This window comes from Epinephelus lanceolatus, chromosome 20, assembly GCF_041903045.1.
Source record: "Epinephelus lanceolatus isolate andai-2023 chromosome 20, ASM4190304v1, whole genome shotgun sequence".
NCBI lineage: Eukaryota > Metazoa > Chordata > Actinopteri > Perciformes > Serranidae > Epinephelus > Epinephelus lanceolatus.
In genome coordinates this window covers 3,928,632-4,000,720 of record NC_135753.1, presented here as the reverse complement: position 1 = coordinate 4,000,720, position 72,089 = coordinate 3,928,632, and the positions used below count along the sequence as shown (strand labels likewise).

The window sequence follows — 72,089 nt, the reverse complement described above, 5'->3', positions numbered from 1 at the left end:
ACAGTAGCTTACAACAACATTAATGAAAGTAATAATATATAATTAATAATAATATATTAATATCTGATAGTATACATGTGTGACAATAATCATATGTGTATAATAACAGTAGAAGTATGACTAATAATAGCAGCAGCAGCAGGGGGCATCTGGCAGGACCACGGCAGCAGCACAACCACACACATCACACTATCCAGGCACCGCTGCAATACGAGTTAACCTGAGAGACAGTGGAGCAGAAAGGCTCCGGAGAAGAAGCCGAGTTAGTGACATCCAGAATGGCCAAGTTAGCAAGATGCAGTAATAGGACACGAGAGAGAGAGAGAGAGAGAGAGAGAGAGAGAGAGAGAGAGAGAGACAGAGAAAGAGAGAGAGAGAGAGAGGAGGAGAGAAGGTGCCCGGTGTATTATAGGGGGTCCTCCGGCAGACTAGGCCTAAGTCAGCCTAACTAGGGGCTGGTACAAGGCAAGCCTGAGCCAGCCCTAACTATAAGCTTTATCAAAGAGGAAAGTCTTAACCCTATGGGCCCTGTAGGCATTTTGGGGGTATTTTTACTGCCTTTACTCTTAAGCTCATATCACAGTCATTATAAAGGCTACATACACATGCTATATCTTGTTTTTTTCAGGACAACCTGGGCTAACCAGATTTACCATCATTTCCTGTCCTTCTATGTGCCTGTATTTTATATAAATTTTTATATCAATGAAAAAAACAAATCTGTGTTACTAAATTCTTACATTTTTACATGTATCTCAGCATAGCAAGTTGGAAGAAGACATATTCTGCCATATATGAAGAGGGGAGACTCTCTGGAATCTGGCAATATAAGAACCATGATGGTGGGACATTCTGTTACTTCACAGCTGTCCAAAACATGTGGTTTATGCCAGGCAGACATGACTGATTTGATGGATTTATAGCATGATGGGATGACAGTACAGTGATGTGTGTGGTATCATTGGAAAGCTCTAGTCCTGTGCTTTCATGCAATATGCGTGGCATTTCTATGTGAGCCTGCATTCGCGAGTAATCCATCCAAGAGTAATGTGTGTGCAGAGCTGAAAGCTCTGTTATTCATGATTTTAGTGTAACTTTATCTTTTTTTATTTTCGCTATGAAAACATTGGACTACCGACAAGTGCTTGGTCTTATCGGAAAGCTACAATTTCGCTGTTTCACATGATATGCGTGGCTTCTCGCTGTGACGCACGGTCGCGGAGAAAATTAATAGAGAAGAACAGGTGTGAATTTGGACGCACTATGCGTTGTCCGGGCCCAAAGGGTTAAGTCTAGTCTTAAATGTGGAGACGGTGTCTGCCTCCCGGACCGTAACAGGAAGATGATTCCACAGGAGAGGAGCCTGGTAGCTGAAGGCTCTGGCTCCTGATCTACTTTTGGAGACTTTAGGGACCATGAGTAACCCTGCGTTCTCAGAGCGCAGTGTTCTGGTGGGATAATATGGCACTATGAGCTCTCTAAGATATGACGGAGCTTGACCATTTAGAGCTTTATAAGGTAACAGTAGGATTTTAAATTCAATTCTGGATTTTACAGGGAGCCAGTGCAGCGAAGCTAAAACAGGAGAAATATGATCACGTTTCTTAGTTCCTGTTAGTACACGTGCTGCTGCATTCTGAATTAGCTGGAGAGTTTTTAAGGACTTACTAGAGCTACCAGATAATAGAGAGTTACAGTAATCCAGCCTTGAGGTAACAAAAGCGTGGACCAATTTTTCTGCATCTTTTCGGGTCAGGATAGGCCTAATTTTCGCAATATTACGCAGATGAAAAAATGCAGTCCGTGAGGTTTGTTGTAAATGAGAATTAAAAGACAAATCTTGATCAAACGTTACTCCGAGGTTTCTTACGGTAGTGCTAGAGGCCAGAGCAATGCCATCTAGAGGAACTATGTCATCAGATAAAGAGTCTCTGAGTTGTTTGGGGCCAAGAACAATAACTTCAGTTTTGTCTGAATTTAACATCAGGAAATTGGTGCTCATCCAGGTTTTTATGTCTTTAAGGCAATTATGAAGTTTAGTTAATTGATTAGTTTCTTCTGGCTTCATCGATAAATACAACTGTGTATCATCCACATAACAATGGAAATTTACAGAGTGATTTCTAATGATGTTACCTAAAGGAAGCATATATAGAGTAAATAGGATTGGTCCGAGCACAGAACCTTGCGGAACTCCAGAACAAACTTTAGTACATAAGGATGACTCATTATGAATGTGAACAAACTGAAAACGATCAGATAAATAAGATTTAAACCAGCTTAGTACAGAACCTTTTAGGCCAATTAAGTGTTCCAGTCTCTGTAGCAGAATTTGATGGTCAATTGTGTCAAACGCTGCACTAAGATCTAATAAAACAAGTACAGAGACGAGTCCTTTGTCTGAAGAAATCAGATGTTCATTTGTAATTTTAACTAGTGCTGTCTCAGTGCTATGATGCACTCTAAATCCTGACTGAAATTCCTCAAATAAATTATTATCATGGAGAAAATCACACAGCTGGTCTGCGACTACTTTCTCAAGGATCTTTGAAAGAAAGGGAAGATTAGATATTGGTCTATAGTTGGCTAACACCTCTGGATCCAGGGTGGGCTCTTTTAGGAGAGGTTTAATTACAGCTACCTTAAAAGGCTGTGGTACGTAGCCTGTTAATAAGGATATATTGATCATATCTAATATATGAGTGTTAACTAAAGGTAAGACCTCCTTAAGTAGCCTAGTTGGGATGGGGTTTTTATTAAACGAGATTCTTCCAGTTTGGTTAATAGCCAATTCCTTTCAAATTTTCACAATATTTGTTTTAACTTATGGGTTTGAGAGTTATACCAAGGAGCGAACTTTCTTTGCTTTGTTAACTTCTTTTTAAGAGGAGCTACAGAGTCGAGTGTTGTTCGCAGTGAGCCTACGACGCTATCGACAAGATGATCAATTCGGGAGAGGTTAAAGTCGGCACGGGAAACCTCTGTTACTGAAGGACTTGGTATTGAATTTAACGACGGAGTAATCTCGTCTCGTCTCGTCTCGTTGTCCTCCGCTCATCCGGGTCCGGGTCGCGGGGGCAGCAGCCTCAGCAAAGAAGCCCAGACAGTCCTCTCCCCAGCCACCTCCGTCAGCTCTTCCGAGGGAACCCCGAGGCGTTCCCAGGCCAGCCAGGCGATGTAATCCCTCCAGCGTGTCCTGGGGCGGCCCCGAGGTCTCCTCCCGGTTGGACATGCCCGAAATACCTCCCAAGGGAGGCGTCCGGGAGGCATCCTTGCCAGATGCCCGAACCACCTCAACTGGCTCCTCTCGATGTGGAGGAGCAGCGGCTCTACTCCGAGTCCCTCCCGGATGTCCGAGCTCCTCACCCTATCTCTAAGGCTATGGACGGAGTAATTATTTCCTTAAATTTTGCGACAGCACTATCTGATAAACATCTAGTATAGTAACTGTTGCTGAGTGGCGTGTAATCGAGTAAAAAGAAATCAAAAGTAATCAAATAATGATCCGATAGCGAGGGATTCTGTGGAAAGACTGTTAGGTTATCAATTTCAATTCCATACGTCAGAACTAGATCGAGGGTATGGTTAAAACAGTGAGTGGGTTCATGTACACCCTGACTGAAGCCAATGGAAACTAATAATGAAATAAACGCGGTAGCCAGGGAGTCATTATCAACATCGACATGAAAGTTAAAATCGCCTACAATAATAACTTTATCTGATTTAAGAACTAGACTGGATAAAAACTCTGAGAATTCAGAAACAAATTCAGAATATGGGCCAGGAGCACGGTACACTATAACAAATAAAAGTGGCTGTGAGGTTTTCCAGGTCGGATGCAAAAGACTAAGACCGAGACTTTCAAATTAATTATAATCTAGTTTAGATTTAGGGCTGATTAACAGACTAGAGTTAAAAATGGCTGCAACTCCCCCTCCTCGGCTGCTGCCTCGAGGAATGTGGGTATTATTATGACTGGGAGGAGTGGATTCATTTAGACTAACATATTCATCTGGACACAGCCAGGTTTCGGTGAGACTGAGTAAATCAATATGATTATCTGAAAATAATTTGTTTACTAACACTGCTTTAGACGATAGAGACCTGATATTTAACAGTCCGCATTTAATTCTCCTGTTTTGTCTTTCTGTCACAGAAGAGGTTTTAATTTTTATGAGGTTGTTATGCACAACTCCTCTTTGTTTAATTTTGGATTTAAATAATTTAGGTAGTTGGGGGACAGACACCGTTTGTATAAAACTATGAAAACTATGGCTGGGTAACTGAACTAGAAGCTCAGAGAAGCGTATAGGACTGTGACTCTGAGTCCTGATCTCAACTCTGGGTTGTCAGGGATTTGAATTACTAATACAATTTGCCAGGTTCCTAGAAATGAGAGCAGCTCCATCCAAAGTGGGATGAATGCCGTCTCTCCTAATAAGACCAGGTTTTCCACAGAAAGTTTGCCAATTATTAACGAAACCCACATTGTTTGCTGGACACCACCTGGACAGCCAGCGATTAAATGATGACATGCGGCTAAACATGTCATCACTGGTCAGATTTGGGAGGGGTCCAGAGAAAACTACGGAGTCCGACATCATTTTTGCGTATTCACACACCGAAGCAATATTAATTTTAGTGACCTCCGATTGGCGTAACCGGGTGTCATTGCCACCAACGTGAATAACAATCTTACTGAATCTACGTTTAGCTTTAGCCAGCAGTTTTAAATTTGATTCAATGTCGCCCGCTCTGGCCCCAGGGATACATTTGTCTATGGCCGCTGGTGTTGCTAACTTCACGTTCCTCAGAATAGAGCTGCCAATAACCAGAGTTTTATCCTCAGCGGGTGTGTCGCTGAGTGGGGAAAAGCAGTTGGAAACGTGAACAGGCTGGTGGTGAGCCGTGAGCATCGGCTTGGAGCTATGCCTCTGGCAAACGGTTACCCATCCTCCCAGCTGTACGGGTGTTACCGGAGGACCGCTAGCGGAGGCTATGCTATGTGGTTCTGTACCAGCTACAGGGGGCTGGCTAACTACCGCAGCTACTGAATGGTTTTCCATGGTGCTGAGCCGCGCTTCTAGTTCACTAAGCCTCACCTCCAACGCAGCAAATAAGCTACACTTGTTACAATTACCACTGTCGCTAAAGGAGGCAGAGGCATAGCTAAACATTTGGCACACCGAGCAAGAAAGAGAAGAGGGAGAAGCCATCGCTAACTGTAAAGCTAATGTAGCTACCAAGGCTAGTAACGTGCAAACAACAGCTAAGAGATTAGCAGGGAAGTCGTAAAAAGGAGGAGAGCTATAAGTGCTTAAACAGAACTATTGTGGGTTAAGACTTGAAGTAGATGTTAAAGCAACTGAAGTGAGAAAGCAAAAAGCAGGCTAGTAGAATTCACCAGAGCAGTCCAGAGACGCTGTCACAGAAACACCGGAAATGACACAACTCGCTTACCGCAATACGTCAGTACGTCAGTAATACGTCAGTCTGATCTTAATAAAGTGAAAAGACAAGATATAAGTAACTGTCAGTAAACATTGACTTCATCGCTGCAATGTTTACTTTGCAGGGACGACCCCCATACGTGCGCACGTGCGCGCACACACACACACACACACACACACACACACACACACACACACACACACTAACCAAGGCAGCGGCCAAAATCACCCATTTAGCTCATTTAACCCTGTGTTGCTCGTTCATAAAACGTACAGCCAGTCTTGTGATGAACCGGTCGGAATATTCGCTCAGGTTTTCTGGGGTTAATGTTAGCAAATAAATTAAAAAACAAATTCCACCAAACTGACCCACCCCCCCACCCCACCCCCGTATCGTATCAAGCTAATGTTAGCTGACTACCTACTAACCAGATAATATTAGCTAATTGACAAGCACTTACTGGGCAGAATGGCTCTTCAAATGATGAACAAAGTTTGAAGTTGTCGCCTGGCTGTCCGAGATGTTTATGCCACATGTCTTGCACTGTGCTGTTCGTCTTTTGCCATAATAGGCTAATGGTAATTCCGAAAGCCGAAGACAATGACTCTCAGTACCCCTCCTGCTGACATGTTCATGCCTATCTGATGTAAGAGGGCCTGTTACTCCAATAAACACGTAAGGTACGTAGAGAGGGCATGACTGATTGACAGGGTAGTGATCCAATCATGACAACGTCATTCTCAGCCTGCGCTCCTACCGGGTAATCGACATTATTTTTTAAATTAATTTATTAATTTTATATTCTAACCAAAAACATGATGTGAATAACACTCAAGTCATTCAAGTCATCGTGTCTCAAGTCAAGTCAAGTCCTGAGTCTTTAACTTCCAAGTCCGAGTCAAGTCTCAAGTCTTTTATTTTTTGTCAAGTCACAAGTCATCAAAACAGCGACTCAAGTCGACTCGAGTCCAAGTCACAATGACTCGAGTCCCCATCTCTGGGAGCTTGTTAGCCTAGCCTCTTACTGGCAAAACGGTCAGTTGGAAATGTCCCGTGAGTTCTCTCCAGTCGAGTCGTTCGTCTTGTTCATTTGTTTACTCGCTGCGGAGCACTTCTGATACCATGTCATAGTAACTTATTACTTTGTATCAGACACACGCAGACGCTTGCTGGTCTCAACGTGAACGTTTGTTTATTGACAACCACGTAGACAGGAAGTAGCGTCACTAAAGGAACATTACACCAACTATACTTAGTTGGGACTTTATAATTGTCTTGATTTAGGACATTTGGACTTTATTGTTGTCTCGTTTGAAAACATTGGGACTTTATTATCGTTGACAGTGTTTAGTTTTTATACTTATCAGGTTCCACTGATCCCACATAGCTAGGAGAAATTAAAAATGCATACCAAACAAAAGTTCGGGTCTCAGGAGGATAGATGTTATCTAGGTTGGTTTTTTTTTTTTGTTTTTTTGTTTTTTTTTCTACTTGTCTGCATTGGTCTTCATAGCTTAGTGCCACAAAAGGGTGTAAGCTTCTTGTGAAGATTGATGCACTGTTAATCTTGCAGTCAAGTATTTTATACCCATAATGCGTGGTTGTGACCGTCACCCACCCTCCCTGGAGACTAGCCTAACAGCCTTTATTGGAAAAACTTCCTAATATGAGCCAGAGAGGGCCGTGATACACCAAAGTGTGTCAAGGGGAAAGTAAGGAAACAAGCAAGGGGGAGGGGGCAGGTGCTTAAGTCCTGAGTTATATAGTGACAGTGCATGCGGAGAAGAAGGAGGAAAAACAAACAAACAAATAAACAAACAAACAAACAAACAAAAACAGGGGAGAAACAGGCAGTGTAGCTGATGTATTGTGGCCTTGAGGTGGTTGTGCTCCATGCAGATTATCAAAAATAAACATATACATGTCTACTATACTGTACTGAAAAACAAAAACAAAAGAGAAGTCTATACTGAACACCAAAAATGTGACAGTCTTGGTGGAGGGGGAAAGCCCGATTGTAGAGAAGAGTTGCCAGCGCGGTGTGGTAGGTTTGAGAAGTAAGTGGGCCCCTTTGGAGTGATCCCATCGGTTCTTTGCGATGCGTCACGGAGCTGAAGTATCGAACATGCATGCGTGTATTTGAACCCTCCCAATGTGTTTATGAAAACCATCACCAGGGTCCAGCCCCCAGCCCAGGAGGGCCGGGCCCCACGAGCCACGCCATGCGTATCTACAGTGTGTGTAAACCCACCACCCCCCCTCTTACTATGATTCTCCGATCCCTGACGGAGAAATATTAACCCTACACCATGAATGTGAATGTGAGTGCCCATAAGTGTGATGTGGTGCATTAAAATTGAGGGACATAGGAGACAGGTGGGGGCAAGGCTGATGGCTACAGCACACTGCTGTCCTGCAGCCCGTGCAGCCATAGGCACCTGGAACCTGTTCCCATCTGTCCCACAAGATGTAGGTGTATGTGGTGCTTTAAAATTGGAGAACAGATAAGGATGGGCCGGGGGGCAGCATGGAGGGCTACCGGACACCACTGTCCCATAGCCTGCCCCATCATGAAGCCCCCCAATCCATCAGTGGTCTGCACCTCGAAGAGTGAGTGTATGTGGTGCATTAAAACTGTGGAATGTGTGGTGAGTGAACTAAATGTGGTTTAGGAGGCCAGGCCAGTGTAGGCCCGGCCCGAGGGCTGGAGGGATGGATGGGAGGGGCTAGAAGGTGGCGCCAACCAGACCCCGGCGCCACGAGGCCCCCAGCGCCCATGGACAGCAGGCCAGGCAGGCCCCAAGGAAACCCAACGGGCCCCCACCCAACCCCGCCCCCCAAGCAACTGCAGTGTCAGGCCCCCGCAATGGTCCCGACCTGGGCCACACCGCCCGCAGCAAATCGACCCCCAGCAGAAGGACGAGGCGCGCCACCAGGGTGCACGGACAACGGGCCCCACCCAGCCCCCCCGAACCCCGACGCGCAGGAGCACAGGCCAACCCGCAACCCTGCCAGTACCCCCCCAGACCACCACAGACCCAAAGCCGGACCCCCAGCCCATCCGACCCGCCCCCCACCGCCGGCCGCACACAAACGGGCAGGCCCACACTGTGCAGCACCAGAACACCCCCCGCGGGCAGCACCCAGCCACGACACCAGGCCCTCCAGCCCGTGGGAGGACCCCGGGCCTGCCCGAGGCCGGGAGAGAGGAGCAGGGAGGGACGGGGAGAGGGGGGAGGGAGGAGGGAGGGGGAAGGGCGGGAGCGGAGCGAAGAGGGGGAGGAGGGAGGAGCCCACCCACCCCGCACCACCAGGGGCGGAAACAGCCCCCCAGGTGGGACTGGCCACGCCGCCCCAGGCCCAGGGAGCACGAGGAGACCCCGCCCCCCCCAGGCACACAGGGCGAGCAGTCCAGACGCACCCGCCCCGAGGGGAAACCGCCCGGCCCCGCGATCCCCCACAGAGCCAGGGAGCAGGCCCGGATTCAAGGGGGAAAAGGTGCACCTAACACATGCTTAAGACCTTGAGTTCTGATGAACCGCTGTGGTATATTGTGGTGAGAGAGATAGAGGGATTAGGGGTTACATCATTAACAGAAACACGTTACATATTACACAACAGTCTTTCTTGAGTTGTAATATTTATATGTACAGGTGGCATATGCTCACAGGCTGAGTGGCACTATACAGACACGTTTAGTGAGTGAATAAATGGTGACCATTTTTCTGTAAAGTATGTTAATTGGTTTCTGTGGCTAGCAGATATTTTCTCCAGCGAAATATGTTCTACAAGGAGATTCAGCCAATGGTTGATGTTGAGGGTCTGTTTATCTTTCCAATTGACTAGGATTGTTTTCTTGGCGATGGCGAGAGCTACAAGAAGAGAGTTGCAGTGGCTGTTTGGGAGGTCAATTGTCATCAGGTCACCAATTAAGCACAGGTTGGGAGATAATGGGATCCTGCAGTCCAAAATGGAGGAGAGTTTTTGAGTGACTGTTGACCAGAAGTGCTGGACGGGTGAACATAACCAGAGTGCATGAAAGTAGGTGTCTGCAGTGTTCTGAGTACACTGAGTGCATATGTCAGATTGACTAAAGCCCATTCTATTCATCTTTTGTTGGGTGATGTGTGTTCTGTGGAGTACTTTAAATTGGAAAAGTTGTATATTAGTGTGTCTTGTCATCTTAAATGTATTTTTGCATATCTGAGTCCAGAAGTCAGTGTCCGGTGATACACCCAGCTCTTTTTCCCATTTTAAAATTGGTAATTGTATAGAACTGGTCTTTGACAGTAATTTATAAATCTTAGAAAGGTTCTTCTTATTACTCGGAGAAAGCTTTGTAATATGTTTGGCAAATTCTGGTTGCTGCAAAGTGTCCTGAGGCGCTGGAATTCTCCTCTTGATTGTTTTTATCAATTGTAAATATTGTAGAAAATTGCCATTTCTTATTTCAAAAGTTTGAAATAAGTTTGTGTATGTCATAAGTATATTGTCTTGGAAAAGGTGATGGAAATGAGTTACTCCCTTCATCTCCCATGTGCTAAAATGGAGAGGTCTTTTGTTAATTTCAAAATCCGGGTTGTGCCAAATTGGAGAGAGCATGCAAGGTTCTATCGGAGAGTTTGTGATTTCTAGTGTTTTCCACCAGGCTGATAAGGTGGAAGCAATCATTGGGTGCTTAAAACAGTTATGACGTCTGAGTGTAGTGGTGATAAACGGGAGGTCAGAGAGTTTTATATTGTTGCAGTCCGCCTGTTCTAGTTCGAGCCAGGAGTTGTTGTCTTCGTTAGGATGTAACCATTTCAATAGGTATTGTAGTTGGTTAGCTAAACAGTAATGTTTAAAGTTGTTGTTGTTGTTGTTTTGATATTTTTGATTGTTTTTTTTTTAATTTTTTATTGCTGCTATATATGTATATTTGTGACAGCTTTGGTTTTGTTTCTACTGTAGGACACCATTGAGGTATTTCAGTAATTGAGCATAGCGTTAGTTCAGGCAGGACTTGATATCTTGAAGCCTGTCAGGCTTTCCTTATTTGCACATGGAAAGGCAGTGAGGTGTGCTCTCTCCACCTTAGGCTTTCCACTTGGGCACGCAGAAGGGTAGAGAGGTGTGCTCTCTCCACCTTAGGCCTTCCATGCATAGACCTTTTGCATAGGCCCAAGAAAAGGCAGAGAGGCCCCAGAACAGAGCCACCGCCAAACATAATACTGCAAATGGAAAAAGAAGTTTTCTTTGACTAAATGTTCCTGTGTTAATTAGGGACCTCAGCCGAAGGATGAAGTCCCATTGTTTTTGGTGCGTTTATTCTTTATTCTTTCTCCCGCCGTCTCCTAAAACCCAAATTTGACGCCCTAAACATGCTAAAAAACTTGCCAAAATTGACCGCAGTGATTTCTTCATCTAAATCATCAACCTGTCTCTTAGACCCCATCCCAACTAAGCTACTTAAGGAGGTCTTACCTTTAGTTAACACTCATATATTAGATATGATCAATATATCCTTATTAACAGGCTACGTACCACAGTCTTTTAAGGTAGCTGTAATTAAACCTCTCCTAAAAAAGCCCACCCTGGATCCAGAGGTGTTAGCCAACTATAGACCAATATCTAATCTTCCCTTTCTTTCAAAGATCCTTGAGAAAGTAGTCGCAGACCAGCTGTGTGATTTTCTCCATGATAATAATTTATTTGAGGAATTTCAGTCAGGATTTAGAGTGCATCATAGCACTGTGACAGCACTAGTTAAAATTACAAATGACCTTCTGATTGCTTCAGACAAAGGACTCGTCTCTGTACTTGTTTTATTAGATCTTAGTGCGGCGTTTGACACTAGTGACCATCAAATTCTGCTACAGAGATTGGAACACTTAATTGGCCTAAAAGGTTCTGCACTGAGCTGGTTTAAATCTTATTTATCTGATCGTTTTCAGTTTGTTCACGTTCATAATGAATCATCCTTACATACTAAAGTTTGTTCTGGAGTTCCGCAAGGTTCTGTGCTCAGACCAATCCTATTCACTCTATATGCTTCCTTTAGGTAACATCACTAGAAATCACTCTGTAAATTTCCATTGTTATGCGGATGATACACAGTTGTATTTATCTATGAAGCCAGAAGAAACTAATCAATTAACTAAACTTCATAACTGCCTTAAAGACATAAAAACCTGGATGAGCACCAATTTCCTGATGTTAAATTCAGACAAAACTGAAGTTATTGTTCTTGGCCCCAAACAACTCAGAGACTCTTTATCTGATGACATAGCTTCTCTAGATGGCATTGCTCTGGCCTCTAGCACTACCGTAAGAAACCTTGGAGTAACATTTGATCAAGATCTGTCTTTTAATTCTCATTTAAAACAAACCTCACGGACTGCATTTTTTCATCTGCGTAATATTGCGAAAATTAGGCCTATCCTGACCCAAAAAGATGCAGAAAAATTGGTCCACGCTTTTGTTACCTCAAGGCTGGATTACTGTAACTCTCTATTATCAGGTAGCTCTAGTAAGTCCTTAAAAACTCCAGCTAATTCAGAATGCAGCAGCACGTGTACTAACAGGAACTAAGAAACGTGATCATATTTCTCCTGTTTTAGCTTCTCTGCACTGGCTCCCTGTAAAATTCAGAATTGAATTTAAAATCCTACTGTTAACTTATAAAGCTCTAAATGGTCAAGCTCCGTCATATCTTAGAGAGCTCATAGTGCCATATTATCCCACCAGAACACTGCGCTCTGAGAATGCAGGGTTACTCATGGTCCCTAAAGTCTCCAAAAGTAGATCAGGAGCCAGAGCCTTCAGCTATCAGGCTCCTCTCCTGTGGAATCATCTTCCTGTTACGGTCCGGGAGGCAGACACCGTCTCCACATTTAAGACTAGACTTAAGACTTTCCTCTTTGATAAAGCATAGTTAGGGCTGGCTTAGGCTTGGCTTGTACCAGCCCCTAGTTAGGCTGACTTAGACCTGCCTCCTGCTGCTGCTGTTATCATTAGTCATACTTCTACTGTTATTATACACATATGATTATTGTCACATATGTATACTATCAGATATTAATATATACTTTCAACATATTGTACCACAGTAGCCAGAACTATAATTATAATATTATTACTTTCATTAATGTTGTTGTAAGCTATTGTCATTACCATCTGTCCTGCATCTCTCTCTCTCTCTCTCTGTCTCTTTCTGTCTCATTGTGTCATACGGATTACAGCTAATTTATTATGCTGATCTCTTCTGTATGACATCTATTGCACGTCTGTCCGTCCTGGAAGAGGGATCCCTCCTCAGTTGCTCTTCCTGAGGTTTCTACCGTTTTTTCCCCCCCTTTAAACTTTTTTTTTGGGGGGAGTTTTACCTTATACGCTGTGAGGGTCCTAAGGACAGAGGGATGTTGTATGCTGTAAAGCCCTGTGAGGCAAATTGTGATTTGTGATATTGGGCTTTATAAATATAAAATTGATTGATTGATTGATTGATTGATAAATTGTTTTGCTCGTTATTGTTTTGTGTGGAGCATGGATGTATAAAGAGACCTGGATACAGTGGGTCCCTGCTCATTTCTAGGAAAGTTGCACAATGGCACATGAAGCCACAAAAGCTCTATTTTTGCAGTATGAAATTACCTGAATGATCGCCGCTGCTTCCACATCACTGGGCTTATAAAGCAGGCACACTGGAGATTTACATCTGCTGAGTGCGACCAAGCACTGCCAGGTGTGTGCTGAACTTCAGCACTCCACTAACTTGAATGGGGATAAAAATAATTCAATCTTGCTGCTCTTTTTGACTTTCCAAATGTTGTGGGACTGAATGGATGAAATCTTGATAGCTGAACGAAACATTTCAGGGGGGTTGTGACACTCAGAAAAATGTATCCATTAATTTATAGACATCTTTTCTTCAATGAAAGTCATGAAAGTTCAATGAAAGGAAAAAAGTTGTTTTTGGCCCAATGGCATCACGTGATGGACTCCGGCAATTGCAGTACCACTGTTTGGGAACTATGCAAATTGGACTCAAAGCCCAGTGCACTTCCTGAGGGCCTAGTGTGGACTTTTGTGGAAGCTAATAGGGATCTGATTGGAATGTACAGCATAAAGAGGGCAAAAGACCCGACCCTAAACATAATCCAAACAAAACAGAGCCTGAGAAGTTGATTCCTTGCCTGATATCAGACAGAACTGTCAACTCATTACAGTCCATCTCCAGTCTGGCATTGTGTTGCCTCTTTTTTTTTTCTTTTTTTCCTAAAACCAATCACTTGGGTCTGATGTATTTGCCCGAATCTGACAAGTCCTGACTGATGCATGGCCATACCAACATATTGGTGTTACTGGACTTTAAGAGTGGAGCAGAGCAAAGTAAAACAAACTACAATACTGGGTGATATTGAGAAGACATGTCAATTTAGAACAGCCTCTATAGCAGTGTCTTTCTTGTCTTAGCGCTCTTCATTGTTGTTATTACTCCACATTGGTTCTGCACAGTGCACAGTTTGACAACAGCTTCACAATTAGTCCTGCCTGTAATTGGCAGTTAATCCCTCTAAAGTAATTATTAGATTGATTTATTTTCAGCTGAGAAACTGCTGTTTCATGTCACGATGCCAGGCGAATCTGTCAACTCAGCGGAGTTTTCAAATATAAGGGTCTGAACCCAGGCAAGATAATTCTATGACCTGAGGTCAGAAATAAACCTGAAAAGTCTACTGCAGCAGGTCTTCACATGTACTGTAGCTTGTCTAGATTTCAGTGTTATCCACTCACTTAAATACAAACAAATGCATTGGTTTTGGTCTTTAATGGTTTGGATGTCATCTGACACTCAAGTCAGTATATGAATAGCAGCTTTTATGGCACCACAGTTTGAAAACTTATCTGTAAAGACCTGAACAACCTTTGTTTTCAGAGATAATGAGGAGGTGTTATCAGCAAAAACCTTGATCCAAGCTGACGTGACCTGATGTGTTTGCATTGTTCTGAATGTCTGAGAAACATTAAAACCCACAGCAAACAGCTTCTATCCTCAGGCATATAAACTCATCAACACCACTCTGTCCTCAATAAGTGATGTTGGTGTAATGTCACAGCCAACACAACTGATTTCTTAATGTGTAATATTTTCACTTTCAACACACAGAATTTTTATTTTCACTTATTCATGGCTCATACTCTCATGTATATTTCAATGTGCAGTGTTTTTGACTTGTAATGTTAAGTTTATTTTGAGGAGAAGTGATTTACTGTACTTTTTAAATAGGGATGACTGTACACCGAGCTGAAGGCAGGAGACAAACTGATGTTAAATGACCTACATGAGCGTCACCTGGAACAAATAAAAATCAAACAGATTGTGTAAGTTCCTGAGAAGGTTACTTTTCTGACCCTGATTCCCTTTAATGTAAGCTTTTTTCCTAATATTTTACAGCCAGTGTTGAAATTCAGTTAGTCACTAAATGTCCACATAACTCTAACCTTACAGTAAATTACGGAAGCTTACTGAGGACTGAATAGGAACTTAGGTAAACAGTGATACTGCAGAAAAAGAAAAAAAGATTTATGTCTTTTCAACATTTCATGCCCTTAAAAAGGAACAAACTGCAGCTCTGGGGGAAGTTACTTCATATATTGGAATTACTGATAGATTTTTTAGACTGATTGTTTGTCTTCTTAATACGATAATAATTGTAATAGACAATAGCTCAGTCCATAGGGACTTGGGTTGGGAACCAGAGGGTCGCCTGTTCAAGTCCCCATCCGGACCAAAATATGGAGCGTGGACTGGAAGCTGGTGAGGTGCCAGTTCAACTCCTGGGCACTGCCGAGGTGCCCCTGAGCAAGGCACTGAACCCCCCAACCGCTTGGAGTGCCTGTCATGGGCAGCCCACTCTGACATCTCTCCACTTAGTGCATGTATAGGTCCAGTTTGTGCATGTGTGTGTTCGGACCTGTGTGTAATTGACAAACAGAGTGAAAAATTGATTGAATTCCCCCTCGGGGATTAATAAAGTATATATACTGTATATATATAAAAAAAGAAAATGTATTATTGACATTTTAAAAGATGAAGCATGAAATTGACCCTCCATCATTATTGAACCACAATGGTGCCGCTGGGCTCTAAATATTGACTTAGTCCTCTGGTGCCTGTTGCATCAATGGGGCTTATACCTGGTCATAAGATAATTCTGTCGTAATTTGGCAGAAGAAGTCCAACCTTATAGTTATGCCAGTTGCATCATTTAGGCTTGAGCTTTATTTTCACTAAGTCCAGGCATAATCTTATATAAGATGCCTACAGCATGCTTGTAGGCTGCTGTAATAGGGCACGGCACAAGCGCGGCAAACCAGTAGTATCAGCAGGGGGCAGCAATGCACCGTAGTCTAGTCTGCCATCGCAAACAAAGAAGGAGAAGAATAAGAATAAGAACGGTTTCCGGGTTAAGGCAAAGCAAGTTTGATTAAAAGAAATAAACGCATGACAGAAAATCAGATAAAGACTCGTTTTTCGTTTTTCAGTTTCCAATTTCCAAACGAGAAACGGGAGATGACTCGTTTCCCGTTTTTTGTTTACCTACATCAAAACGAAAAAGGAAAATAGGATCGTTTCCCGTTTTATGTTTACCTACTTCAAAACGAAAAAGGAAAATAGGATCGTTTCCCGTTTTTTGTTTACCTACTTCAAAACGAATAAGGAATGGCCGCAAAGTACACGGACCGTCCTCTCACACTGACTGGACCTGATCAGGCTCTGTGGCAGCAGATTATGAACTTGTCAATAGCACTGTGTGTGTGTGTGTGTGTGTGTGTGTGTGTGTGTGTGTGTGTGTGTGTTTGTGTGTTCTGTAGTTAAAGGCCTAAAACATCAAAAACTAAACCATTTAACAGCTACGGCTTCTTTCAGTTTGAGGGCCATAATGTTGGTTCACTGCCAAATAGTTAGAGTCTGACACAGTGACAATGCCAGGAACCACAGGGGGATTTTGGACAAGAGATACAGAGAAACAGAGAGGGAGAGAGAGCTGTTAACAGCAGCTGAGTGTCTGCACGCGATGCACACACACACACACACACACACACTCTTGACTCAGACGTTGTTCCAGTAGCAAGAGTGTTGGGGGTCTCTATTCACACAACTTGTCCTACATGCACAGTCATGGATGTTTTATATATGTGTGTGTGTGTGTGTGTGTGTGCTGACCGCTGCCCTGAATCACTTCAGATCCTTTGAGGTGTCATAGGTCTGAGTCTGGAAAATGTCTGGATACATTAAAACTCACACAAAGCCTGAAGATGAGGATATGGAAAAAGAAAACCTGAGAACCTGTGTGTGTCAGTTTATAAAAACATTCATGTTTCCTGCCACTTCTTGCTTTCAAAATAAAAGCGGTTCTATCTCTGGATGCAATTGGATTGACCTACAATCAAGTAAAATGTAATATAGTGCTAAGCAACGGACAAAGTAACAAGACTACAGTTTAGTTACAGTTTTGTGACTATCTGCAAATATTACTAATATATGGAATGCAGAGCTGATTGTTTCCAGCTAGTGAATAAATCCTCACATTTACACTGTAACAGCTTAACTTTCTGCTAACTGCTAACAGCTAACCTGAAGCTTCAAGTTCACAGCAAAAACATCAACACCTCCTGTTTGAGACAAGCTGGATGCTTCAAAATAAAAGCACCAGTGACTCTACTTTGATTCATTTCATTAAAACCATACTATCTTTAATATAATGTGACAGCTACAGTGACACAATGTACATCAAAAGATTTTAGGGTAATACGGTTAAGTAATATTTAAGTTGCCAGACAACGGCACCCTGGGAATTTCTCCAGAGAATGATCTTGCTTCCAGAACACTTAAGACACACAGGTTCGTTATACTCAAGAGGCATGAGACGTGGATCCAAATGTACAATATAAGACTTTATTTTAAACAAGTTTTTAAAATATGTTTTTAAAAATTCACATCATTCACACAGGGAGGGGAAGGGAACCTAATCAGGTGCTGAGGCTTACCGGTTGGACAGGGGCTAGTGAAACGGAGCCAAAACAAACCAAAAATCACCCAGGCACACGTGACATACACACTCGGTGGTGAAGTACACCAATTCCCTGGGGAGCACAGCACACAAAAAGGGGGGATACTGCCACCCAGATCACCAGCACCACCACCGCTTTCAGCAAGGAAAAAGATAAAACAAAGTAATGGGGAAGAAAACTAAGCAAATTAATACAACAAACAAATATACTAAATGAACAGAATATACTAAATAATGGGCAGGTTTCAAATTGAACTATACAAATTATACACTCTACATCCTGACGGAAATTTTTCAAATAAATTATTATCATGGAGAAAATCACACAGCTGGTCTCTGACTACTTTCTCAAGGACCTTTGAAGGAAATGGAAGATTAGATATTGGTCTATAGTTGGCTAACACCTCTGGATCCAGGGTGGGCTTTTTTAGAATAGGTTTAATTACAGCTACCTTAAAAGACTGTGGTACATAGCCTGTTAATAAAGATATATTGATCATGTCTAATAAGTGAGTGTTAACTAAAGGTAAGACCTCCTTAAGTAGCCTAGTTGGGATGGGGTCTAAGAGACATGTTGATGATTTAGATGAAGAAATCACTGCGGTCAGTTGTTGAGGAGAAATCTGGGAGAAGCAGTCTAAATATATATTAGGTCTTACAGCTGTGTTTGAGGGCAGATAGGTACTATCTGAGGACAGGAGGTCATGAATTTTGCCTCTAATAGTTAGAATTTTGTCATTAAAAAAGCTCATAAAATCATTACTATTACAATAAAATGTAATAAATAAATGGTATCATGAGTCTTTTTGCTTGATTCAGTGTTTCCCCTACATTATATTAGGGGAGCACTGACCTGACATAGTTATTGTTATGGACAGACAGTGTGTCAATGACCATCAACAGACTGAGCACAGTCAAACATGCTGCTCAAACAGCAGCACAGCACGGCACTGTACACACAGCAGAGCGAGCATATGTTGCGTTCAGGCGTTGTCATGTAAATGACAAATTCCAGCGCCATAGCACAACACTGCAGCATGTCAAGTGGGCCAAAACCAAGCAAAATTGCTAAATTTTTCATTTGTTATGGAGTCCATGATTTCCCTGTGACACTTACAAATGTTTGCTCAACTGTGCTTGGATGTTGTTTTATGAGGCTCTGGCAGCTTTCTGTTGTCTCTTTCTCTTTAACGTTACACGGCTCGGCTTTCTCTCACATGCACTCTTCCTACCTTTCCCTGTGCTGTCTCAAGTGTTGATATAGATTGGTCGTGTTGCCGCGGGACGTGGTGACTTTAACTTTTAAACTTTTATACAGCATGTCTTTCAGGTACGGCGACGTTGGACAGAAAGACATGTTGTGTAAAAGTTTAAAACTTAAAGTCGCCACGTCCCGTCTCAAGTGCTGATATAGATTGGTCGTGTTGCCGCGGGACGTGGCGACTTTAACTTTTAAACTTTTACACAGCATGTCTTTCAGGTACGGTGACGTTGGACAGAAAGACGTGCTGTGTAAAAGTTTAAAACTTAAAGTCGCCACGTCCCGTCTCAAGTGCTGATATAGATTGGTCGTGTTGCCGCGGGACGTGGCGACTTTAACTTTTACACTTGCACAGCACGTCTTTCTGTTCAACGTTGCCGTACCTAAATCCAAAGTATCGCCATGTAACAGACGTTTTTTTCGCCACCGACTCAGCCTGTTCATGGTCAAGCTCATGCTCTTCTTCAGTGTCAGTGTTGGTCACTGCTGCACGCCGGCTGCACGCACCAGGATAGCTTTTGAGCGTGATGTCAACAAACTCCACACACTACAGGAGAGGCAGTCACGTTCACAGGCACACACGTTAACATTTATTTAGCCTACATTAAATCGCAAATCGCAACCTTTTATGCGGTTATGTAATCGCACAGCCTGACATCACGATTGCGATTGCGATTAGATTAATCGTGCAGCACTAGTCTCAACTCTGGGTTGTCAGGGTTTTGAATTACTAATAAACATGGCCAGGTTTCTAGATATGAGAGAAGCTCCATCCAAAGTGGGATGAATCCCGTCTCTCCTAATCAGATCAGGTTTTGATGATTCACGAAACCCACATCATTTGCTGGACACCACCTGGACAGCCAGCGATTATATGATGACATGCAGCTAAACATCTCATCAGTGGTCAGATTTGGGAGGGGTCCAGAGAAAACTACGGAGTCCGACATAGTTTTTGCATATTCACACACCAAGGCAACATTAATTTTAGTGACCTCCACGTAACTGGGTGTCATTGCCGCCGACGTGAATAACAATCTTACTAAAACTACGTTTAGCCTTAGCCAGCAGTTTTAAATTTGATTCAGTGTCGCCTGCTCTGGCCCCAGGGATACATTTGACTATGGCTGCTGGTGTTGCTAACTTCACGTTCCTCAGAATACGGCTGCCAATGATCAGAGTTTTCTCCTCAGCGGGTGTGTCGCTGAGTGGGGAAAAGCGGTTAGAAACAGGAACAGGCTGGTGTTGAACTGTGGGCTTCGGCCTGGAGCTACGCTTCTCTCAGACAGTTACCCAGCCTCCCAGCTGCACATTAGATGTTAACAGTGCTTAATTTGTAAAATTAGAAGCAGGGGAACACTTTGGGCCTCTGAGAGAGCAGTGTTCCCCCGACTCCCAAAAGCGGCACCAGAGCCACCTCACTGCGCAACTCCGAATGGAATGGACCCATGGTACAATACCAGTGAAAGTATCACGGTTCTGAGTAGTATTACGATACCACAACAAAAATGAGGCAGATGTGCCTTTTTTTATTTATAAAAAGATAAATCACTTTTCTATAACACATCAATGATATTTCAATGGAATAAATTACTTATTGACTTATTCATACTTCAAAAACAGCATCAATAAGTGATTAACATAGGGGGGATCAAAATAAAATAAATAAATAAAATATAAATCAACCAGCCACCCTCCTCCCCTGACAAGTAAAGAACAGTCCCTTCATAAGTAAAGAACAGTCCCTAAAGTGCGGTGAGGTTTGTGGACCGTTACCTGCCACAAAGAGAGAAATGTGAACGGCTTGTTTCTCCTCTGACACGCCACATAGGCCTACCTGTGTGCTGCCACGGCTCGGTTGTCCAGGTACTACTGGGCAGTCATGACGCCAACGAAAGTGTAAATTAGGCTACTGGACCTGGAGTCGGACTTCTCTGTCGCCAGTAAGCCGTTATTTTGCGCCGTGGAGCCGCGGTAGGCTATTTGACCGCCATATTCCTGTCTGTGACCCCCGTTCAACCCACAACTGGCAGGATTAGCGAAGCGAGATCAACCTTTCCTGGGTTACCCAGACCTATCCTGGGTTGACTAGCCCTAACAATGGCAATCAGGATAATCGGTATCACAACACTGGATATCAGCTCGGTTACTCAAACCAGGGTTGCTTTATCAAGAGCCGTGAACGCGCACGCAGCGGACCAATCACAATCATGAGAGAAGCACAGCGTCACTGAGCGTCCTCACAGAGCGCCGTATGTGAGGGGAAAAAGTATTTCTCGTGAGGATCAGAGATTAATTCTACTAAAATATGAGGAGGAGAAAAGCAACATTACAGAAAAGGCCAACACTGTGGCAGCTGCAGGAGGAGGAAACATGCGTGGCAACGCATAACGGGATCAATAATGTTTAGTTTTAGTTTAGATTAGTTTATTTGCACATAATGTTAAAAACAGACAGTATAACATTTACAAGATTAAAAAAGAAAAGTGCCGGAGAGGTTAGAAGCCACTAAAAGTTTATCAAAGAAATTCCCCTGTCAAACATCAATGAAATCACATAATAGAGAAGAAAAAGAAACGGGTCAGGAAAGAAGAAATAGAGGAGGAGAGAGGGAAAAATCAAAACAAAACAAGGTAGCAAATAAAATGATGTGTAGGTTAAATTACTCATCACTGGTTCAAGTAGCTACAGTACCTGTACCTGTACATCTGACACTGATCACACTCTTGAATCCCATGAAATCAATGCTGCGCAGATGAATTGCGTGTATTACAATTATTGTCTAACATCACTGCGTCTGATAAATTGGTCTTCTTTGTCATAATGTTATGTATGCTACAATAAAGCTTAAAGCTGACGCCACAATTAAATCAGATCAACACCAAATTGATAGTCTGAATAAAATCATCCTGATATTGAGCTGTGTTAGAAATTAACAGCTGCACAAAAATATAGTCTCCCTCTTTAAAAAACAAAAAGGAAAATCCCTCAAACACCATGAAGTGTAGACATGATAGGCTACTTTCCACATTTCCAGCAGCAAAGCTGTCAATTAGGCCCATTATCTTTAACAGGGATCATTTCCTCCAACAAAACAAAATGTTGGCACTAATTAATGGTGCTATTAAGTGTCCGCAAATGATCAGTTTCTTTCTTATGAAGGGGTGGGATGAAAGTTCGACTTCTTTCCACTCCTTTTTGAACAATCTTTTCATTGTCTGTTGTTGTTGCTTTCTTTTCTTTTTTAATGTTCAAAATAAACTTTCAAATCAAAATCAATCAAATGAATTAAACTTCCCATCATGACTGGGCTGCATTTCTGTCAGCGAGTCATTTTTTTCCGAACAGCTGATTGGCCAGTGGGTGGTGCTTTTTATAGGATCAGATTCAACCCTGAACTTACCCTGCTCCGGAGCAGGATAGCCGTTCAGAGTAAGTTACCATGGTGATCTACCCCAATAAGAACTGAACCGGCTTTGTGAGACTGAAAACCCAGGGTTAACCCTGAAGTTACCTCGCTAAGACATTAATCCTGCTTTGTGATACAGGCCCCTGGAGGAGAACTCAGATAAAGTCTACCTTTAAAATCATAGTTTGTTTGGAGAGTTGACATAGTTTCTGTGTTTTTTGCCTTCTCATATTTGCCATTTTGTTCTTCAGTAAGAAAAACACACAGGGTCATAATGCAAACCAAAACGTACAGTTTTTCTCGATTGTTTACACACATTTTCTGAAAGCATGCCTCATACTCTCAGAACTCTACACACAAATCAAAAAACACACACACAATGGGCAAAACCCCTCAATTCTCCTGCAAAATGAAACTTTACATTCAAAACAATGTTATTTCTTCTCAAAATGGTATGTTGTTTTCAAATGACACACACAAACCATCATATGAATAGACATTTATAAGAACCAGTTGAACAGTGATGTGCTCAATGTAAAACACTATGACACTTCTTCTCCATTCATCATAATGACTTAGGCCTTTTTTTGTTCATTGTTACACTTACTACAGACAGTACATACATAAGTGTGTTGTAAAATATTTTAGAATATTGTTTTTATACTCAGAACACACAAATACACGGTAACAAATATATTTTATTTTTCCCACAAAAACAATGTACACAGTGTACATTCCAACCAACACAAAGTTGCACATACAGTGGTCTACATACAAAACAACATAAGAATTTACTGTATACAGTTACAGTAATAAAAAAACAAAAAAACAAAAACTATGCTGCATCCTCTCTTCTGTTTCGGTCTGGCCACAGCACCTCATCCACATCACAAGCAATGTTTTCCCTGGCCAAGCAGCAGGGGAAATATCGCCTAGCATGGCGAATCCAGCCATGAAAAGCATCAACTGCTATATCTCCACATGCGTCTTCCATAGCTTGGAGAAGGGGTATACGCGTTTGTGGATTTCGGTCATACACTTTCCATCTCCAGGCAGAAAAAGTGGCTCGGATCTCATCAGAGATTATGGTCCTTGGCCTTCCTCGTCCTCCCCATCCTCCTCCTCTTACTCTCACTCCTCTGGTTCTGGCTCTGCCTCTGTTGTTCCATTGCTCCAAAACAGAAAAGCTCACCTGTTGTCCTTTTATGCTAAAGCTCTGATTGCTAATTGTAAAACTGTGTGACAGGTGTTTGCCCATGTGATGAGTCAGTGTGCATAGTAGGGCAATTAACTTTAGAATTTTGAATGACAGTGTGTTCCTTGTGAAAACAAGAGCTTTTCTTCATTAAAATTGTGCCAAATGCAGAGAATTGTGTGTAGTGTTTTGAAAAAAATGTGTTTTAGAACTGCAATTTGAGTGTAAAGCAGGAATTGTGCTTGTAATTTAGCAGAATTGGTTCAGGGGGTTGGTGCATGAGTTACATGTTGTGGTCATTGTGTCTCAAGTACCAGTATTTGTGTGTAAACAATTGAGAAAAACTGTAATTAGATATTATTGATTATAGTTCCAGTGGAGGCTGAGACAGTTTGAAAAGATTCACAGCAGCAGGAAGATGGAGGGCTTCTTTCTCTGGAAGGCAGCTGACAGCTGGAACTCTGTGGAGCGACTTGTATAGTAATAGAAGACATTAGGAGTCACACCCATAAAAACATTCCCTTGAGGACAGACTTAAATGTGTTATATTTTAATATAAAAATCAAACTATACACTACTATAACTATAAACTAACATTTTAAAATCATCATATATATACAAACTGTAACACAAAAAGCATGAAATATTGATTGTGATTTTCATCTTCCTTCGCAGCATGTCTCTTGCACCTCTGCCACTGCGAGAGGTCAGAGCAACGCTATCCATCACACACACACACACACACACACACACACACACACACACACACGGCTGCAGCAGGGCAGTTAACTGGTCTGCACCTCCACAAAGTGTTTCATAAAACTGCAGAGAGAAAAAAAGAAGAGGAAGACACCATTCATCTACCAGAAAAAAGACAGAAAGAAAGAATGGAGTCTTCTTTCTTAAAAGAAGGAGAAAGGAAAAGAAAGAAGGAGGGAAGGACAGAAAGAAAGAAAGAAAGAAAGAAAGTAAGAAAGAAAGAAAGAAAGAAAGAAAGAAAGAAAGACTGAAGGGAAAAAGGAAGGAGAGAAGGGTGAGAGGAGAGGAAGAAAGAAAGGAGAGATACATCGAAAGAAAGAAAGAGTAAAAGAAGGAAAAAGAAAAATAGGAGAGGAAAAACAGTGTGAAGAAATGAGAAAAGGAAACAAAACTAAAGAAAGAGCAAGAAGAAAGAGAGAAGGAGGGAAACAGTGTGAAGGTTTTTTGAGGTCACACAGGAGAGATTACAGCTGACAACCACTAGATGGAGGAGTTCAATGTGCATTCAGCTCACTGGATCATCACCAGTGTGTGTTTACCTGTTTATCATCTCACCTGACTAACTGTTTATCACACATCACCACACCTGACTACCTGTTCATCACATCATCCCACATGACTACCTGCTCATCACATCATCTCACCTGACTACCTGCTTATCATACATTACACCTGACTACCTGTTTATCACACATCATCACACCTGACTACCTGTTCATCACATCATCCCACATGACTACCTGTTCATCACATCATCCCACATGACTACCTGTTCATCACAATATCATACCTGACTACCTGTTTATCACACATTACACCTGACTATCTGTTTATCACACATTACACCTGACTACCTGTTTATCACACATTACACCTGACTATCTGTTTATCAAACATCATCCCATCTGACTACCTGTTCACCACATTATCTCACCTGACTACCTATTCATCACATCATCCCACATGACTACCTGTTCGTCACATCATCATACCTGACTACCTGTTTGTCACATATCATCACACCTGACTACCTGTTTATCACACATCATCACACCTGACTACCTGTTCATCACATCATCCCACATGACTACCTGTTCATCACAATATCATACCTGACTACCTGTTTATCACACATTACACCTGACTATCTGTTTATCAAACATCATCCCATCTGACTACCTGTTCACCACATTATCTCACCTGACTACCTATTCATCACATCATCCCACATGACTACCTGTTCATCACATCATCATACCTGACTACCTGTTTGTCACATATCATCACACCTGACTACCTGTTTATCACACATCATCACACCTGACTACCTGTTCATCACATCATCCCACATGACTACCTGTTCATCACATCATCACACCTGACTACCTGTTCATCACATCATCCCACATGACTACCTGTTCATCACATCATCACACCTGACTACCTGTTTGTCACATATCATCACACCTGACTACCTGTTCATCACATCATCACACCTGACTACCTGTTCATCACATCATCACACCTGATTACCTATTTATTATCACTCCTGGGCCCTGTTTCAGAGAGCAAGTTTAGTGAAAAATCTTAGTTAGTTAACCCTGAGATGAGGGAAACTCGGTGAACCTAACGTGCTTGGTCGCAGGTTTTCTTCAACAAACCCTGAGTCCCTCTTTATCTCCTCTCTCTGACAGAGCCAGACATACAGTTTTATTTCCTCATTGATGCAGTTCAAATCAAAGTGCGCATTGAAGTGCATTGATTAGTGTGGTGGTTAATTGTATGTTAGAATCTAAATCCTGGTTGGATATTAGTTTGTTACTCATGACTATCTAAAGTTACCACTTTTATGCGCTGTCACTCATTTCTTTAAACAGCAATTTTTGCCTTCACATTCAAATATCACACAGCATCAAATCACCTCTAATCTACAGATATCTATATATGTATGCTTTATGCTTTATCTTCGTCAGATGATAGCCAATAGGGTCACCCCAGCTCGGAATAAAACCTTGGCCTGTCCTTCTTTTTGCACAAGTGGTAGTTCTTTTTTTTTACTCATAATGGAATTGGTCCCATTAACAGAACATCATATAATACTGGAGGCTATATGTTACTAATTATGATGAGCAGGATTGTGGTGCAGCTGCAGAATGACACTGAAGTTTTGTTTTTTTAAATAAGCTGTGTATAGTCTGAATGTGTTTTAACAGAATTTCAGGGGCTGTTTTATTATTTACAACATTCGTTAAAGTAGCTGAAATAAAGCCACTGAATTCTGTTGGGCCAAAGATTAAAATATAAGTCTAAAATTTGAAATCTATTGTAGATTGATCTCCGCGCCTTTCAAGTGCAAATCGCCAAACACATTATTACTGGATTAGATTGTGAGTATACAGTCATGCCTTTGTCTTTGTTATGAATGTATATATCTTTAAAATCTTCAACTATATTTTACATCTTCAGTTACTGGCCCCATTTTGTCCCTGTCAGATTAAAGCTGTAGGCTACAAATATATTTAAATCTGTCTAATGATTAATTAATGCATCACCTGTTCATCACACATCATCTCACCTGACTACCTGTTTATCATACATAATCTCACCTGACTACCTGTTTATTAGGGGGGTAACGATCCATCGATCTGGATCAATAAATCGATTCAGTGATCAACAATCCAATATCATCGATGCACAGGGAAAACATCCATCCTTATCATCATCTCTAGGATATGCTTTTATTTTGGAAGTCTGTGTCACCATCAGATAGCAGCAGGCAAATGGTAAGCAGTTAAGAGAAATAAGGTGAGGATAACAATTTTTACTCAGGAATAAATTACCAGTGTGGAAATATTTTCAATTTCAGAGAAAGAAGGTGTCAACAGACAGAGCACATGGCGTATTTAAACGATCCTGTTAAGAGATAATACCTAAGGTTACATGCCTGGACTGCATGCTCAGCTAACTTGTCACCCCAGCAACATTAGCAATGCTGTTTTAACAGTGTTCTGCTGAAAAAAACGTGTCTGCAGGCGGAAATTTAAGCGAGCGGTTTTGTCAGAATGTGACTTAAACTAATGGTGAGTAAGAAAAAGTATAAATAATATATGTAATTAGTTAAGATATGAAGGGAGGAAGGTCAGCTAGCTGCTAGGCTAATTATTGCAATGTAAACATGCTTGAGCTAATGATGAGTGACTAGCAAAGAACAACTGACACGTATGAACCTTTATTGAGCTGAATTGTATACCTTTGTTAAATGATCTTGTTAGTAATCTATGTTTTATGGCTGTTGAGTGAAGTCTGCCTTTAGGGCTCTAATCCAGATAACCCCAAATTTTATGAAAAAGATGATGGTTTGAGTTACCTAAGTTAAGAACATTTCCTCCAGAAAGGTCTTTCTGGCAGAAAACACTGAAGGCTAATTTATCCCATGTGCTGTTTTATTTGTGTTAGTGGAGTCAGTTTTAAGTAAACTTTACTGCACTTAACAGTATTTTACATTATTTATATGTTGTTTATCTTTTATTGTGTTAAATGCTTCTTTAATATTGCCTAGTGTCGATCACAGGCCCCTAAATTGCACTGAATTGAAATCATATTGTGGCAGACTTTGTAATATCAGCAAATGTTATATAGTTGTCCAAAGAATCGTATTGTATCCTGATGAAACCAGTGATTTACACCACTACTGTTTTATCTCATATCATCACACCTGACTACCTGTTTGTGACTTCATCAGAACCTGAGTATCTCAACATAAACATAGACTATAAACTGACAGAGAATTTAGGTTAAAAAAACAACAAAAAACAGGATATCAGGGATAATAGTAGAAGCAACAACAACAACAAAACCAAACAAACTCAAACCCACATGTAAAGGCGGTTTGGACATTTTAAACAAATTAAGCTGTGTTTGATTTCCCCCCCTGGAAACCTTTATTCTTCAGTACAAACTCCCATAGTTGGATGTTCCCCCTACGAGAAAGTCTCTAAACAACTCTAACTGAACCTGATATAAACAGCCTCTAAGGAAATAAATTATATTGGACAAATATTAGTTATCCTACTGTAAATGTTTTATTTAGACGCTTATATATATTGTTTTGTTTTAATAAGAGTTCTTTAAAGTACCACAAAGTATGATTCAGCTTTAACCCTCAAAGTTTAAATTTAGGTATCTTTAAAGGGGAACTAAACCCCCCTCTCTGGGCATTACTCCGCCCACAGCTTGATTTCAAAAAATTCAGAAAAGATAGGCGGAGCTGAGGGGGAGCCTCGGCGCGTCTCCTTGACCAACTAACCTAAATACTAAACACACTACTAACTGTAAACCTACACTAAAATACACTATGCTAACAATACAATTCGACAAATTACTAGCTATTCTCTCTGCTATACTACTCTCTCTGCTCTGATCCAACCTACTCGCTATCAGTTTGGTAACTGCGGACAGAATGGTTTTATAGAAAGGGGAGGAGTAAAGGGAGGAGGGCAGGATTTAGCGTGGACAGTTAGTGACATCATTCGCCCCGAAAAAGAGTCATTCACCCCCAATGTAATGTAATGTAAATTCAAATGTAGTAACTGGGTTTCATGCTGTAGAGGGCACTCCATACCACATTTTTAAAATAAAATGTAGATTTTCAACAGTTTGCACTAAACTGTCAAGATTTTGAGCAGGATCAGTCAGTAACACTACTTTACAACCAGAAACAATGATTATCAGCTGAAAAAATGGTTTTAGGGTTTAGTTACTCTTTAAGTAAAAATCTGTGTGATGTATTAGCAGCTCTTTATGATGTTTCCTTTCAGTTAAATATTCAAACCCAACACAACATGCTGTTTTATGGTTGTATTATATCACCAGATGGAAATATTCTATGCTGCATCATTCAACACACATTCCCATCCAAATTCAGCCTGACATGTTTTGTATCTTTGGAAACTTAAGGATCTCCACTAAAACTTTAAATAAAGTTCTGTGGTTGTGAACAACATGCGGGCATAATGATGGACCTGGTGGGGTTGAAGAGGTTCATTTAAACCTTCCTTGGACTTTTCCAGCTGTTTTGAATGTATTTTGGATGTGTTTTTTTTTTTTCAGCCCCGGAGGCGACTTTCAGAACAAAGTGCCTCAGTGCTGCTGCCGGCGTTACAACAGGTTCATGACTCACAAGTTGTGAGTTATTTAAAGAAGCCACCAGTGCAGACAAGTTAATTTCCATAATACAGACTGCAACGCCTTTATAAGGCAACTCTGCGAGCGCTGACCTCACACAGGCATGAGCCAGAGTTTTTGACAAGTCACACACACACACACACACACACACACACACACACACACACACAATTTCCTCTGCAGTGATGATGTCATAACAGCAGAGGGAGAATCCCAGACGTGTGATTAAAGCAGGAAGGTTTGGTGTGTAACTCTGCGTCTTCTACGCTTCCTCTACAGTCAGATCTGACTCTGTTCTCTGAGTTCTCCACATTAATGGACCACATGTTAGAGGGTGAGGGACTGAGACACAACAAAATTTAATGACAGATGAGGAGAGAGGATGATTTACAAACAAAATCAGCAACTACATGTATAACTATAATGGTGTCAAAAAAAACCCTTTAAAACCTCATTTAAACTCATTAAATCTTCCTTAAAATCCTACAGAGAACAATTTGATTCTCCTTTTAAAAACTGAACCCCCTAAAATGTGAGAAACAGTATTAGACCTATAAGTTCCCCTTAATATTTCATGTAGAACGAATTCCCTTTGAAACCTCCAAGAACTGCCTCCAAACATTAGCAATCTTAGAATGTTCTTAGAACCAACTGAACTACAATGATATATGGAACCACTTGTTTGCCTTCAAAGCCCCCAGATTCCCTCAAAACATTAGAAACTCAGTAAGTTTTCTTTAAATATACAGAACTACCTACATTCCCCTTTAGAAGCCCCTAGAACCCCCAAAACATAACCCCAAATTAACCTCTTCAGAAGCACCCCTTTAGAATGTGTCAAAATCCTTTGCAAGTTCCACACAACCCCTTAAAATTCCCCTCTGAATCCTTTAAGTATCTCATAAGATCTTGTTTGTCTTTTACAGTAGAATTTCATAAGGACATCCATACGAACCCCTGTAGAACCCTTTAGACCCTTTGGAAGGCTTGAGAACCTTAAACTCACCTTTTCAGGACCCCTTCAATCCCATTTAATCCCGTCATTTCTAAATTTAGAAAACCATTTAGATTTCAGATTACTAGGGCTGTAAGAACCCCTCAGAGCCTTGTCAGATTTATTAGAGACCTTATTAGAACCTCCCCAAGAATCCATGCAAAACCCCTCAAACCTTCGGTAGACAGTAAAATAGACCACGTTTGGAATTTTATTGAAGCTCTGAATCATTTTGGAACCCCCTAACTAATGGAAACATTACTATAACCCCTTTAAAACATCTTATAATCCACATTAATGACCTCCCAAACCCCTATAGATTACCTTAATCCCCTCTTTGTTACTTAATCCTTCCCTGAAAATTCTTAAGAATTAAATTAAGTGTAGCAATGTTGCGGTTGCGGTTCTTCAAATTTTGCTGAGCTGAGGAGCATTTCTCAATAAAACCGCAATGACAAACTGTGTCTGTGGTGCACTGTGCAGTGTAGCCTGGAGGAAAGAGTGGGCTGATGGGAAGTGAAGTAAGATGGTAATGCATTTCTAGAGTTTGCAGGAGTGGGAGAACAGTTGGGGTATTTTCAGGAAGATGATGGGATGACTATTACAATAACTAAAGCCCATTTTGCACAGAGATGGCACTATTGAGCTGCAATGAAGACCTGTCTTTTTACACAGAACCAAAAAACAGCAGCATTATGCTGCCCCAATGTGTGGCAGGTGTGACATGTAACACAACAGCATTGGCCTCTAGTGTGTCATATAGCCTTACATACATGTCGGCAGCACTTTTTAGACAATAACAATGGCAACAACAATCATTTACCGTCTCTTTTATATGGTGGCTGATCTGCTCAGAAGGTAAGGAGCTCCCAGACCTCACCGATTTTCCAATTTGCAGACATTTTTGGCTGCTTTTCTTTTACTTTGACTTAGCTGCTAACTGCTGACAGTTTCCTTTTTAGTCTCTGGAGATGGGACGCACACACAACTTGTCGTCAAAACATCCTGCTGGCTTGCACTTCTTACACAGACGTCGATTTAGCACTTTAACTACCTCCGTTGCTGGCCTAAAGGCAAGACAACTCTGTCCCCCATCCTGCGAAAGTCCTGCCTTAAGCAGGCAGTGTGAAAAAGGCTAAAGATGATCACACGCAGAAGATTTTGTTCAGATGTAAAAACCATCTGCAGGTGAGCTAAGCAGACAATGAAGAAAGAAAGTAGTAATGAAAGAACAGACATGTAAATTAACCAGACACTGGATAAGTTCATGGACTTGATTCTTCCAGTGGGCCGTGACATGTAGCCCATGAACATCCAGGGCTTTTGGGAAATGGTGTTTGTTAAAGGTCTCTACAGTAAATAGCAAAAATACTAAATAAACAACTGGAGAGATCACAGATCTATCTTGCAATGTTAACAACAGTGAAAAATGTAACCCTCCTGTGATTAAGAGCCACTTCAAAGTTTGAAGGGTTCTTCCCTCTGGCCATGCTTCACCCTTCCACCAAGTTTCATAAAAATGAGGCAGGCAATTTTTCCGCTGACAGACAAACCAAACTGAAAACGTAACCTCCTTGGTGCATGGATGGATTACTGAACAGGCCTACTGGGCACAGGCCAAGGGGCCCACATCCTTCAACTGCAAAAAGACAAATGTCAAATTAACACTTACTGACCAGGAGAAGACTCAAAATGACCATAAAGAGACACAAAACCACAAAAGGATGCATAACAACTAAAATGAGATACAAAACCACCACAAAGTCTATGTCTTGCTCCTTTGAAGGAGAAGTGGTGGGGCCCATTGTCTCATGATCCGCCTGTGCCCTTGGTGGAGGTAACATTATTGTTAGTGTTTTTCAAAAAAAACTTCCAAATACTACAGCTGAGACAAGCTCTGCTTCCAGGCTGGAGTTTTGGTTATTATTATTGTTAGAAATGTCAGTGGGATTCTGAATGAGGTTTTCTCACTTCTGGAACTTGTGACACCTTGAGTGTAGAATATTCAGTCACAGAGATAAAACAGCACTAAAACAAAGGAGAAAAAACAAGAGAGAAGAATCTGAATTGGCAACCTGCACTGGCGCTTCGGCTGCCCCAACGCGACAAGGCGAGACCGCACAGTCATGAGCCATGATGTCATGTTGACTGGAGCCGAACAGCAACCAGACTAAACAAATCTGTCAGACAGACAGACTGACTGACTGATAGACTGTCAGACAGATGGAGAGAAGAGTCACAGGCAAAGTCCAAGTCATCCAAGAGTTTTCCCCTCAACACGTAACTCATTCACAGTCGAGGGAGGGAGGGAGGGATAAAGGAATCCCAGCTTTGCTCCATTAACAGCCGAACAGAGGGAGGGAGGGGAGAAATAAAGAAAGAAAGAGAGGGAGGGAGGGAGGAGGGAGGGAGGGAGAGAGAAGGTAAAAGTTGGAAGTGCTATGAGTCACGGAGCGAGATGGGAGGAGACTGTAGTGGAGGAGAGAGAGAGAGGGATGGAGGGAGGAGGGAGGGAGGGAGGTATAATTATGGTAGGAGGCAGCCAGGGCGAGAGAGAGGAAAGAAAGAAGAGAGCGAGGAGAGAGAGAGAGTCCAGCCCACTCCGGTAAAACCATTCAACTGGTGAGCGAGGGAACGCATTCAACACAGACAGAGAGAGAGAGAGGAAAAGAGGTAAAAAGAGAGAGAGAGAGGAACTCCCTTCATCTGGGATAACTTAGTCAAACTGCCTCTCGAACACACACGCTCTGAACACACACTCTGCAGCGACTTCACCCCGGGAACAAGGATCCTCCTGCACTCCAGAGTTTTCCCTTTTCATCATCCATTCATCACATCTGAGAGTTTCTTCTTCTTCTTCTTCTTCTTCTTGTTTTGTTTCTTTTTCTTTCTTTCTTGTGACGCCTCCACATTTTCCAGCCATCTGTCCCTGACAAAAAAGATAAGGATTACTCATTTTCTCTCTCTCTGCATTTTTTTCTTTTTTTTTGTCCTCCTCTCTCTCGTGTCTTTGCAGCTTTTTTTCCCTCCGTTTTCGCAGGTGGACTGTGAGCTGAGCTGAACTTTGCAGCTTCCAAACTTCTGAGGAGAGAACGAGAGAGGAGAAAGACAAAGACAATAAGACGGAGAGGAGGCAGAGGAAGGAGGGAAGGTGAATCTTAAACAGAAGAAGACTTTTCTTTCATCAACCAGGACTGAATTTTTTTGGTTAGACACTTTCAGACAAAACTCGACTTTCTTCATTTTTTCTGACTCCGCCTGAGCATCCACATCCGGCAGCATCACCAAATCCAGCCTGGCAGCCAGTCAGGTGACTCCTGCCATCATGTCTGTCTTACCTCTGCTCAGCTGGACCGTCCTGCTGCTGGTCCAGAACTGCGGCTCGTTCTTGGACCCGGCATCCAAACTTCAGCCTCTGCCACTCTCACTGACCATCCATCCTCACCACCAGCCGCTGCCGGATGCTGCCTCCAGCTCCCACTGCCCCTCCTGCGCCCTGGCCAGGATGAGGAGAAATGAAGGGGGCACGTCGGATGACATGGTGGCACATGACCAAGAAGACGAGGCGGCCCAGCAGGATGTGGTGGAAGCGGTGAAGAGGCACATCCTCAACATGCTGCACCTCCAAGCCCGGCCGAACATCACGCGGCCTGTGCCGCGCGCCGCGCTCCTCAACGCCCTGCGCAAGCTCCACGTGGGGCGAGTGGCAGAGGACGGCAGTGTGCAGATCGAGGGGGAGGAGGAGGCGCGAGGGCGGGGAGGTCGAGGAGGAGGGGGAGGAGCGGCCGCGGCAGCAGTTCGGACAGGAGACAGCGCAGACGTGCAGGAGACGACGGAGATCATCACCTTTGCCGAGGCTGGTGAGTACAAATGACTCGTGTGTGCGAGCATCGAGGTCTGCATCAGTGTATATAGAATGACACGCAGAGAGAGACAAAATGTGTGTGTGTGTGTGTGTGTGTGTGTGTGTGTGTATGGACGGTGGCCAAGATGAGGGGTGTGTAGTTACACTTCAGTTGTGCGTGTGTGTGTGTGTGTGTGTGCGTGTGTGTGTATGAACAAATGGCAGCAGCTCGACAGTCAGTGTGTAAATCTGCATTTTTATTTTGTGTCATGGAATGTGTTACGTATGTGTGTGTGTGTGTGTGTGTGAGCAAATATTTGCGTGTGTTACAGTTTTGTGTATGTGTGTGTAAAAGACAAAAAAGCAGCTGTGTTGGAAATGACCACTCTGTGTGTGTGTGTCCACCACCTGCTTAATTCCACCTGCATACTCACTCAGCCGAACCCGTCAGATATGCACTCACACACACACACACACACACACACACACACACACACACACACACGCACTAACCTCTGTAATCGCCTCCTGCTGTTTTCAAAGAATACCTCATTATCTACTTAAAGTCAGAGTAGATTCATGTGTCACTGTGTGTGTGTGTGTATGTGTGTGTGTGTGTGTGTGTGTGTTTTAAAGCAGTAAGAATGCTGGAACTCTTTTCTGACAGACGGTAGCGACAAAGAGCGAGTAGGAGTCCAAAACGAGAGAGAGAGAGAGAGAGAGAGAGGAAGGGAGGGAGAAGAAAGAAGTAGTTGTGTGATAGGGCTGGACGGTATGGCAAAGGTTTTATAAGGTCAAAAATTTTCCTATCAGTCGATATTGATAAATATCATAATAAATGTCAAGTCATTATTTCTTTCACGTTTAAAGGCTGAAGAAACCACACGGTTAATTGTAGTTTATTATCTAACATCAGAAGATGACAAACACGTGCTAAACAGTTTATTTCACTATAATCCAAATAATGTCAACTAATAAATAAACAGACAAAAATATCTTAAGACTCTGACGTTGTGAGGTAACAGAGAGTCATTAAGTGCCGGTGAAAAATTATCTGACGTAATTGTGGCAGAGTTAGCCTTATGTATGAAAGGTTTATTTACATTATCTTTAGTTGTGTTATATCATTTCATTCTAATGAAATAGCCCAAACTCAGTCATACTAACTTGCTAACTTACCATTAGCAGTAGATACGTCAATCTCTCAGCTACTGCAGCTAACGTTATGTCATTTCATTGTTAATGAAATAGACGCAAGCCTGTCAGGCTAACTTGCAAACCTACCATTAGCATCAGATGAGTTGACTTTACAGCTACCGTAGCTAATGTTATGTCATATCATTGTAATAATATAGCAACAGGTCAGTCACGCTAACTTGCTAACTTACCATTGGCATTAGATAAGTTGACATCACAGCTACTGTAGCTAACATTATGTCATATAGTTCAAATAAAATAGCTGCAAGTCAGCCATGCTGACTTACTAACTTACCATAGCATTAGATGAGTCCACTATACAGCTGCGTTAACATTATGACACATAATTCTAATGAAACAGCTAAAAGTCAGTCACTCTGACTTGCTAAATTACCATTAGCACTGGATGAGACAACTTTACAGCTACTGTAGCTAACGTTATGTCCTTTCATGCTACTGAAATAGCCACGAGTCAGTCACGCTAACTTGCTAACCTACAATAAGCACTGGATTTGCCAACTATACAGCCGCTGTAACTGATGTTATATGGCAAATTCAGTCATTTGGTAAAGCTGCGCTATTTTCAGTGATCGTACTAAAGATAACTTTTTGAGCATTGCCATATGCATTACTGGCATCTCTCATCCCCCCCCCCCCCCCCCCCCCCACACACACACACACACACACACACACACGTAAATTCACCTGTATGAGCAAAGTACTCCAGTGGAAAAGCCCCCCACCCCCACCCCTACAGTGGAAAAGGCAACACAGTTTTTCAGTGCAGCAAAAGCCTTGTCCTGGTGCTGACTGCTGATGGTTGTGAAATCCCCGTGCAGCACTTTCCACGAGCTCACCTGTCAGTCAGGCAGTGTGGGCGGGACTGTGACGTCTCCTTCTGGATTTTCTGTTCATGCAGTTTGAGTTTCTGTAGGCGAGAGTCTGGAACAGCAGATGGAAAAGATTTTTATGAACTGGATGTGTGCAGACAGGCCGAGAGGAGCAGCTTTCTTTAAAGCAAACACAGAATGTATTGCTGCTTAAAGAGTTCCTCTCTGTGGATAAACCTGGCATTAGAAGCTATTAGATCTCCTCTGTTTGATGTAAAATCAGCTATTTCTGCTGCTTTTTCTTTGTTAGATACTACTCAGGATACTGTTCTTACCTGTATTTAAATGATCCTCTCTGCTTACAGGCACTTACAAACCAATGAGAACATCATTAGAACCCTTGTAAAACACTTTATGTACGTCAGTGAAGTCTGTTTGATACATTTGAACTGTTTCAGTCCCGTTACACAAAAGATTTTTATTAAAATCAAGAACTTAGAGACACACACCTGCAAACATCACTCAGAGGTCCATTTAAATTTTGGACAGATTCTCTACAGAACCCATTAGAAACTTTTTTACCCAAAGTTTTGCCTCTCGTACTGCTCCATCTGTCTGATTGATTGACTTTGTCAGAGGCTGTATGCCTGCAGGCTGCCCAGGACTGTTATGAGTTTTGTTCAGATTTACTGACTTTTGACACCATTTTTGAAGAGAATCAGTTTCAGTGACAGTAAACGTCACCTTAGTGGAGATAACAAAAAGAAGATGTACTTCAAGTTCAAGACAATCAAACCAGCCAGGTGACCAATCACTCAGCTGTTATAACATATTGATTATTTAGGAATACTTCACCCCTAAATAATCATTTGTATTCCAGTTACTTACCCAGTGTTACTTTGGATTCATGAGGAAAACTTTGTTTTTCTTGCAGGCATCCACAGTGAAGGGAGAATTCAATTCAACACAACTTGCTTAGTGTAATCCAAGTCTTATTTATTCATATATTTTATTTATTTGTCGTATGCTCAGTACTTAACACAAACATGCATTTTCACACACAGAAAAAAAAAAACTAAAACTAAACTGAAAGTGAAACTAATCTACGCTCTCTTCAAATCCAGACTCCATTGACACATACAGTAATTTTACCTGGCTGAACATGGGAGCTGCTGGTCTTCCACTGCCTCCATCAGTTAGTTTGTTTGTCTTATTGTGTGACTTTGGTGAATCAGAACAAACCCCTTGAAACAATTAAGTCACACAGTAACACAAATCAAGACAGCAGTAGAGCAGCAGCTCCTGTGTTTAGTGATGTAAAAGTACTGTTTTTCATCAGTGGAGTCTGGCTTTTAAGTGAGTATAGATTGTCACTTTGCATTCAGTTCCCTGTGGACTGTCTATTTGTGAAGCACTGATCATCTGACTGGATAAATGAGACTTGGATTATACTACACAAGTTGTGTAAGAGTTTGTAAACAGATGATTTGATCTAATTTTGCTTTTGTTAAACATGGACCCTTTTTTACTTAAAGTCAATAAGAATTTTCTCTTTTTTTTTCCCGGATTCTCCATTTACCTTGGAGGCATGTGAGAAAAACAAAAATTTCGTCATGAATTCAATGTAACATGAGGTGAGTAACTGATGTACAAATGGTCCTTTTGGGGGTAATTACTTCAAGCTTTGGTTTAAGAACTTACTTAGACACAGAGAAAGATCATGGTATGGGTTAAGATGTGAAATGAAATCAGCATTGACTGTTGGTAAGAAATGGGAAGTGTTTGATGTTTTGTTGACATATTCATCTACCTTTGTCGTTGTGGTTATTTTTTTAGCTGACTGAATCCTTTTAATGTGCTGTAAAAATTCTAAAAAGTCTGAGCTGAAAGAGGTTAAAAAGCCTGCGTCGAGCGTTTCAAAAAAGACTTTGCCACTTCTCATAGAAACTGATAAAACCTTGATGTTGTGTTTCTAAGATGTAACGCGGCCCGCCATGAGAATATTTTGCACCCAGCCAGCGATCCTGTGCTTTGTTGGGAATAACTGATGCATTCAGGGACCTCGGTAATTATTTTGGGCAACAGAAATGGTGAGTAAGGGAGTGGAGGGACGACTGGATTCTTGGCGGATACCGAGTGTCAACCTCCGTTTAGCTCCGACACAATATCTATCTGTCCACCGTTTTCTTTCCATGAGCCTATTCTATTTAAATTCTTCTCCTCCGACCCTGTTTATCTTCCCCCCATAGCTCCCCAACACACAGAGGACAATTAGGCTAATTGAACTTAATTGAACACATCATTAGCGACATTCCACAATCCACTTTCATCTTGCCCTCCCTCTCTGCTGCTCTCTCTAACCTCAGTCTACCCTTCCCTGTTCTGGCAGACTGAATAAACCGGTCATTGTTGGATCTATTCTGGTGGCTGGGTCCGTCTGGGGATTCAAACTAGCAACCCTGCGAAGAGCTTTGGGCCGGTTCACTGGCCTCCGACAACTGAGAGGAAACAGCGGCTCTCAGCAGCGGATAGGAAGACAAAGACGTCTGGCTGATGTGAAAATAAACCATAATTAGCGTGTTTCCTTTCTCTGTTTTCTTTTCTCATGCTTACATTTTTCTTTTCACTCTGCTTCCTTTTGATTCCCTCTTCTCTTGTCTTTTTTCTTGGCCTTAACTCCTGTTTTCTCTCCATCTCCAAGTTTTCTCTGCTGCTTTTCAACTTTTTCTGTCCTCTTCACTCCTCTACCTTTTCCCTCCATGTCTGTCACTTTTTTTTATTGTGACGTGGCTTCACCGTGTTTATAGCGTGTTTATGGTTGTGTCCGTGCAGTCGTAACTGGTTTGAATTCCTGGTGACTCGCTGTAGTCGACATCGTCCCACCACATCGTTTGGCTCTCCTTTGATGTGTGACCAGCCGCCAAAGATGCTCTATGTCTGAGGAGATGAATCACTCAATAGTAAACAACTAGAGATTGTGTCCAGACCTGCCGAATGCAAACACACAGAGTGACTGGGAGAAATCTGAAGATGCTGTAGATTTACAGAAGATCACACAGCAAAGGAGAACTGATAGTGATGTTCTGTACTGCAGTGAATGTTTGTAATAACATGTAGAGTTTCTGGGATCCTTCATCACCATGAACACACACATAGTACTTTATTTTGACTCAATCCTACATTGGGATAAAACTCAAAAAATTTGCTTGGGTTTGGCCCACTTGACATGCTGCTGTGTTGTGCTATGGCCTATTCAAGTGCTGGAATTTATTATTTACGTGACAACGCCTGAACGCAACACAGGCTCTGCTCCATTAGTGCCGTGCTGCAGGTTTGGGCCCGGCTTGGTTATAAATGTCTCAGACTTGGGTTGGGTTCGGTCAGGAAAATGCCTCCCGAGCCACGTTCTAGTGTGCTCACTTGAGTGTGTGAGTGTGTGTGTGTGAGTGTGAGTGTGTGTGTGTGCACATTGGGGTGAAACTCCGCCGTGTGCGATACAGAGAGCAGAGGAGAATTGTAAATGCGCGACCATGTAGAGACAGAAATGACATGCCATCATGTAAATAAGATAAATAATATAAGGCTATTTAGTTTGTTTAATAAAAGGACAAGGTGTAGACCTGTTCTATAGGCCTGGATATGAAGCGTCCGTAGCGCCAAATAATATAACCGTAGATTCTAAGCCAAAATGAAAAAATAAAAAATAAAAATCAGCAGCGGCGGTCATATTTCAGCAGTGGCGGTGCGCTACTGCTGGTTGCATACAGGGGAAACACTGACCTGTTTTATTTTGTCCAGATTTAAGTGGCTCCTGTCTTCCTGTCTCTCCAGGGTAGAGTTTCCAAAATGAGACATAAATCAGCTATTGTCAGAACAAAATGAGCAATGTTCGTGGTATGTTGAAAAATCCTCAGAGTGAGATGTCGCTGTTTTTCTTTCCTCTCTGCCAGCACGCTGTGTCGTCCCTCTTGGAGGACAGGAAGGCAGCGAGCAGTGGCCTTGCTAAAGACAGGCGAGTTCAAACAGAGAGGGAGGATTGGGTGGGAAAGAGAAGAGAGAATTAAAGATTGAAGCAAACCATCTCAACCTTGGTAACTGTCCCTGAATGACTCCTGCAGACTCAACAGTCCCTCTTCCTCTCTTTTTAAACCACACAGGGAGACCAACATTGACTTTAGATGTGTTCCAAACTGAAACAGAGACTTTTCCAATCCTTCTCAGTGTGAAACTGGTTGTACTTGAAGACTCCCAGTGTGTGTGTGTGTGTGTGTGTGTGTGTGTGTGGGTGTGAGTGTGGGTGTGTGTGTGTGTATGGGCAGCTGTATGGAAAAAGTGGCTAATTGTTAAATGTTGTTAATGTGTCATAACAGGAAGTTGTTACTTTAACAGTCGTGATAAGAGTTTTCCTGCTGAGATAAAAGAGAACTTCTTCTTGGCTTTTTAATTTCCCTCTGGTCAGTCAGGTCTGACTGATTCTGTAGCTTCTGCCCTGTTTCTCAAAATGTCCATGAGTCAAAGTTGTGAATCTTCGGCTGGTCCCGGGTGATCCACTGAAGTAAACTGCTGTTTTACATATACTTTACTTAATACATATTACTTATTTACTGTGATGATTTCGTCCACACTTCATCTATGGAACGAGAGGTGTGGTCTATAGAAGGTCCCGTGTGTTTTGGTTGGTTTTGTAATTTTGAGTATTTTGAAAGTCATTTTCCTGTCACAGAAACCACTGAGAGTGAGTCTTCTGTTTTGGGTGTTATTGTCAAACTGTTGCTTATGTGTCATGTTTTTACTCTCTGTGCTGTTGCCTGGCAAAAGTGTCTGTGTCGGCGGCGTGAGAGTTCCCGCTAACTGCCAGTAGACAGTACCCTTCTATTTTTAGGTTCATAAAATGTACTTGAATTCACAAATATGTAGGATATTACTATAGACATTCTTGTAATCTCACACCGTAACATCCGCTGTGACAACAGACGCTGGTCAGACCACGCCCCCAGAACCAGGCGCTGGGCTTTCAAGCCTTGGCTGTATTAAGAGACCTGGATACAGCATTGGAGGTGGGGCCCCATTCATTCCTGTGAAAGTTGTTCGGTGGCACATGAAGCAAAACATTTTCAACTGCCACTTATGAAATTACCCAGATGATTTGCGTTGCTTTGGCATCATTGGGCACATACTGAAGATCTGGTGCACTAGAGGCTTCCACTGGCTGAGCGACTAACTTCCTGTTAAGCGTGCTGGATCATGCAGCTCTTCAGGACTTTCAAAATGTTATCAGACTGAAAGAATCAAATCCTGATGGTGAAATAAGTTTTTTTGTGGGGTTGTGACACTCAAAAAAATATATTTATCCACTGATTTGCAGATGTCTCTTTCACAATGTAAGTCAGTGGGGAAAAAGTCTTTTTTGGACCCAATGGCATCATGTGACAGATAGGAGGAGAGCTAGCTAATGTTAGCTGTTAGCAGCTGGTGGCCCGAACTAGCAGCTAATGGAGGTTGTGTTGAATTACACAATGATGTGTTCGAGCTATATTCAATAAAATGATTGTTTGGTGAAAGTTAATTATCATGTTCTCATGATGTGTTCAAATGTAATATTGTAATATGTAGAATTTGGTAAGAAACTTGAATAAATACAGCTGTTTGAAGGTGCGTCCCTATTTCTGTCTTGTGATGGTGGACTGCTGAGGTTCAGACTCTATCGATGTTCACAGTTTGGATGTGGTTTCCTTTAGCGTGTCAGAAAGTCATCAGTGAAACCCGAGCCAAGCAGTGGCGGAGTCTCTTTGGCATGTTGGTATTTGAAGATGTCAGATCGGACAGCTTATCTGCTCTCTCATTATAAATAAAGTGGCCTGGGAACCCAGACAGACAGAGGGAGTTACAAGCTGGCACTTCAACTCCAATTTAGCTCAAACTTTATTGTCTCGAGAGAGAAATCTGGTTTGTAGACGAGGTCTGAAAATGAAAAACCTGCCACAAAATCACTTTGTTAAAACAATGAAAACACAATAAAAGCTGATGGAAACATGACAGATAAGTGCAGGAGTAGCACAGAGCAGTTGAAGTTGGTTTGATGTTGAAGAGGCAGTCCCTGTTTCCCACAGTCTATCTTGTTTGTTTCTGTCTTTATGTTTGAAACTGAACATCACTGCTGGAATAATTTGACACTGAACAGCAGAAGCACATGACAGAAAAGTTTAACAATGCAATCCTCGTTTTCCTCTATTTTCACTTCAGTTGGATCGCCTTTAGTTTTACATCTTTTAATTTTTAAGACCTTCAGCGACACAAATACTGTGTTACTTCTCAAACTGATTTGAACCATCTGTTGCAAATTACCTAAATTCACAACCATTTGTGTTTTTTGTGTCTCGTGGCCTCTGACTGTGTCTTTGCATGCAGTCTGAACACCTTCAGGCTGCGGTTTACTTTCATCTGTATTAAACACATATCTCAGCTGTGATTGGTTACTGTACCTGGCGGGTGTCCTCACCTGGTTGTGATCCTGTCAGACTGCATGTGAGGGATTCGCTGACCTTAAACGTGATTAAGGCAGCAGCTAACGGTTATTTTCATTACTGCTGGTTATTTTCTCCATAAATCAATTAACCATGCACAGAAAGTTTTAGGAATCCAAGATAACATCTAAAAATGTCTAATTTCATCCAAAAACTGAAAGATATTTAAGTTACTATCATATATCTGAACAAAAAGGAGCCAATTGTCAAATTTGAGAAGCTGGAATCACTAAACTTCTGTCTGTTTTTTCTTGAAAAAGTATTTAAACAATTAAGGAGAAAGAAAAACAAGAAAAAACAATTTTAAGTAATATATATCACCATGAAACATCCCTAGTTGATTACTTACTATAAGACAATTATTTTTTGTATCACAAGTTTTCTAAATTTTGTTTAAATATGAAAATGATGCATCATCTAATTAAATATTTGCCGGTTTGCATACATTTGCACAACAGAAATCTGAACATTGGACAAAGACAGGTTCAGAATTCTTGTTTCATTTTGTTGACATATTAGAGTCAAAGGTTTTTAGAGAGGGTATTTAGAATATCTTTTTTATCACGCCATTAATTAGTAAATACTGGCAACAGCCATAAAAATAGAATAAAAAATCAGTTTTCAGGATGTTTTTTACGGTTTGACATGTTCTATAAATCAGGCTCTGAATGATATATGAACCAACTCCTCTGTAAAAACCTTCACAATATCAATAGGAATGAAACTACTAAACTGTGGTACCTGTAAGTGCTATTGAAGTCTAGATTCAAACTCATTTTAAGAAAAGAAGTGGCACAGATAGAAAATGTCATCATTCATTTTTAGAACAAAAATACAACACTAGGGTAAAGATTTTAACTTACAGGTGTCACCTGAAACTTCCCCAGTTGATAACTTACATTAAGAAAACTATCTTTTGTATTACAAGTTTTCTGAAATGTTATGTTTATATATGGAGATGAGGCATTATTTCAAATTTCCAGAAATAGCCCAAAATCTCAAAACTGACCAGTGTATGAAGTGTACTGTGTTTTCGCCTGAGGTATCTCACTTTAATCAGTTGTCAAAGTAGTTGTAGATAAATGTTCTTTTGATCAACTCATCATTGCGGCTCTCTAATGTTTGGTCCAGAAACGGTCAGAAAATGGTGATGAATGTTTTGTTTTGGTGGACCAATATTCCAAAACTCAAAGAGATTCAGTTTATTGCAAAGTAAAGCACTGGAGAAGTTAACACCAGCCCCGTATTGCTTCACCATCTGAACATGATGTCCTCCTCTTTTCTTCCTCCAAATCATTTGTCTCGTCTCTTTGCTTTGATCCACCCAAACCAAAAGACTGAAATGACTGAAGTGTCCTACAAAATGAAGAATTTATTTTGAAAGTATGTGTTGTGTGTAGTTGGTACTTTCTCTTTTCTGCAGCTGACGGTGAGCGAGTTTGGCATTCAGGACATTCCTCTTCTCAGATGAGAGGCTGCTTTAATGCCTCCTTACCACTTTTGTTTACCGGCCATTTGACAGCATTACAGAGATTTAGTTTCACATCTCAGGCCGCTCTCTGTGTGTGTGTGTATGTGTGTGTGTTTACTAACACAGCCCCGCTGACTCACATGTGGTGCCAATAAGGCCGAGCAGGGCGTCGACTCTCGGGATCTGGAGCAGATTTCTGTCCCACGCAGGCGAGGCTGAGCCTGACAGTCCTCACTGAGGGCTTTCACACGCCCACATAGAATTCCACCTTAACTCTGTTAACGTTGTCACCGTTTGCACCAGGATCGGAACACTCTCATGTGATGACTTTAAAGGAGCAGACCAACTTGTTTGGGGGGTTAGAGGAGTCATGTCACCAAAGATTTATTGTGAACCAGTATGTTTGTAGAAATGGCCTTGATTTAGTCATTAAATCCAGATAAGATTTATTGATCATAAAGGAAATTCTTTTGCCATTATTGCTCAAAAGCCACAACATAAGAATAGAAACAGTACAGTAATAAATGTAAGGTGAAGAAGAAACAAGGCTAACATGAGTGCCTAATAGACTAACATTTAAAAGTAGATACATTTGTTTTTTATAAGTAAAACAAAAAAGCAATGTTGCACCTGATATTGACTTTATATACACATTCTTAATTGAACAGTAATGGTTGGTATCAGCGTGTTTGAGGGATTTGCTCATTGGTTGTGTCAGGTATTCAAATTTATTGATAAAGTCCAATATCACAAATCATGATTTGCCTCAGAGGCCCAACATATGACATTCCTCTGTCCTTGGACCCTCACAGTGGATAAGGAAAAATAGTAGAAAACACAGGAATAGAAACTGAGGAGGGATCCCTCCTCCAGGACAGACAGATGTGCAATAGACGTCGTGTGTACAGAAAAGATCATCATAATAAATGTATAGTAATCCATATCACAAAATAATACATAAAAGGAGGGACAAAAAAGAGATCCACCAATCAGGAACCCCCCTGGCAGACTAGGCCTATATCTGCCTAACTAAGGGCTGGTCCAAGCCTAAGCCAGCCCTAACTATAAGAGCCAGCCCTAGTTATAAGCTTCATCAGAAAGTAAAGTTTTAAGTCTACCCAGATTGAAATTGGAAGTTGGTTCCACAGAAAGGCGCCTGATAGCTGAAGGCTATGGCTTCTGTTCTACTTTTGGAGACTTAAGTATTTGCATTGAGTTTTGAATGCTCTATGTCCAGGTTTATGGATTTATTAATGATATGAAAAGATATTTGAAATTTATCCAAAGTTCAGTAAATGGCTCTATTCTTACTTTGTACATTTTCTTTGTTAAGTAAGTAAGTTTTACTACAACTTCATGTTTTGTCTCTAATTTCCTCATAAATGTCCCTGCAGCTTTAAACCTGTAACAGAAGACGTATGCACGAGCTTCTTCCAGCTCTTTTCCGTCTTGAAGCTTAATGAGTGAAATGTTAAAACAAAAACAATGTCCAATGTAAATGCCTTTACATTAAACTTTAAAGGTACAGGCTGTTCTCATGAACTGTTCGTACTTTTTCCTATGAAAAGTAATGCACCCAAATTCATATATATTCTACATGTTTTGAAAGGCTGTGATCTCGTGATTAATGTGCTAGGAGTAAACAAGGAAGCAGTTGCGAGTGCTCTATAAAGAGGCAGGTTGGGGTGCTTTGTGGGTCACAAAAACATGGACTTTCCCTTAGAGATGCATGTTTGGAACCAAGTGAACTTTGGGTCATTTTAAGGTACGTCCTCACCATGTTTCTTTGCCTAAACCTAACCAAAGTAACTTTAACTGTACGTTAAGGATGTAATGTCATCCGTGCGTCAATAATTCATAGGATATCATATGAACTGTTGTGTGGGCATTTTCATAGGATATCATACAAAGCATTGTATGAGGACACGCTGACAGGCATAATATACAGGATTGTCAGTTACTGTTTGCAAACATACTCCCTAGTGATTGTAAAAGTGAAAATTAACCCCAGAATCACCCTCATTTGCTATATTTGTGTTTTCTTGCCACTTTGTATGTGATATTCATAGCTTCCTCTGGGATGCTTACAGTCTGGCACCTGGTTGCTCCGTTTTATAAAGTTCCAACCTCACCTGTGCACTGTGCTTGAGCACTGTGAACGTTCCAAACATAGGAAAATAAGAAGAAAATACAGGGCAAATAAATACACCACCACACACTGAGAGTGGGTCATCAGTGATGACTGAGAGGGATTACTGCTCAATGAGCTGATACATTGTATTTTAAAGGTAAACCTTTAGGCGTATTTAAACTCCTGCAGGCAAACATGAAGGTTGTTTCTGAAACATTGTTAGGAATCAAACCTCTGACATCTTAAATACAAACTGCATGCTGTGTGTGTTATAAGGGGGGCTGGAGAGGTGACCCAGCCCGCTGATCCCTCCTAATGTAAACTAAAAAGACAGAAGAAAGGGTGGACTGTCATCCTTTTAATAGTAAAGAGGAAAGAAAGATCCTGTGGTGCACTGTAAAAAATAAAGACTGCTGCTCATTGTAGTTTTCAATCAAACAAACAGGAGGAAAGACTGTGTTGGAGACCATTTCCAGCTGCAGATTATCCACATTTGGTGCTCTACTGAGTATTTGTGTTAGCAGGACAGTGTCTGTGGGACAGAGTCAGATTAAACTACAGTGCTTGTTCATGGCTGCAGACTGTAATGGTGTCAATGTCTTTTTTTTTTTTTTTTTTACAGTATAAGGCATAAATGTGAGAGGTTTTTGTACAGTGTAAGTTTTAATTTGAGGGGTTAAAACAGTTTTTGTATGGTGTAAGTTTGAAGTCCAAAACACACCGGCGGCGTCACATGATGGCGGCGTCATTGACGCGAGTCAAGTGCCACCCCCAACACACACAGAAAGCGTTGCGCTGCAGTGCGTCAACCAGAATTCTATTGCACACTCCACTCCACTAGGTGGCGGCGGTGGTAGTTGCCAACCGCCAATTAGAACAAAAGACGGGGAAGAACGCAGGATAACAACCAGACAACGACGGTATCAATGTGGGTTACTACTAATGTGCTACTACGGGAGCTAGGAAGTACAAAATAGGCTTTTCTCTGAAAAAGAAGAGCTTTTTCAAGGGTGGCGAAGCTGGAAAATAGGACAATAGCGGTGTGGGTTTGTAAATAGAGAATAATGGGGGCGTCTGTTTTGACGCGCGTTGTACGGCGCCGGTGTGTTTTCACCTTTAGTGTGAAGGGTAAAAACAGTTTTGTTCGGTGTAAGTTAGAATAGAATAGCCTTTATTGTCATTATGCATTCCTGTACAACGAGATAGGAGAGCTACTCCTTTAATGTGAAGGGTTAAAACAGTTTTTGTATGGTGTAAGTTTTAGTGTGAAGGGTAAAAACAGTTTTGTTCGGTGTAAGTTTTAATGTGAAGGGGTAAAACCGTTTTGTACAGTTTAAGTTTTAATGTCAGGGGTAAAAACATTTAATTTTTTACAGTGTAAAGAGAACCCTTCAGTGTAAACGGACAGACTGAGAGCAGACTGAGCTGTAGATTAACATTTCCTTTAAACTGAGAGGAAGCAGCGTTTGGACAGGAAGTGGTCATACGTTGATCTGTCACCCTTGTCACATAGTGCACCTACAGCTTCCTCCTCTCATTCATCTTCTCTGAGTGAGACTGACATAAATTGGTGGCTTTCTTTCTTTCTTTCTTTCTTTCTTTCTTTGTGTGTTTCTTTAATTCGTTTCTTCATTCTTTCTTTTGTTGGTTCATTTGTTCTTTCATTCTTCTGTTCGGTCTTTCTTTGTCATTTCTTTCACTCTTTCTTTTGTTCTTTCCTTCTTCTAGTCATTCTTTCTTTCGTTCTTTTGTGTTTCTTCTATCATTTGTTCTTTCATTGTTTATTTTGTTCTCTTCCTGTTTTCTTTTGTTCGTTTTTATTCCTTTTTTGTTCTTTATTTCTTTCTGTCTTTTTTCCTTTATTTCCTTCTTTGATTGTTTGTTTGTTTGTTTGTTTCTTTCTTTCCTTCTTTCTTTGTTTCTTTCATGTGTTTGTTCATTCTTTCATTCTTTCTTTTGTTGGTTCGTTTGTTAAGTCATTCTTATTTCATTCTTTTTTTGTCCTGTCTTCCTTTCTTTCCTTGTTTCTTTCTTCCTATCACACGTTTTTTCGTTCTTTCCTTTGTTCTGTCTTCCTGTTGTCTTTTGTTCGTTTTTATCTTCTTTCTTTCTTTCTTTCTTTCTTTCTGTCTTTTGTTCTTTTTTCTGTCTTTCTATCTTTTTGTTCTTTCATTCTTTCTTTCTTTCTTGCTCAGCCTGTTGAATGCAGCTTATCCACTGAACGAGGAATTAGGATGGACAATAGAGGACACACACAGGGACACTGTATAAATGTGTGTGTGTGTGTGTGCGCGTGTGTGTGTGTGTGTGTGTGTGTGTGTGTGTGTGTGTGTGTGCGTGTGCGTGTGCGTGTGTGTGTGTGTGTGTGGATAGAGTATAATGTGTGTCCAGAATCAGCAGTGGTCAAGACTCTTCTCGGCCTCCTCAGAAAGGCAACACCCACTAACACTGAATCTTCCACAGTGTGTTCAGGGGCCGGTTGCACCAACTGGTCTTTACTAAGCCTGGTCGTAACTCCTAAGACGGTCTTTGTTAAGACCAGTCTTAAAGAGTGGACTTAAGCTGGTTGCACCAACAGGGCTTACGCGTGGTCTTAGCTACGCTGGTTTTAGCTGTGCGCGTCCATGTGAATGCCCCCGGAATGCCCCTTGCGGCCTGCCTAGAGAAGCGCGGTGACGTTAAATGACGCGCCGCTGAATCACCCCGTGTGCTTGACAGATGACAATTGACAGTTGACAGCCCCTCTCATCTGTGTTGACAATTTATTTACAGTTTAAGATTTGAAGAAAACATTAAGGATCAACGAAAAACTTTACCGACACTGAAATTAGAAAATTAATCAAGCTGTACAGCCAGCAGAGAGACGTATCACAATTAAGAAAAAACAGTCGGTATGGGCAGTGATAACGGGGCACATCAATACGTGTTGAGACTCTGGCTGCCTTCATACAGAGGCTGACATGAGAAAGAAGTGGAAAGATCTTCTCAGCAAGGCAAAAAAAAATCATCCAACTGGCGGGGGTCCTCCCTGAACCAGTTGGTGCAACCAGCTCCTCAACAGCCCATAAAACGAAAAACAGTTGAGTTTTGAACGTGATGGCTGCAGGTTAATTACCTGCGAAGTAACGTCTAGTCATGTGATCAGTTTATTACCTACAGGTAGATGAGGATCAACTGAATGCACCATTAGACTACTGATCATCATGGAGTGCATTGTGGGACTTTAAGGCCTTAAGAAGGCTGCATGTCTCAGAGATGATATAAAGATATGATATGATGAAGTGGGGGAGTCTGAATTGAGACAGAGACTGCACAAAGTAGGCAGCTTCATCAGGGCTCTAAAGACTGCCGATGCAGCTGGTTTGATATGAAATGATTCATGCTAATTTGTTTGCTAATTTGTAGAAATGGTAAACTAAAAATGGTGGGATTTGGTAGACGTAAGATGTTGTTTCCAAAACTCACAGTATGTGTGTGTGTGTGTGTGTGTTTGAGGGGGATTACAGAGGATTTAAAAAGATTGATCATAAACTCAGAGTCCTTTTAACAACATACCGATCAGTGTTTGCGTCCCATGTTGGCAGGAGCTCTTGTTTAGCTTTGTTAGCTACTTAGAGAGGCCGCCTCTGATAAATCAAACCAAAGTCATAATACGCCCCAGGGGCTGATAGGAGAATTAAGAAATGTTTGGAGGCTGTTGCAGATAAGGATGATGATGATAATGTTAGGCTCAAATGTCAGTGTATTGTTCTTGATTTCTGCATCAGAGATTTGAGCTTGTGTCGAAAGCCACTGCTGAAAATCTTTTCTCTGTGAGGAGCGACACGCTGAGAAATGTCAGACAGAACTGAGACAACGTCAGTGATGATTTTAGATGGATGTTTGCATTTGTTCAAGGTGGACATTAAGTGATCTTAATTGTGTTTTTGTGTTTTTGATTGCTTAAACCACCTTTGTAACAGGATAAACTGGGTTTGGATGACCATAACTGATTTTGGGTCAGCATAAAATGGGTTTGGATTAGCTAGTTTTCAGTGTTCTGATTTCGAAGGTCTAAACTGTGATTTTGGTGGTCTTAACTCGTTGTTCAATGGTTTAAAATGGGGTTTTTTTGGGGAGTTTTTCCTTATCCGCTGTGAGGGTCCAAAGGACAGAGGGATGTCGTATGCTGTAAAGCCCTGTGAGGCAAATTGTGATTTGTGATATTGGGCTTTATAAATAAAATTGATTGATTGATTGATTGATTGATTGATTGATTATTAATAGCCTAGATGTGTTTTGATTGTGTTAACTGTGTTTTGATTGTCTAAATTAAGGTTGTTATTACAGAAAAAAATAAAATAAGGTTTTGATACACCTAAACTGTGCATGGAATAGCTTAAACTGGGTATTTGATCATCTAAAATGCTTTTTCCTTTTTTTTGGTGGTGGTGGTGGTTGACATTACATATATGATGATCTAACTGGGCTTTCTCTTGTCTAAATTAAGTATTTGAAGCTTAAACTGGGTTTTGGATAATCTAATCTGGATTTTAGAGGTCTGAAGTCCCAACCCAGATACGGTTTGTAAAAATCCAATTTTGGACATTTTATGGGTGGAACTTGGTATTTGATGGTATGAAGTTGGTATCTGATGACCTTAACTTGTTTTTTGATGGTGTAAACATATGTTTTAGGTGGTATTAACTTGGTATTTGATTGTCTGTTTGATAGTCTAAAATGGGCATGTAATTTTAAAATAGTAAATGATAGTTTCTTGTCAGAATTCCCTTCAGTAAATCCTGCCCCTGGCATTATCAACCTCCATACTTGTTTTATTACTTTTTTAATCCGACAGGAGAGTTGATGTAAAGTAACAGGAGAACACTGATCTGTAGTTTGTGTGTGTGTGTGTGTGTGTGTGTGTGTGTGTGTGTGTGTGTTTCAGTCTACTTCCTCTCTGCTGTGTTGTCCAAACACAGAGACTGCATGACGAACTGTGTTGGACAATGCAGACGAGGGCCAGAAATCAGGTTTTATGAGTTGTTAAGACATCAGTTTGTAAAGATCAGTCTTTTGTAAATGGAGGGGGATTACAGGGAGAGAAAGAGAGAGATGAGCTGTGAGGAGAAGACTTGCAGAGGTCGGACAGACTCCAGGAAACACAAAACTTCTTACAAGTCTGAGTGTAAATGAGCTCCTGGAACTTGTTGTTTCTTACCTGCTCTGTTGACTCTGTTTTCCATGTTTTAACACATTAAGTACAAGTTAGACAAACTTGTATCATGAACATGTTTTCTGTGTTGGGCCTCATAGTTCCAATGAAGTAATGATTTAATGCTGCAGCATGCAATAATATTTTAGACAAGTTACACACAGTGTGTGATGTATGTGGCAGGTGTTTCCATTCAGCTGAGGGCAGGAGTTCATGAGAAAATGCAAAAACTATTCATTATTCACTATTCATGTTCTGTTTTAGAATGGGGCATCTCTGCACCAAACTACACTAGTTTTTCTTTACATTTTAGGAAAATCTGTCAACATGTTTTTACACTATCCTGCTAAAAATACAAACAAGATACAGCTTGTACAAAGAGACAAAGGATTAATATCAAGTCTGTCTTGTGGCCAAAAGTATGTGGACACCTTTGTTCACATACTTTTGTTTGTTTTGTGTTCAGAGCTGAAACAATTAGTTGATCAATTTTGAGAGCATTACACATTACACATACACATTTTGTAGATCAACAATGCCCAAACGTCACAGATTTCAGCTTCTTTGATGTCTTCTTTATTAGTTTTGTCTTTGTTTTTTAGACAAAACTAAATAAATTGTGACTCTAGGAAATAATGACAGATATTTTCACTATTTTCTGATATTCTGTAAACCAAACAAATCATCCATTATTTGAGAAAGTAGTTGTTGGTTGTAGCTCTGTTTGCATTCAAGGAGCTTTCAACATCTGAGATGAGTGACCAGTAAAAGCCTCGTGAGAGCTGAGCTGTTGAATACTAACAAAATAATCACTTCACTCAAATGTTACACTCCGGTACAGTAGGAGAAACTCTTTAACGATTTATCCACAAACATGTAACAAAGTCTCAGAGAGATAACCTCAGTGAGAAATTACAGGGAATTAATTTTTGGCTAACTTTGAGTTTAAGCAGCTGATACATTCACTGTCACGTCAGGCCGATTTTAAAGCTAGCAGAATGTGCAGCAGCAGCAGCAGCATAGCAGTGCAGCTCTTCCTTAATGATTCTTCAGACAGATGTGTGACACAACTCAAAGTGAACATGTGAATGTAAATCACACTGATGCAACAGACATCTGTCGACAGCTCGTCTGTCATTACAGCCATAATAACCAGCTCTACATTAGCTGTCTTTGGTGTGACTGCACTCGCTGTTACAGCTGCTGCTAATGTCCTGTTAGCATTTCCTCTGACTGGGAGGAACTTTCTAAAAATGCTGTTCCCTTCAGGAACACTTCTTCAGTCTCTAAACCAAAGCTTATAACCTGTGGTGGAATGTAACTAATTTACTCAAGTAAACTGAGTACTTTTGTCTGGCCCCACTGTCTATTCCACTACACTTATCTGACAGCTTTGGTTACTTTACTTTAGATTTAGATTTTTACACAAAAAACATATGAAAATGCACAAGGCATTAGTCCATTGACCAAACAGCGTATTAATGAAAATGAATGTGTGAACTATTTTGATGATTGAAGTCATTTTTTCCTGTAAAATCTTTTCATGGCTCAAGCTTCACAAACTTTCCCCTTGAATAATGTTAACAATTGTAATGTATTATTAATAAGAGTAAGGTTAAACAAACAAACATTGTATAAAAGGGGGTTTTGATGGGCTAAGCATGGTTTTTGATGTATAAACTTGTTTTCTGATGGTCAAGGCTTGGTTTTTTGTTGGTATAACTTGGTTTCCTGTGGTATGAATATGGTTTCTGATGGTATAAATTTGGTTCTTAACGCTGAAAGCTTAATAACCGTGATGTTTGGACTGCTAGTTGAACAAATCAACAACAGGCCACAGTCTGTCCCAGCATGCACTAAACCAGTTAAGAATCTTAAGTTAAGAATTCTTCTTCTTCTTCTTCCAGCAGCTTGAATCAACTTCACAAACACTATTCTAAGAAACAATGAATGAACAGAGCTTTTATTTTTTAATCTTACTAAAGTGGTGGTGATGTAAGTGAGATAATCGCCTCCGAATTGTTGGTTAAACGGCGTTAATGGACTCGCTAAAGTGCCGGCCGCCTCCACACACACAGACAAGCCGCTCGTTCACACCGTTTAACAGAGCATCACTGCTGCTGACATTCATAAACTCCCAAATCGTGACTTTGATGTTCTGTATGGACGCCTACAAGCGAGAGACATTACAGAGAGAGGAAGAGAGAGAGAAAGAGGACAAGGTGATGCAAAGATCTTATGTAACACTGGTGGATGGTAATTGGGTCCTCAAACCAGTGATTAGCTCGCTGCTTGGCCTGGAGGTTTCAAGGAAATGTAAAATACAGGTCTGGACGTGTGTGTGTGTGTGTGTGTGTGTGTGTGTGTGTGTGTGTGTGTGTGTGAGAGAGAGAGAGAGAGAGAGAGAGAGAGAGAGAGATAGTTTGCACTGAAAAACATAAGACTGACTTTGACAAAGAGTGTGTCTCTGTGTGTCAGGACACAAATTCAGCCAAGAAAAGTTAGGATGTACAAGCGCTTTCAAATCTGTCACATCAAATCCAGTAAAAAATTAAAGACCGACAATTAAAACGGACCACTGAATTTATTACAAAAAATGTTTTGACAAATGACTGTTGGTGTCAGGTTGGTGAAACAGACTCCAGAAAAACAGCCATCAGAGAATTAATTTAGCCTGATACATTACATTACATTACATTAGTAGTCAGCAGTCCCTCTGTGACAAGAGCATCAGAAAATTTCAGATTTTTGTCACGTAAAATGTCTTCATTAGTGTTTTTACCACTTTTAATCAAATGGTCTGTTTGTTTTGGAGAGAGAGGAAACCTCTGTGGATAAGTCAGCTCCTGGTAAAAACCTCCTGAACAATGAACACTGAAGGAATTCTAACCAGAAGTTAGGGCTGGGCGATAAATCGATTTTAACGATTAATTCGAATTTGTAGTTTAGGTCGATTTGTTTTAATGAAAATCGAGTTTCTCTTTAACATCCGCCACCGACCCCCCCCGCTGGGCTCCCATAGTTCAGAGTGGGCTCACCCCTCCCCCCCCGCGCGCTTGATACACAAACATCATGGCAGCGAGTGGGGAAGAACTCGTTCCCAAGAAAGGGAAGGAGTTCGGTTTTGTGGCATCAGACACAGAATAAACAGCACCTCGCTGCAAAGTGTGTTTGAAGGCTGTTGCTACCCAAGGTAGCAGTACTACCAATTTACTGCAGCACCTCAAACAGAGGCATGCTGCCGAGTGGGAGAGGTGTTGCTCCCAACGAAAATATCCCTATTCAAGTGCTTGAATTTGTTATTTACGTGACAACGCCTGAACGCAATACAGGCTGGTTCAGACCAGGCTCGGTTATAATTGTCTCAGACTCGGGGAAAATGCATTCCGAGCCGTGCTCTAGTGTGCTCAACTGTGTCTGTGTGTGTGCGCGCGTGTGTGTGTCTGTGTGTGTGTGCATCGGGGCCGAACTCCGCCGTGCGCAACACAGAGCAGAGGAGGATTGTAAACATGCACCCTGTATAGACAGAACTGACATGCCGTTGTGTAAACAAGATAAATAACATAAGGCTCTTTAGTTAGTTTAATAAAAGGACATGGTATAGACTTGTTCTATAGGAAAGGTGACCTTAAATGACTTGTGTTGTGATCTGGAGCTATATAGAAAATTAAATTAAATAAAACTAACTTGATCTTTAAAGGGTTGGGGGCAATTTAATGGTAGGGGAAACACTGCCGTATGATGAGAAAGGGGCCCGGTGGAAAGCGATCACAGATGCAGTCGCAATGTATCTTGCAAGAGATATGGTGCCCATATTTACCATGGAAAAGCCGGGGTTTATTCACATGGTGAAAGTTTTGGAGCCCAGGTACGTGCTACCAGGCCACAAATATTTTTCTGAAAATTGATTTTAAGTAGAGGGGGAAAATCGATTTAAATCGTGCATCAGATTTGAGGGAAAATCTGACAGACCAGCGAGGGAAGCGTTCAACGAATCAGATGTAAGATGTGTGAGAGGAGAGAGCTGTCTACTTAATATGATGCCTGTTTCAGCAAATCACATTCCACAGATGATTATTGTTCACTTCAAGTGAGGCGAACCTCGCTCAAGACTCTTAACAAAAACCACCAAGAAAGATCACGATTCCTGCTGTATCCTCTCTGCATAACCCCTCCTGGCTAACACAAACGACCAACTCTCTGAGGTCAAATTAAAAAAAATAAACTGCAGGCATTTACCTTCGAAAACAAAACTTTGTTCTCTTAACAGTCACAGCTTCTCTCCTGCTGACCTGCAAGCACTGAAACTTTCCCATAATTCACCAAACAGGATTACACTTTGTAAACAGTTCAGTCATTTTTTTTAGTCGAGCTGCTGTAAATTCAGTGGTTCTGGGCTGCAGTAATGACAACAGAGCTCCTGGTGGGAACCATTAACTGGTTTAAATGCTGCCTGACTCCAAAACCTCCGACCACTGCTGCTGAGTCAGCAGGAAGAGCCAATCAGCATTGTGTGTGTGTGTGTGTGTGTGTGTGTGTGTGTGTGTGTGTGTGAGGTCATGTTAGAGGTGGTAACATAATGATAAGTGTGTAATGTGTGTGTGGATGACTCTATAGCTCAGATGTGGCCTCACTGATCATTCGTGTGTGTGTGTGTGTGTGTGTGTGTGTGTGCGTGCGTGCGTGCGTGCGTGTGTGGGTGTGAATCCAGTCTCTCTCTTGCACACACACACATTAATCGACTCCAGTGTATTGGCGAGGCGTTCCAGGTCTCTTTGTCCTGCAGCAGATGAAGACATCATGTATCTTCCACCACAGAGTTGAACAGTTTTAAAGTGTGTATGTGGTCAGATTATTGACTGTTAACTGTTGCCGTGGTTACCTGCTGTTAACTGTAATTTACCAGTGATTTAGAACAGAAGTTAAACTTTTGACCTCAATGTTTTAGCCAGTCAGAGACCAGAGTTTTACTGCTAAACTCGCCTCACTGACTCTGCACTGTGACATCACGATCATGTTGTAACAATCTCTGTCTCTGTGTCTGTTTCAGGTGACTCTCAGGGAATGGTGAACTTCATCCTCTCTAAAGAAGGAAGTGATCTCTCTCTGGTGGAGCAGGCAAATGTCTGGCTGTTCCTCCGTTTGGCGAAGACAAACCGCAGCCGTGCAAAAGTCACCATCCGCCTCTTCCAGCAGTGCCGGCTACCCAATGGACGCTCGTCTTTGCCGCAGGATGACATTCTCCTGGCGGAGAAAACTGTGGACACACGTCGCAGTGGCTGGCACACCTTCCCGGTGTCAGCGGCGGTGCAGGCACTGCTGGAGAGTGCCGAGAGCACGACGCTGAGCCTCAGGGTCTCCTGCCCGCTCTGCGCAGATGCTGGTGCAACGCTGGTCCTGGTCTCCAGTGGCTCTGAGACATCACAGCGCGCCAACCAGCGGGAACAATCCCACCGGCCCTTCCTCATGGCCGTGGTTCGGCAGGAGGACGCCAGTGACTCACGGCGGCGCAGGAAGCGTGGGCTGGAGTGTGATGGGAAAGTCCGTGTCTGTTGCAAACGGCAGTTCTACGTCAACTTCAAAGACATTGGCTGGAACGACTGGATAATTGCGCCCCCCGGTTACCACGCCAACTACTGTGAAGGGGAGTGCCCCTCCCATGTGGCGAGTATCACCGGGTCCACGTTGTCCTTCCACTCCACTGTCATCAGCCACTATCGCATGAGGGGCTACAGCCCCTTCCAGAACCTGAGGTCATGCTGCGTTCCCACTCGGCTACGAGCCATGTCCATGCTCTACTACAACGAGGAGCAGAAGATCATCAAGAAGGACATCCAGAACATGATCGTGGAGGAGTGCGGCTGCTCTTAAATATTAACATCTGAGCCGGGTCGATCCGGAACGAACTGGACTGGAGAGGTGCAGACAGGTGGAGGACTGTAGAACCCAGAGAGAGAGAGAGATGCTGGGAGGAGATGGAGGAAGGAGAGGAAGATGAGCAGGTGACTTTGTGAGCATTGTCACTTTTATCTCCACCATTTCATTCTTCACCTCCTCCCTCCATCTGCCCATCACTTGGGGTCGCTCTCTTGGAACAAAAACTTGTCTCCGTCCTCATTCAGCAGAACTCAGAAAGAGTCTCAAAGGCACTTTCAGAAAAAAAAAAGAAAAAAAAAAAGAATATCTAATATATTTTTGTTACAAAAGGAGGGAGCGAGGCTTATTTATGTGGCTGAGACGTTCAAGCACCACTCGACCTGTCAGACCGTGGAGAGACGAGGTGCCTGAAAAACTACTAACAACAAAATCTCAAAACTATGCAACTTGTTTCACGTATTACAATCTTATTTTACTTTGTCTCGTCTTTGTTTCCCATCTGTTTACTTTTTTCAAAATGTATGAGGAGGACAGAAGAAGACACTTTTGTATTATTTTTTTGTTTAAATTTGTGATGTGTGTGTGTGTGTGTGTGTGTGTGTTGAGAGATACTTGAAAGAAACAAGTTGGCCCGGCTGCTGGAACCAAACACTTCTTTTTGTTACCATGTTGATGTTATAATTATTATTGTCAGTAAGTATATTAATAATAATAATAATAATATTGTTGTTGTTGTTGTTAATAATATTTTGTTTGGCTGCATTTGTGTTATGTTGATTTTTTTTTCTTAAGAAACGTTAAAAACGTTTTTATTTTTTGCACTATAGAGACACGTGCTCAGATTAGCCGGAGTGAAGAGCCCCTCAGAGAGAGGACAGACTGGAGCTTCCTGTTCAGGTTACATATCTGAAAGCTCACAGATGTAGTCACCATGATGGGCCAGGTGTTGCTAATAAAAAAAAAGTGTCACCTGTAGGTTTCTGACGGACTCAAAGACTGAATTTTGGATTTACCGCTCAGTGCAAAGAAAATCCTAGTTTGGGCAAAATCTGTGTTGTCAGTCAAAGTAACACACTTTTAATGTATTTATTTTTTTTAGAGCTGTAGCAAGGGTTTTTTAAATCCTGAGGTCATGAGTAGACACCAAAAATAAAGCCTATAAAATTCTTAAACAACAGTATCTTGATTGTTAATGCTTTTAGTTTACTGTTAAAGCTGTTTTTCTTAAAAATAAACTGTTTAATTACATTGAAATGTACATTTCATGCTCAGCATTGAGTTCTAAATTTCTTAGAGCCTTGCAAAAAATCTGATTAGCAGAAATACTGAATCCCATTTTAGTTATTATTATTGGCGTGAAAGTGTTCAGTATCAAGTCTAAAATTACCACAAAATATACCAATGTGTAGGTTTTTAATTGTAAAATGTAAATTTCCTACCATGTTGCAATTTCACCCAAAAATACAGAGGATTTGATCATGATGGATGTTATGGCCTTGCTAAATTGTTTTATGAAAACAATTGAAAAATGCCCACCAAAGAAATGGAAATTTTTCAAATGTTTTCAAAGAATTGAAAACATTTGAAAAATTTCCCCCAAAGAAGTGGAAACAGATATTGAGCGCTAAACATGTAGACAAAATATTGTATTTCCAGAAATAAGTTTAAGGTTGGAACTACAGGCTAAGAAGCATCTGATGGGATAAACCAGCAGCCAACAGGTTTAATATGTAGCAGTGCTAGCCGGTTAATGAGCAGCGTTAGCAACTAAAGATGAAACATTTATCTGTAGCAAGCTTAATATTGAAATAATTATAAAATGAACATGACGTTTATACTAGTATTAATCTTATGAATGAGACCCCGAGTCCCCCAAGACCCCCCGCTAATGAACTTAACACAGGAACTTCCAGTCTGTCTGTTCAGATGCTATGAGGACTTTTGTTGAAGTGGAGAGTAAAAAGCACTTAGAAGAAGAAAAATGTAGATTTGGCTCATAATTAAAACTCTAAATGGACTTTTCTGAGATATACTTACAAAGCTAAGAGACAAAAATAAAACAAAAGATGTCTCAGCTCCCATAAGTGTCAATGTAGCAGCCTTTCTCAGTGACAGCTAGCTGGATGCTAGCCCCTCTGACCTTTGAAAAACAGAACAAAAAGACAGACTTAAAACACAAAAACAAATCCCTTAAAATGATATTTATATCTTTGTCTGGTGGATGTGTACATTATGTAAAATAGCTAACTGAAGGTGATTAGCATTAGCCAAGAGATGTCGGTTTTCATCATTAGGCCACTATGAACAACAACACATTGTCCTTCCAACATCCCTGGCTTCTTAATAATGTAACATTTAGGGCTAGTATTACATGTTTTAATGGGTTTATTCACAGAGGCTCTATAAATTGATATTTTTAATGTACTTTGATAAAGTTTTTGATCTGTTGTATATATGACACTTTATTAAAAACAAAAGTATTTCTGAAAACAATTGTACGTTAACATTAGGCTAATCCATCTTTGATTGATACCAGACATCAGAAACTTTATCTGTTAAGGGAGACATGGACTTGCCATTGAAACAATCTTAATCTAAACATTAATTAAGCTTGATTTAACTTGTTATCACAAGGCTCATAGAGTGCTGTGGGGATGATGCTTTTTGTAGGCCAATGCGGAAGTTAATGTTGCCCTGGTTCCCTCATCAAAAAGCCTATGGGATTTTTCCACTGGATTTTGGATTACTGCAGAAAAAGCTCTGTGGGAAACAAATGTTTATGATAATTCTATATTTTGTTCAGCCAGATAATCTTCACACATGAACACCACAATTTATGATTTTTGAAGCATTAATGGAATCACGACTTATCGTCGCCACTACAACAAGGCTGATGTGTTTGGTGTGATGATGTTCTATCATCTTATTTAGCAACTTGTTAGCAACTACCTTCTCTAAGACACATAAAACCCTTAAAATTTATGAGTCAGGCATTTACTGATGTAAAACATGAAACTCTCTGAAGCTTGGGACTCGTCCTTCCTGCACCACTCAATTGTCTTTGCCGTTGAAGCAAAAAGCAACTTAGTTGTGACCTTTACCCGAGTCAAATTGAAGGCGATCATCTAAGGGGAATTTAATGCACTTTGGATACATTTAAGTTGTCTTTTCACATGAGTAGCTTGTTACTGACCATGTAAACTTGCACAGAGCCTGCATGAATAAATCCCTTAAAACTAGCAGCTTATCTGGGTTTACTGAAGAAATTAATAAAAAAAAAAGATTGAAGTGTTTCAGTTTGTAGTGATAAGGAGTTTTACCAGAGAAGGATTAAGTGTATTTGTTAATTTTCCCAGAGTTCACAGTAAAATAAGAGGACTTTTGATTTAGGATTGTTGAGAAAAGATGGAAGGATTTTGTTATTGAGAAAACATTCAGTGTCCAGTTTTTAGTTTGCTTTAGAGCACCAAAGAGTTGGGTTTGTGCACTTGTTTGTGTGAGAGAAAAAGTGTTGATGTTACATTCAATGATGCTGAAAAAGAAAAAAGAGTTCATTTACAAACTGATTTATGTCAATTTTGTGGGAAAAAAATACAGAAAATTAACAGAAATTCATGTTTCGGTATCTCTGTAAAAACGTTTTTCGACCAGCACTGTAAAGTTAAACTTGCTTTCATAAAGAGGGTTAACTGATGTTTTATTTATGCTTCTTTTTTTCAGATTAATTTAGTTGTTGGTCAAAAGAATGGTGATGTTTTTGTTGACTGACGTCACCACCCTCTTCCTATTCCTCCCTCCCTGCACATCAAGAACTCCATTTCCCGCAGTGCTTTACTCTTTTATTTTATCTCATCACAAACTGAAAAAGACAATCCACAGTCACCTTGTTTTATTTTTGGGAGAAAACAATTTGGTCGTCTCTGTGTCATATGTGATTATATCAGTATTGTTGACTTGTTCACCAAAAGTTTCTGAAGAGTATTGGTCCCTTTTTGAAGAAGTCACATGTTATGTTTTTATTTCATTTCCGCTTTCTGTTGTTATTGTTTTAGAAGAGAGTGGACCCTCTTTTTCTGAACTTTTTGGGACAAACTTATAGTCCATCCTGTGTGTACATGGACATACAAATACGTACATACAAAATGTCAGTGCCGACAAAAATCCTAAAAAAATAACAAAAAAAAAAAAAAAAATAGGGAATAATACACGTATTTGTTCAGATTTTGTTCTTCTTTTTTTTTTCTTTTTTTTTCCAAGACAAAAAATACTGACACTGAACGAAGTGGACAAAGAATAAAAAGTCTATTTTTTATTCTGTATATATGGAAATCAAGATTCCAGTATGTTGCATTGCTTTGTTGTACAATTCAGATGTGCTTGTGGCATTTTTCTAATCTAATTTATTTTACAGTATTGTTTTGTTTTTGTTTTCTGCTTCACCATTAAAGCTTAAAGGATATACACAAAGGAGATGTGTCTGGTACTTGTCCCATGTATATTTGACTGACTTGACCTGACTTTATATTCTCTCCGTCAATATAAACCAAAACCCTTTCATTAACGGAGACTCAGTTTGGTACCAGTTAAGGAGAGGATAATTGCAATATAAGGTTATTTTTAGGAATCTGTGGCTGCAGAACTCCCTTTTCTCTGTTTTGAAAAACATAGCTACATTTAGTTCGTGTCGCACAACAATTTCTAAAAGTTGTAAAGCTTCACACAGGCTTTTAGTTTTGGGTCATGTTGACATTCATAGTGATATAAAACCTGCCTTGTTAAACTCACATATTAAAAAATGTGATTGCAAAAACTGACGCTGAGCTTTTCCAGCTTCAGAGGACAAGCGTTTAGGGTCGAGGCTGGAGCAACTCCAGTCAGCAAGGAGGAAAAACAGCAGGAATTCATTTCCTCAGCCCAGGCAAAAAAAAAGTGCAGGCACTACTAAAGCTGTGATACACAAGGCGAGAGGTTAAAAGGTCAGATGAAGCCCAGAGGCTTCCCTTCTCTGCCCTGTTAAACTTTAAAGCTGCTTAAAGATGACACACCTGAGTGTTTGGACAGAGCTACTGAAGTGAAAACAAAAAGCAAGTGGAACCAACAAAAGAGCCAGGTTTGAAACAATAATCACATCCAAATAACTGAAAGCCTTTAGATTCTACGTGTTCCTTAAGTTAAAAAAAACAAAAAAAAAAAGTTATATAAAAGTATTATCTAGACCCAAAGTAAAAAAATAAATTAAAACATTGGGCAAAAAAGCACATACACTTTCTGATTCATATAAAAATACAGAAGAAAAAACACTGGCACAGAAGAGGTACAGTCAGTGGTAGCTGACAAGAATTCTGACAGGTGTTGTTATAAACATGTTTTTTTGTTTTTTTAAGTTACAATGTGTAATTTACGTGGTTGTTTATTAGCAAATATCAACTATTGCTTTCATAAATATATATTTACTAAAGTGTAATGCAATTCACACACAAATGGAAGCTTTCTCATAGGCTTAGAATGATTTCTCTATATATACACAGGCAGGGCGCGGTCTGCTGGAGGCTGCCCTCTTGTGTTGCCATATTTGAATACAGTGGCCGAAAGGGATATACGCACTTCGCCTTTCGCGTTTACCTAGAACTTGCCGTCACTGGAGACGGTTAAGGTGAAAATCAATCTGGGGCGCTTCTGTGTGAACCTGCTTTGTACTTTTATGATTCTGTCGCACTTTAAATGGAGGACCACACATATGTTTTGCCCCGTAAGAGGGAAACCACGCCACCAAATAAAAGAAAAAGATCAGATGAGCAAGGATGGGACAAAACGTGAGTGACGTTGCTTATTCCAGGTGGAAAGAACTCCTGAAGGAGAAGGATTTCACAAGGGATGCTGAGGTTGCCTGCTTTCTGTTAGACAGGTTATCTAATCTGATATTTTAAAATCATTTTGGCTTCATGTTTGCAACTACTTTTCCCTCTCATCTAAGTTCGAATGGCAGCTACTTTTACATGCTAATGTTATCCTAGCCTTGGCTAACGTTGTCCCAGAGCTACAGCTAAATGGTTAGCCTAGCCTACAGTCTAATCTGTTGATTCCTCTCGCGCTGCTGCGAAAGCTGCCACCCTCTCCTCCTCCTCCTCTTCCCTCTGGGTGGCTGAGACACTAACGTTACCTCCTCGCCTGGCCGTTCCTGCACCGCCTCTACCCCCTCGCCCCCTTCCTCTCCCTGGTCTTCCTCCTCTCCCTCTCCCTCTTCCTCCTCTCCCTGTGTCCTGTGGAAGAACACTCTGGTCGTACCATCGTAATCATACCAACCTATATTTGCCGCACTGTGCCGTGTCCAGGGCAGGAATTACACGAGGGCCACGAGGGCCACAACTCTCGTGGCCTCCCAATTTGGCCCTGTGCCCTTGAAAAAAATATCTGCCCTAAGGCCACAGTGGCCTTGATTCCCTGCCCGCACTGCCCCAGGTGATTTTGGGGTTTTCTCCTCTGTCTCTTTCCTGTCAACACGGTTTTGACACCTGCGTCTATTGAGAAAAAAATAATGCAATGACATTCTGGAGTCTTATTGGGCAACATCAAAGATTACTCTAGTTAACGACAACTACGCTTGTTCTTGTGAGTAAGTGCAATAAAACCTCTGTCAGCCAAGCCAATACTTTATTAATACATGTGATCAGCATGCTCCTCCGAGAACCGTCATCTTATCGTGGTGGAGGAGTTTGAGTGCCCTAATGACCCTAGGAGCTGTGCTGTCAGGGGCATTTTGCCCCTGGTAGGGTTTCCCATGGCAGATTGGTTCTGGGCGAAGGGTCAGATGAAGAATGGTTCAAAAGACCCTTCATGATGGAAAACAGCAAGAGTTGGCGTACCCAGCCCGGAGGGTAACCGGGGCCCCGCCCTGGAGCCAGGCCTGGGGCTGGGGCCCGTGGGCCCGATCCTTGGCTACGGAAGTTGGCTCTTGGGACATGGAATGTCACCTCTCTGGCGGGGAAGGAGCTGGAGCTTGTGGAAGAGGTTGAGCGCTACCGGCTAGATATAGTTGGCCTCACCTCGACACATAGTTCCGGCTCTGGAACCCAAGTCCTTGAGAGGGGTTGGACTCTCTCCTTTGCTGGAGTTGCTCCGGGTGAGAGGCGGAGGGCCGGGGTGGGCTTTCTGATAGCCCCCAGACTCTCTGCCTGTACGTTGGGGTTCACCCCAGTGGACGAAAGGGTTGCGTCCCTGCGCCTTCGGGTCGGGGAACAGGTCCTGACTGTTGTCTGCGCTTATGCGCCAAACAGCAGCTCAGAGTACCCGCCCTTTTTGGCCCTGGGACGGGTGCTGGACAGTACCCCGACCGGGGACTCCATTGTTCTGCTGGGTGACTTCAACGCTCACGTGGGCAATGACAGCAGGACCTGGAGGGGCGTGATTGGGAGGAACGGCCTGCCCGATCTGAACCTGAGTGGTGTGCAGTTATTGGACTTCTGTGCGGGTCGCAGTTTGGCCATAACTAACACCATGTTCGAGCATAAGGATGTCCATCGGTGCACGTGGCACCAGGACAGCCTAGATCGCAGGTCAATGATTGACTTTGCAGTCGTATCATTTGACCTGCAACCATATGTTCTGGACACTCAGGTGAAGAGAGGAGCAGAGCTGTCAACTGATCACCACCTGGTGGTGAGTTGGATCAGGTGGCAGGGGAGGACGCCGCGCAGACGTGGCAGGCCCAAACGAGCAGTGAGGGTCTGCTGGGAACGCCTGGCGGAAGAACCTGTCAAGATGATCTTCAACTCCCACCTTCGACCGCGTCCCGAGGGCGGAGGGGGACATTGAGTCCAAATGGGCCTTGTTCCGCTCTGCCATTGTCGAGGCGGCTGTTGCGAGCTGTGGCCGCAAGGCCGAGGGGGCCAGTCGCGGCGGTAACCCCCGAACCCGCTGGTGGACACCAGAGGTGAGGGGAGCCGTCAGGCTGAAGAAGGAGGCCTACAGGGCATGGTTGGTCTGTGGGTCTCCAGAACCAGCTGACGGGTACCGGTGGGCCAAACGGAGCGCAGCAGCAGCAGTCGCGGAGGCAAAAACTCGGGCGTGGGAGGAGTTCGGTGAGGCCATGGAGGAAGACTATCAATCGGCTCCAAAGAGGTTCTGGCAAACCGTCAACTGGGGACATTGTTGGGCGGTGGAAGGAATACTTTGAGGAGCTCCTCAATCCCACCAACACGTATTCCAGTGAGGAAACAGAGCCGGGGGTCTCGAGGGCGGGTCGTCCAATTTCGGGGGCAGAAGTCGCCGAGGTAGTGAAGGAACTACGCGGCGGCGGAGCCCCGGGACGAGATTCGCCCTGGATATCTCAAGGCTCTGGATGTTGTAGGGCTGTCCTGGCTGACACGCCTCTGCAACACTGCGTGGACATCGGGGGCAGTGCCTCTGGAATGGCAGACTGGGGTGGTGGTCCCCATCTTCAAGAAAGGGGACCAGAGGGTGTGTTCCAACTACAGGGGGATCACACTCCTCAGCCTACCCAGTAAGGTCTACGCCAGGGTGCTGGAGAAGAGGGTCCGGTCGATAGCTGAACCTCAGATTGAGGAGGAGCAATGTGGTTTTCGTCCCGGACGCTGAACCGTGGACCAGCTCTTTACCCTTGCCAGGGTGCTGGAGGGTGCTATGACTATCACATAAAACATGTTATTTTAGCATTACTGTGCTAATGTTTGCTCGTGTTACCATAACAATTAGAAATAAAACACTCCTAACATATATCTCACAGATAACCTATATCTCACTGGTAAGCTATAACATATTGTAACATGGTTTAGATTCCTAAATAAATATTCACCTCGTTGCTAGATACTCCTGAAAATCTTGAAAAACTGTCTGCGCAAGGCTTTTTGTCCTACAAGGCCACGTCACTTACCCGACGGGAGGGGTGAGCGAGTGAGCGCTGCAATCTAGAATTTGACCGCTGATGTCACTGTTACTCACCAGTTTTACACACTGAGGCTTTAACAAGTTTCCTCAACCTGAGTGAGTTAAAAGAATACTTCACCTACAAACTGACCTGTTGTAAATCAAATAGTCATACTGTGTTACTTTGAATTTGTGGAAAAAAAATAAATAAATAAAAATAATAATAATTCTTGCATGCCTTGGAAACCACCTTTAACAAAAGCAAAACTATATCAAAATATCAGTTTACAAACTTTCACACAAGTTGTGCAGTATGATCCGAGACTCCAATACTAGTGTTTTAGTGTTGACGTTTTGACAATGTGTTATTTGTGCAAACCGCTGCCAGGAGATTTAAAAAGCAGGTAGTAGCAGTTAGCAGCTAAGTCAATGAAGAAGAACAGCGGCCAAAAACGTCCAGGTGTGAGGTTCAGGAGCTCCTTACCCTCTGAGCAGAGGACTATATCAGCCGTTACATAACAGGGATGGTAAATGATTGTTACTGACATGTTATGTCATTATTAGCCTAATGTTTATAAAGTGCTGCTGATGTGTTTGTTGTATGTCACACTGGAGGCCAACAGTGTTGTGTGAGATGTTACTTTATACAACCTCGCATGTCACGCCTCTTTTGCTTTTGCAATGCAGGCACGCTGTCTAAAATCACACACTGGAGTGACATGATGCTGCCGTTGTTTGGTTCTGTGGAAAAATGAAAGGTGACGTAAAGAAGGGACTTTGTAGCAGCTCCATAACACCATCTCTGTCTAAAAGGGAAAAAAACATGCTAAATCAGTAACACCACTTTGCTAATTCAGAAACAACTCGCCTACAGAGGAACTGCATGAATAAACGAATCCCCCATTTATGCAGGATTGACTTGCTAACTGAGGAATATTCCACATCAGTTGCCATTACACAAAGATGCAAAGATAACAAACTGGTCAAAAGAGCTGGCTCTGTGATTGGAGTCAGGTTGGACACACTGGAGGAGGTGGTGGAGAGATGCACACTGAAGATGTTTGAGGCCATCATGAACAACCCAGATCATCCACTCCACAACACCTTGATGGACCAAAAAAAACTGTGGTGGACGGCTCCTCTCTCTTCAATGTAGGACAGAGAGATACAGAAGATCCTATATACCAACAGCCATCATGCTCTATAATTCTTTGACATATAATAGATGAGCTGACAGATAATTGAATTTCCCCTTGGGGATGAATAAAGTTATTCTTATTCTTATTAATTAGCCGTCATTAATGTCATTAATGACTCACAGCCACAACAGAAACCCAGAACGCTCTTCACCTCAGCAGCAGTTTGCCAACATCATTCAATCAGAATCTGCCCTCCACTTATGGCTGCTTTTAAAGATCACTGTAATGAGCTGTGGCTTTGACTATCAGAACAAACCAGGAAATCCCAACAAACAGCAGCAGGTCATTGTGCCTGTGAACTTGTACATCCATCTTTATGAGGACCAATGCTTTAGACCTTGAGAATATGTGCATTTTTGAAAGGTTATGACATTTCCTCAAAAAAAAAAAAAAAAAATCCTCCAGTACTCACCTTGGAACAGATCTTCAAAGGTCTGTTTGTGGGTCTAGACTTTGTTTCTAAAGTTTTAGGTTAGACTTAGGTTTGGCAAGGGTTATGGTCAGATTTGGGGTAAGGGATTTAGTTGCGATTGTTAGGGGCTTAGGAATGCATTATGTAAATGACTGTCCTCACAAGCTTAGAGGTCCAGAGATGTACTGCTTGTGTTTGTGGCATCTCGTAAGCAGAGGTTGATTTGCATTGATGAGGTAATGGAGTGGGGTATGTGTGTGTGTGGTTGTGAGGAAACATGAACAAAATGACATTTATTTTGAGAATGAAGTGGAGGAAAGTGTGTGTGTGCGCATGTATACGTGTGTGTGTGTGTGTGTGTGTGTGCATGAGTGTGGTTTGGGTTGTCTCTGGTCTGGGTTTTGGTGAGACTGTCCTGTCATCAACATGTTTGATGTTCTGAAGTCAAATAAGAACATGTTCTTGAACTTTCAGTTTACATGCAAACACTCACAATAACACACACAACACACATAACACAAGTAAACCAAAAATATTTCATTGTCATCTATTTGATTTGGGGTTTTTTGTTCTGCAAACTTTTGGCTTTAGAGTAAAGAATTGTGCAAACAACACAAATGCTCTCACATGCACAAACACACACGTAGCTACGACAGACATGTATTTAGGTTATGCAAGTAGCAGGCACACCAACCTGCCATTTAAATTAAAAAAAACGTCGTGATGTATAGATTTTTGAACTTTAATTTCTATGACTGTTGCAGCACAAAAACTCTGAAAGTTATCTTTGGAAGAAAAGGTTTTAGGTTCAAAAGATGCAGGACTTTCTTTGAAAAAGTCAGACCACATGCTATACTAGACTATAATTTTTAAAGTCCTGGTATACTAAGCCAAAAAATGTCATAGTATAGTATGAAAAAAAGACATGGTATAGTATGTCAAAAAATAGTCATAGTATGGCATATGAAAAAGGTATAAAAAGTCATGGTATAGCGACAGCAATACAGCATACCAAAAAAACTTTTCAAATCAGACACAGTGTAGCATGTTGAAAAAAAGTGTTCAAGTCATAGTGCACAATGCTTTCAACTGAGTAAAGTCACATAGTATGTCAAAAACAATCACAGAATAGTTTGCTGAAAAGTCATAGAATGTCATGTTAAAAAAGTCATAGTACAGTATGTCAAAAATCACTAGTTCTTTATTAACTTTTTTCAACACGCTACACTGTGACTCAACATATAACTTTTCTTTGACACACTATACTATAACTTTCAAACATATTACACTACAACTTTTTCAATGTACTATATTATGACTTTTCTGACATACTATACCATGAGTTTTTAAACCTACTAACCTATGACTTTTTTTTTTAACATACTATATTCTGACTTTTTTTCCAGCATTCTATACTATGACTTTTCTCAACTTTACTATGACTTTTTACACTTTTTTCAACATTTTGTACCATGTCCTATTTTGAGACACAATACCATATCTTTTTCAACATACCATAATATAACTTTTTCAGCTTGCTATACAATGACTTTTTTTTTTTTTTTAAATTGCTAAACTATGACTTTTCGACACTAAAACTAACCTGATTTTTCTTTAAAATTCTACAATATAATACACTAGAACTTTTTTTGGACAAACTTTACAATGATTTTTTTTACTTTATTCACCAGTTTCTTGACATGCTACACTATGACTTTTTTTGACATACTATATGATAATTTTTGTCTCAGTTTCTTCGACATGCAACGGGATGACTATTTCGAGAGGTTTTTTTTCTTTTTGCATGCTATACTGTCACTTTTTTTGTTTTTTCGACAGACTATGCTATGACTTTTTTTAACATACTATACTATGACTTATTTCATACTACTACTACTACTACTATCTCGTGACCTCTCTAATGACATTTTTTATGGCATGAAATAATATAACCTTTTTTTACTTTGAAAAAGACAAATTATACAATGACTTTTTTAAATGCAATTTTAAGGGCAATGTTATATTTTTAAAATAATTTTTTATGGCATTCCCGTTCTTGACTTTTTTTACTTTTTAAATTATATACTATACTATGACCTTTGTTATGACCTTGATTAACCTTTAAAAATGAAATTCTCAGAGATTTTTCACACTTATTTTTTCATGACATTTTTAAGGCATTATATCCAATTAATTTTCTTTTACTTTTAAATGACCTACTATTTTATAATATAGTGTATGTATGTACACTATACTATGACCTTTTTTTATTGAAATTTTTCCAGAATACTATTTTTTGACCTTTTCTTTAATTTTTAAATGACATACTAAACTGTAACCTTTTTGTTTTTTTGAAACTTTAAGGGTATACGGTCCTACGACTTTTTAATGAGATTTTATCCCATACTATCCTGTAAGCTTTTTTTATTTTATCTTATTTTAGGGCATATTTTATTTTATTTTTTTTTTTTAAATTGTAATGACATTCTATATTATGTCCATTATGAAGTTTTAAGGGCATAATTTTTAATGAAATTTTTATGGTATACTATCTTGTGGTTTTTTTTTTTTTTTTTTTTTACTTTTTGAATGGGTGACATATGATACTATGACCTTTTACATGAAATTCTAGGGGAACACTAACCTTTTAGTTTTGTTTGTTGTTGTTGTTTTTACTTTTTGAACTTTTTAAAATTGAATTTAATCAATCAATCAATTTTATTTATAAAGCCCAATATCACAAATACCAGTTTGCCTCAGAGGGCTTTCCAGCATACAACATCCCTCTGTCCTTTGGACCCTCACAGCACTTAAGGAAAACTCCCCAAAAAACCCTTTAACATGGAAAAAAATGGTAGAAACCTCAGGAAGAGCAACTGAGGCGGGATAACTCTTCCAGGACGGACGGACGTGCAATAGATGTCATACAGAACAGATCAACATGATAAATTAACAGTAATCCCATTCTCGGAACCCATGGGCTGTATTCGGCGTCTGACTTCCGGCAGATGGCGATACAGCCTCTAGGGACAGACCCCCGATTTTTTGATTTGGGCGGAGGAGGCGAATTTCCGTTTCCGACTTCCGTTTATATATAAAAGTTAATATGCTGAACCATTGCGATGGATTCAGAGTTTGCAGTGACGCCAATTATGTTCTACCTCGTTAGTTCACCGCACGGACCATTTAACCTGGCAACAACTGCAGCCGGCTCAAACGTGATTGGTCACTATCACGCGGACTACAAACAGCCTACAACCGGAAACCAGGGCTCTTCCGCTCTTCTTCCAGAGCCAAGATCTCCGGGGTTTGCCTACAGACTCTACATTCATACACACTGAATGTAGAGTCTATATATAGAGACTACAGTAATCCCTATGACAAAATGACACAGAAAGAGAGACAGAGACAGAGAGAGACAGAGGGAGATGCAGGACAGACAGTAATGACAGCTTACAACAACATTAATTTAACCCTATGGGCCCTAGGTGTTTTTGGGGTATTTTTACTGCCTTTACTTTTAAGCTCATATCACAGTCATTATAAAGGCTACATACACATGCTATATCTTGTTTTTTTTTCAGGACAATCTGGGCTAACCAGATTTGCCATCATTTCATGTCCTTCTACGTGCCTGTATTTTATATTAATTTTTATATCAATGAAAAAAACAAACAAATCCGTGTTACGAAATTCTTACATTTTTACATGTATCTCAGCATAGCAAGTTGGAAAATGACATATTCTGCCATATATGAAGAGGGGAGACTCTCTGGAATCTGGCAATATAAGAACCATGATGCTGGGACATTCTGTCACTTCACAGTTGTCCAAAACATGTGGTTTGTGCCAGGCGGACATGATTGCCAGTATTTTTTCATTATTGCAAGAAATTCCATTGACTCATTCACAAGTCAAAAATGTGTTTTATCTGAAAGAAACATGCAATATTTACATCTAAGATAATAGAAAAATAGTCAACCAAGTGCAATGATGTCCTTCAAGATAATATTTGCCACTTTGTTTGCAGTAAACAAAGTTTGTTGTTGTTTTTCAGTTTCAGTTATATACTGGGGGGACATTTTGGGCACTGGGGGGGACACATGTCCCCCTCAATGTATATGGTGACTACGGGCCTGTCATGCATGCATAATTAGGCTACAGTTGTCTGGGTGCGCAAAGGTGAAGTGGCTGGTCTTGTCATGCAAAGTTTGATGG

The 72,089-nt window shown here is 41.3% G+C and overlaps 2 protein-coding genes across 2 annotated transcripts; one reads left to right on the top strand and one right to left on the bottom strand.

Moving 5' to 3' along the window:
- Nucleotides 1-4,349: 4,349 nt before the first annotated feature.
- On the bottom strand, nucleotides 4,350-5,216 carry LOC144458987 (uncharacterized). The gene has a single exon (XM_078163014.1). The coding sequence runs from the start codon at nucleotides 5,214-5,216 to the stop codon at nucleotides 4,350-4,352; it is 867 nt and encodes a 288-aa protein (XP_078019140.1).
- Nucleotides 5,217-32,673: 27,457 nt separating this feature from the next.
- inhbaa (inhibin subunit beta Aa) lies at nucleotides 32,674-61,696 on the top strand. The gene is made up of 2 exons (XM_033638501.2): nucleotides 32,674-34,169; nucleotides 56,551-61,696. Exons 1-2 carry the CDS (start codon nucleotides 33,635-33,637, stop codon nucleotides 57,369-57,371), a joined length of 1,356 nt encoding a protein of 451 aa, XP_033494392.1. The 5' UTR covers nucleotides 32,674-33,634; the 3' UTR covers nucleotides 57,372-61,696.
- Nucleotides 61,697-72,089: the final 10,393 nt, after the last annotated feature.

Bases quoted from the DNA above. Each gene is read 5' to 3' on its own strand.
- inhbaa (XM_033638501.2), top strand. From the start codon at position 33,635: ATGTCTGTCTTACCTCTGCTCAGCTGGACCGTCCTGCTGCTGGTCCAG. The intron at 34,170-56,550 runs GTGAGTACAAAT...TGTCTGTTTCAG, and splicing joins CATCACCTTTGCCGAGGCTG to GTGACTCTCAGGGAATGGTG.
- LOC144458987 (XM_078163014.1), bottom strand. From the start codon at position 5,216: ATGGCTTCTCCCTCTTCTCTTTCTTGCTCGGTGTGCCAAATGTTTAGC.